General features: G+C 36.0%; 1 protein-coding gene across 2 annotated transcripts; it reads left to right on the forward strand.

Annotated features, from left to right (window-relative positions):
• The first annotated feature begins 353 nt into the window (after positions 1-353).
• On the forward strand, positions 354-52,533 carry DNAJC10 (DnaJ heat shock protein family (Hsp40) member C10). 2 transcript variants are annotated; one of them, XM_043577225.1, is made up of 23 exons: positions 354-1,589; positions 2,321-2,669; positions 4,106-4,271; positions 5,875-5,925; positions 18,873-18,955; positions 19,251-19,382; positions 19,774-19,867; positions 20,911-20,988; positions 24,260-24,303; positions 24,957-25,094; positions 28,663-28,752; positions 29,509-29,622; positions 32,094-32,208; positions 37,042-37,169; positions 37,471-37,587; positions 40,650-40,751; positions 41,784-41,939; positions 42,891-43,024; positions 44,104-44,157; positions 44,420-44,567; positions 47,851-47,970; positions 49,800-49,904; positions 51,230-52,533. In XM_043577225.1, the coding sequence occupies exons 2-23, from the start codon at positions 2,466-2,468 to the stop codon at positions 51,239-51,241; spliced, it is 2,385 nt and encodes a 794-aa protein (XP_043433160.1). In that variant the 5' UTR covers positions 354-1,589; positions 2,321-2,465; the 3' UTR covers positions 51,242-52,533. The 2 variants fall into 2 exon arrangements, with proteins under 2 accessions (XP_043433160.1, XP_043433159.1); XM_043577224.1 differs by having other exon boundaries at positions 357-851.
• The last annotated feature ends 19,556 nt before the right edge of the window (positions 52,534-72,089 follow it).

A 72,089-nucleotide genomic window follows, 5' to 3' on the forward strand; every position in this document is an offset into this window, starting at 1 on the left:
TCCGCAGATCAAAACTGAAGTTTTTGTACCAAACCACTTAAATGTAAAGGTGAGAGAGAGAAGTATGGATAACTCCCCAGTTTCTAGCGTGAATGACTAGGAAACCAGACAATACTGTAAATGCTCAAATGTTTGTTCTAACACACACACAAATATTTTTATTTCTCCCAAGTTTCCTACTGACTCTTCAGCCCGCTAGATAAAGCTCCCCTTTAACCACAAAATTTCCCCTCTCTGCCACACCCACCCACCAACCAGAAAAACGCTCTATAGCTCTAATTTCCCTTTAAGAATATGGCCACTCGGAAATTGCACGCCTAAACCCGCCTCCCAGGTTTCCCTGTCACCATAGCAACGGGAGAAGGAAGGGGCGGGCTCCCTCAACCTACGTCCGGCCTGCCGCGTGCGCCAGCCGGTTTAATGCGGGGGCGCGGGCTTCTGGGGTTGAACAGGTTTTTCAGCTCCGGGTTGGACCCGGAGCCGGAGCCGGATTCAACGCTGATGGCCACGTCAACCTAAAGCTAAACCGCCCTCCCCACCCAGCTGCCGCCGCGCCCGCCGAGTTGCTGCGGGTGTTCCCAGGCCGCGTCCTCTCCGCCTTTCCCACAGTGCCCCGCGCCAGGCCCCGCCCCGGTTCGCCGTGGGGACCGGGGCGCGAGGAGCCGACTGGAACTGCAGCGCTCGTTGCTGCCGGTGCGGCTCGTCCTCCCCCATCCCGAGCGCGGCGGCCCGGCGGTCGGAGAGTGCGCGCTTTGTTCACGCGCTCACAGCTTGCGCTCGGCCGGGTGGGGTCCGCCGCCGGGAATTGAGGATGGGGGAGTAGCTGCAGGAGGCGACCCCGCTACACTGAGGTGGGCATGGGCCGGGGCCCGGGGCTCTGTAGGAGCCGGCGGCGGCCTGGGCCCTCCTGGAAGGGAGAGCGCAATGCCTGTGCACCTCAGTCTCCCCTCGCTTCCTCTTTGCCCCTGCGACGGGTTTTGTGTTCTCGCTCCCCATCTTTTTCTGATTATCTACATCATCACCCTTCTGACCTCGTCTCCTCACGTCTTGCTACAGTTTCTCTCACTTAAGCCGCAGTCACTCAGTCTCTTTTCACCCTAACCCGGCCGGAGACTTCACACACCAGCAGCACTTATTGGTCTCTTTCACGGGACTTCCCCAACTTTCCCCTCTCCCCGCATCCTATTCTGGGGTGATGGCAGCCAGAAATCCTTCATACTGCCTTTACCTGCAGCTTCCACCTGTCCCCGAAGCTTGGCGGAGATCAAGTCAACCACACCCACGCTGACTGAGAACGACCGCTAGCAACACCACTTGTCCCATAGTGGTATTGGAGAATGTGTTCTCTATTTTCCTCTAGTTTTTTAGTCTGATACTTGTTACTCTCCATCACTATGCTTTACAAAGTTATGTTTTGGTTGCATGAAACAAGTTAGAAATGAGCCAAAGACCGTTCGCAGGTAAGGAGAAGATTTAGACATTTAGGATTAAATGAAGAAAGGAGAAACAATGCTAAGAAGGTTAGATTTTTCAAAGGGTTTTGGTATCTTTTGTGATCTGATGAAGTGGAGATTATTGACCCTACACAGGTGAGCATGTTAAAATAACTGATTCCTTCTCCTTTTTTGTTTCCTTTTCATTTTTATTTATCTTAGATGTAAACTTTGCGATAAAATTACTGTTAACTTGTAGTTATTATTCGACTATTTATATAAAGTAGTCCCTACTTACATGTAGTGTAAGGACCTTTTGAGAAAATTCGGAACAAACCGGCCATACTAAGTATGTTGTCTAACAATGTAAATTCACTGCCCTTGTTGGAAGAGGTGTATGAAAAATACTCTTTGAAAGGACTCCCTAGTCCTTCCAAAGGATATTTTCTACAAGTGAAATCTGATTAAAATGAAAACGATGTAGCCTTACAGTGGTAAAGAAGTGGCCAAAAAGGAAGTGGTTTTACAAAAGAGCTGTGCTTAATTAAGCTAGATAGAAAAGGAAGGAAACGTTTTTTCCCCAGACTTGTGTTCTGGTGCTGATCAGAGCAAATCATTGAATTTGTTTTCAAAGTGTTCTAGCTAGCTACAACCGCACACTACCCTTTACACTTACCTCCTATCTTGAGTGGTTTCACAAATCTGGCTACCTGGATATGGAAGCAGTGAAGGGGCCCCCAAAGAATAGAGCCTGGGCACTCACCCTGATTTGCCATCAAATGGAGCTTGTATTACTGGCCATGTTATTTAACAGCGTTATTGCTGGGTTTTTTTGTTTGTTTTGTTTTTTTTAATATATTTTTAACTACCTTGTTTCCTCTCTTTAGATTGACATTTTGGGAGGAAGTTTCATGATGCTTGATTCGCCCTGGGAGTAATGTGAACAGAAGTTCTCAAACGTGCATATTCTATCAGTTGGAACCAGCGTGTATCTTAATGTTCACTTAAATCAGAACTTGTGTAAGAAAAAGAATGGGAGTCTGGTTAAATAAAAATGACTACGTCAGAGACTTGAAAAGGGTCATTCTGTGTTTTCTAATAGTGTATATGGCCGTTTTAGTGGGCACAGATCAGGATTTTTACAGTTTACTTGGAGTATCCAAAACTGCAAGCAGTAGAGAAATAAGACAAGCTTTTAAGAAATTGGCGTTGAAGCTACATCCTGATAAAAACCCGGTAAGTAGTTTTCTCTTTAAATACATCTGATTCATGTATTTCAGTGAAGTTTTGATACATAGTTAAATTTTAAGTGCTCAAAATGCTTAAAAACAATCACATGTCAAAAGTCACAATTTAGCTTCTGTACTAAAAAACAGAAGCAGCAAAATATTCTGGTTGAGAACAGTGTGAAAGAATATTGATATCAAAAATGCAATTCCCTGTTAATTTGAAAACTGAGTTGTACCAGTTCCATTACAGATGTTAATTCCAAAACCAACGATAATGTCTATGGGGTGGTTGAAGTAGTTTTCTTAGTAAAGTAAGTTAAGAACAAGTATTTTATAACTGTAATAGGAAAATTATTCCCTTAGAACTTGGAAGGTTCTTGCTAAAAATGGCAGTAATAACTAATAATAACATGCTTCAACTTGTACTGTTTTCTCCATGCACAAATCCCACACCAGAGTCAGAAATTATTACAAATGAAAACTTAAGAGCAGCCAAATCCAGGTAATTCCAGGCATAAATATTTGATTATATATTCAATTATGTCATCTTTCAAAACTAATTTAAATACTTATGGTATTTTTTATAATGTATCTAATTATTTTAATGAGATTTAACTCCTCAAGGATTTGAAAGGTATGGTTTATAATTTTCTGTTTTCTATATAAAATGCCTAAAAGAGGGTTATTTTATTTTGATTGCATAAAGTTCAGCAGTAGAATCAATATTTCACTAAAACTTGTTAGTTGGTTATCTTTCCCTGGAGATTTACCTTCTATTATATTTAGAATTTTTATTTTCTCATATTTTTCTTTAAAATTTCAGAAATATGATTTTTAAGTTTCCATATGAAAGATAGTAGATCTTTTACACCTAATTATTATTTAGATGAAAGCATTCTTCAAAAACCAGTTCTGTGAAAGAGTAACGAATGAGGAACATTTCCAATCCAGTTTTGAGTTTTACTGTGATACTAGTCTCATTTAATCATTTGATGGATTGGGGGACATTTCTGTTTGTTTTTGGTTAATATGTTGATTTTGCTTCAAATAGAAAAATTACCTACAAATTTCTTTGTAATTGTTTTGGGATAAAAAATAATATTTACAAAATTAAAGGTTTCAAGGTTTTATTAGTTTTTCTCAATTGCATTTCATGTAAGGAATGACTTACATTGTAGGGCCATATCTTTCAGCTTTTTGAGGCCTCAATTCTCATTTCTCTGTTCTTTTCTTATTCTTTTTTTTTTTTTTTTTTGGAAGATTATAGTTCTTCAAAATACTTTCTAATTTCAATCCATAATAACCCATTTCATACTGTATTCTTCCTCCTTATTTTGATGTCTGTTCTCCCAGAAATTTCAAGGTTAAATTAAAACTTCGTAGAGGTTTTGGAGATACTTGATCACATATCTGAAACAACTATTATGTCTAATATTTTAATAGAATAACCCAAACGCACATAGTGATTTTTTAAAAATAAATAGAGCATATGAAGTACTCAAAGATGAAGATCTGCGGAAAAAGTATGACAAATACGGAGAAAAGGGACTTGCAGATAATCAAGAAGGTGGCCAATATGAAAGCTGGAATTATTATCGTTATGATTTTGGTAAGGTGATATGATACTCTGTGAAATTTTGTTTTTTATTTGAGTAAATTTAGAAAATTAATTTTGTTTCACCACTTAACATAGGCAGTTAATATGTGTCACCTTGACTGTTTAATGTAACATGGGAGCTGTGTTCAAAAGGAAAGTCAGGTGGTATGTAGATATTGTCTGCACAGATGTGAAGGTATTTTGGTTATGATCTTGTTAGATACTTTTAAAATAAGGATTGTAGTTTAATTAAAAAAAGAATATTTGCAGTAGATGTTAAATCCTAAAGCCTTTTGGTATTTTTAAAGCATCATATTTTCCAAGAAAATCTAAAGTTTCCTTTAAGTTTAATAGTGGTCAGTTCAGTAGAAATGCCATCCTTCTCTTGTGGAATCCTTATTAATAATAGGATTGACGTGTTGACAGGAATAAGAAATGAGGGAAGTGTGGAGGGAGGAAGCATGTTAAAGAAATCAAGGGCAGGTAAAGTAAACACAGGTATCCAGCAAGGCTAGAGGGAGCATTTGCTTACCCGGTATTTCTCTTCGTTATTAATTAGCCTCAAATGCACACTAAGAACTGAGGTATGCTTTTATATTAGACTACATAAAATATTTTAAATTCATATCTGGAGTATTTGTTTCTCAAGACTGCCTTTTTTTTTTTCCTTCAAAATAGTATTTTCTAATATATCACTGCAGCTCAATAGTATATATCTGATATCAGTAGTCTACATTTCATGGGCTCAAATCTGGCCAGCCACCTGTTTTTGTAAGGTTTTAATTAATCATAGAATTATGAGAATATGATAATTAGGAGAATAAAATTATGCTCATTTATTTGCATATTATCTGTGGCTTCTTTCACTTCAGGGGCAAAATTGAATGGTTGTGACAGAAACCATGTGTCCCACAAGGCCTGTTTAACTGGCCTCTGCAGAATAAGTTTACTGACACCTGGTTTATATCCATCACTAGTATTATTTTGGTATCTTATATAGAAACAAATTTTTTCACACTGGTTTTAATTACGATAAGTAAAATTTATATTAACTAAGTTGGTCTTTGTCTCTATAAACATTCTAATAAGACTTTTAACAGTAGGAAATACTTTAGTGATACTATTTATTTAAAAAAAAACATAATCAGAAAAGGAAGTGATGTCTCTAGTTAACAGTAAGGTATCAGTGTCAATTTCCTAGATTTTGTTAAAACTACATAAGTCATCATTAGGGGAAGCTGAGTGAAGGGAACATGGAAGTCTGTGCTATTTTTACTACTTCCTGGTAGTCTATAATTATTGCAAAATAAAAAATTAAAAAATAATAATAGAAATTTTCTGTGGAGATGAATTTATGGGTATTGGGAACCCCCAAACATAGCTGCAACAGTCCATATCGGGAAACTAATTTTTTGTTTTTTATCATTCTTTAGATGCATTACCAGTGGTATTATTTACTCTTGGTCTTTCTGTTTATTGCACTTTCTTCAACTTTGACATTTAGTATAGTAATCTGATTTTTGGTGTTTAAAACAAGACCTAAGTAGTCTGTTTCTATGTGGTAATTTATTTTTATGATAAACTGTTAATTTTATAATGTTTACTTTTAAATTAGGTATTTATGATGATGATCCTGAAATCATAACATTGGATAGAAGAGAGTTTGGTAAGTTTGTGGGCATATGATTTCCTAAAACTGGTCCAAGACCAGTCTCTTACCTAAAACTCTTGAGGACAGATATATTTGAAATTTAGAAAATTTTTTGATTGTAGCAAGATAATGTGGTATTGTTAACTTTTTAAATATAATGGTTTTACTAGCAAAAATAGGTTTATTCAGGAATAGCGGAAAATTATAATTCAGGACACACAAGCTATGGCAACACCAAAGGCCAGTCTAGCAAATAAAAGTAATGTTCTTTTATGGAGGAGGAGGAGGAAGTTCAGGGGGGTTGTTTTGAATGTAAGTCCATTAGAAAAGCAGGAATTCAAAGTGACGACAGTTTCTCATTAGCTGATTTGCAGGGATAGTCAATTTCTTATAAAATTCAGTGTATATCTTTTCCTGTTCTGACCTATAATTGATCATTTTTTCCTTTGATAATTCTTCTGTTAGGGTCTGTAGTTGATAGTTTTTCCTGTAATTGACATTGAGTCATGTGATTTCCACCTTTTCACTTTCCCAGTCCGCTTTAGTGAGGTTTTCCTGTATTAATTTTTACATTTCCCCCTTTTGATCAAGATCTTTTTCTGAAAGTATACCTAATCAAGAGTCAGTTATTTCATATTTAATGGTTTTGTTCCTCAGTGCCAAGAAGGATCTTTCAGGAAGGTACATAGCAGTTAGAAACCACTTATGGCCTCATTTCATTAATGAGGAAGGCGAGGAAAAAGAACTCTCATGCACTTCTCATGTATAGTTCGTATTTATAAAGATCGTAAACATTGGAGATCATTTCTTTATTGGGTACATGATTGTTACAAAAGATTGGCAGACAACAAAATACAAAACTTAAGATATATGCAAAACAAGAAGTAACAAAATTATTGGTTCTAAACCAAGACCCGAGATCTGAAAGTAGCTAACTGAAAATATTTATTGGCATTTACTCCAACTTCAGGTAGAAAAGTTCTCCCTGCAGAGTTATGGATGCCTTCTGGAAGTCCCCACTTAAAGTGGCCGTGAAAGCAAAACGGTGAATACTGCAAAAGCACACTGAATTAACCAAGTGCATTTGGGAGGATACTGTGCAAGTATAAACATGAAGTAATAGCTAATGAACTTCTTGCAAAAAATAACAGAACATCAAAAAAAAAAAAAATAGCAAAACCTCAAAGATGTATTAAAACAGTATTGTTATCTCAAAAGAACTGTTTGGAAACAAATGTTACCTAATAATACAGCCTGTAAGGTTGCAAATTGAGAGACCATGAATTTAGATAAGAGTGTTAGAGTCAGATAATAAATCAAATGAAAGAAAGACTTGTGGATTCCAAAGCTTCTAATCCTTCAGAAAAAGCAGCTAAAGAATTAATGTGATCACAGAATCATGATGAGAGTGTTTCTGAAAGGCCATAATCAGAAGAAGAGATTTCCCCCTTTTTGCAGAGGTTTGGGAAGTGCAGGCAGTCTTCCCTTCTCTCTCACATACAAAGAGAAAAAAGGGAAGTTGGGTATCCAAAAGCGAGGGACTTCACTAGGTTTTGTTTTGTTTTTTAAAGTCCTAAAAGCTGTGTTTGGTGTTTCCAAATAATAGAGTCAGGTTTGTCTTTTTTTTTTTTTTTTTTTTTTTTTTTTTTTTTTTTTTTTTGGTAAAGCATATAGAGGTTGAGCTATAAGAAGTTTGGAATCCAGTTTCAACATTGGCTAGTCAGTCCAAGAAAACGTTGTAATTAAATATTAGTTTTAGATTTGAGGGAAGTCAGGATGCAATGAAGCCTCCCAGAATCCAAATGTAGCCCTTATTCTGAAATCAGGTTTTGTTCCCTGGTTTTGTCTACACCCTAAGTGTAGAACCTGAGTTTGAGCAAACTGCATTTTTTCTTTGGAGACTTTATGTCCAAGTCCAAAAGTTTTAAGGGGTAGGTATTGTCTTCCTGTGAAGAGGTTTGAGAAGGGCAGCAGAGAAGCAAATGTAACAAAGTAGAACCTGAGAAAACTACGTCATCCAAATCAGCTTTTAAGGTTTGGAAAAAATGAGAAGGACTCTCTGTGACACCTTAGAGCATTATTGTTCAGGTATATTTCTGTTCTTCCAGAATACAAACAAAAATAAATTGGCTAGCCTTACCAACTGGAATACTAAAAGTGTACTATATAGATAGTAGTGAAAAATTTGCTTGTGTGGGAATAGATATCTGTAGCCTATGGGGGTTAGGAACAACAGGGTGCCAAGTGATAAAAATGTTATTTATTGCCTGGAGGTCCTGAACAAACCTCCTTTCTTGGCCATTTAGTTTTCTCATAGGTAAAATAAGGATGTCATGGGCACTAGTGCAGGGAATAATGAGACCCTGAGCCTTGTAATCTTCTGTGTGGGCTGGATGCCTTGAAGGACTTCTTTAAGGTATTCATTAATTCTGGGGAGGGGGTTGAGGGATCTGTTTGAATCTTGATGGGAGATGCACTGTAGATTCTGCCAGTATCAGTGGAAGATCTTGCACATAAAGAGGATGGTAGCCGATCCAATAGGAACAAATGATCATTGTCCCCAGGCTCCGCTGTGGTACCATCAGATGTAATAAAAGATGTTGAAGGGTCGTTTAACTTACCTGGTTGGGTATTTTAATTACCAATGTCAAATTGTAAAATTATTTCCCCCTTTTGGGAGAAAGGAATTCTGGCATAATATTTTCTAAGAAATCTCAGCCTGATAACTGAATGGGGTGGCAGAACTAAGGAGAAAAAAGTGTGTACTCCTTAAAGGGCCTAGACAAAAGGGGATAAGATGATAGATAGGAACCTGCAGAGGTTGATTCAAGACCCCCACTGTTTGAACTGTTTTAGTATGCTGAAGCAGGTCTATTTCATAGCAGTGAGATGGAGCTTCCAGACTGTAGCTCTGGTGTCAAGGACAGAGAGAAATGCATTCCCAATCTGGAGAGTGACTTCCCCAACCTGATTAAGTGGGAAGATTGGGAAGACCACTTGTAGTTCCTTGGAGTCCCATCATTGGGAATTAGGAGGACATTGGAAAGGCTGGCTAGAGGGCTGAAGATGTCTGAAGCATTTAAGAGGGTAACAATCTTTTTTCCAATGTCCTGGCTCTTTGCAGTAATAGAAAGTAGGAGGTTTTTGGTTTTGCTTAGGGGCTTTCATTTGCTGGAGTTGAAAATTAAGAATTTTAGCGGTCTTTCAGGTAATTCGTCTAGGGTGCAAGCAGGCTGGTTTGCCAAATTAAATCTAGAGTGGACATAGTTTCACATTCATCTTGGTTCTTTTAATTAAAAGAGAAAGACCCCAGTTCAACCTGCTAATAAACATAAAGTTAAATGCTACCTGTGTGAATTCAACATGTATAGCAAGATCAGAATTTTCTTTAAAGACAGTTTGAATGATTGTAATAGTCATGAATAGATTCATCAGGCTTTTGTGCAAGCCTAAATTTAGTTCCAATCAACAGGCCTAGGAAAGGCCACTGTAATTTCTCCGTGGAGGTTTCCAGCCAAGTGTTCTAATGTCTTGCCAAAAGTTAGGGATCTGTTTGTGTGATTGAATCCCTTTCAGGATGTTTCCACTGGGCTAGTTTCTCCACTCCTTGGCCTGGCCCAATTCATCTACAAGCATGTAGACTAACTGATACATATCTGAGAAACCAGGTTGGTAAGTTTGAATAACTCTGCTAAAATCTTCAGCAAATCTATGGGGGTCCTTAGTCACTTTAGGAAACTCTTTAACTATGGCTTGTGAATTCAGCCTTAGTCTAGGGAACAGAAGAAATTTGGGGGTTATTTGGATCCTCAGAAGTCTCTAATGGGGCAGGTTTTAAAAGGTTTAGGAGAGGAGAGAGCTGGAAGAGATTCTGAGGAAGAGAAGTTCAGTGAGAGAATTTGAATGAGGAAACGAAGGGTATAGAAGAGGTGAGGCGTGAGGGAGGATGATGGCAATGGAGTTGGGCCTGAGCAGGAGGGGGCTGCCAGGAGTCTTGAGACCAGATGGGTTGGGGAAGGGAGGCCTTGGAAGCCTTTTTGTCTTTTTTTAGTTGTTTGCCTCAGTTAGTGTAGAAATTGTATTTTATAGAGGCAATTTTAGGTTCCTGATAACGTTTGGATGCTTCCAAATGCCAATCCATGTAGACATCTCATTCAGTTTTGACAGTTGTAGAGCCATGTCTATCCAATTTAGTTTTGCGAAAAGTTGGTTTAAGGAAATCAAAAGTTCACTGTAATGGCCATTGAAGTTCTAAATTATGTTTAGTTAAGTGGGTCCATTTAGTTAGAAATAGGCATGAGGAAGGACCGTAGTTTTAAACATAAAACCGGCTGGGGTCCTAGAAGTGGAGGTGCCCTAGAAAAACATTTTGATGACTGGGATCCCATTTCTTAGAGGTTTTTTTTCTAAGGCAAAACCAAAAATTCCAATAGACACAGCCTGATTCCATAAGGAATCAGACTGAAGACCAGTACAGTTCCAACAAGAACAGTCCAGTTCCAGAAAAGAGGTGATCGAAGGCTAGCACTTTCCCAACAAAAACAGTTTCTATAGAAATGGTGTGTCACAAAAAGGAGTTGAGCCAAAGGTCGACACAGTTCCAACAGGAGCAGTCTGGTTCTAAAAAGGAGTTGGACCAAAGGCCAAACAAGTACTCTTAAGGACAAAGCCTTGAAACAAATCCTGAATAAAGCTTGGAGAGCTTAGAACACAGAGAACAGAACTTGAAATCCAGGAAAAAAGTTAACCTCAAACTCCAGGTTTGTAAGGAAGCAGTATGCTCAGTTGGCTCTGTGGATACCTGCACTTGTTTGCTCACCAGTCTCCTGGTTGTTGGGGCTCCTGTCTGGATCCCATGGCTGATCACCAAGTAATATTAATGTAACATTAAAATAGTTGTTTTACTAGCAAAAGAATGGGTTTATTGAGGAATAGCAGAGAACTGCATTTTGGGATATGCAAGCTAGGGCAAGATTGTAGGCAAGGTCCAATAAACAGGAGAAGAACATTATTTTATGGAGAAGGAGGAAGTTGGGAGGGGTTCTGAATGAAAATCCATTGGAGGAAAGCAAGAGTTCAGGGTAATGACAGTTTCTCGCGGGCTGATATGTAGAAGTAGTCAATTTCTTATAGGAAATTCAAATACATCTTTTCTTGTCGAGGCCTATATAATTGATGATTCTTTTCTGTTGATGATTCTGTTGGGGTCTGTAATTGACAATTCTTCCTGTAATTGATGCTGAGAGGTATGGCTCCTCATTCTAGTCTCTGACTCTAGTGAAGTTACCCTTTAATAATTTTCACAGTATAGGGGCACCTGGGTGGCTTAGTCAGTTAAGCGTCCCCCTTCGGTTCAGGTCATGATCTCGCGGTTTGTGGATTCTGAGCTGACAGCTGAGCCTGCCTCAGATCCTGTGTCTCCCTGTCTCTCTGCCTGTCCCCTACTCGCACTCTGTTTCAGAAGTGAATACATGTTAAAACAGATTTTTAATTTTTTTAAATAATAATTTTCACAGTATACACCATGTATCAAATAATGTTCTTTGCAGAATGTGGGGCAGTATACTTTTTTAAGACAGTGTTTTAATTTATTTGAGAGAGAGAGAGAGAGAGAGAGACGTGCACATGCAGAGAAGGAGCAGAGAGAGAGAGAGGGAGAGAGAGAATCCCAAGCAGGCCACTTGCTGTCAGCACAGAGCCTGACACAGGGCTCCATATCAGAAATGTGAGATCATGACCTGAGCCGAGATAAAGAGTTAGATGCTTAACCGACTCAGCCACCTAGGCATTCCTACAACATTATAATTTCTGCCAAGAAATGCCTAAGTATGTATACTAAAAAAAAAAAAGTAAAAGCAATACATAGCCCCAGATCAGGTCAGGACAGGTTTGGAAGCCCGGGGAGCTTGCTGCGAACTTGCAAACCTCCAGTTTGGGAGCTTTTGGGTTGCAGAGTTAGGGGTAACTTTGTGGTTATTTTGGAAGCAGATTTCTTTTGACTTTGATTTATGTGAAAATGGATATAAAAATACAGTTCTATTGCAGTTTTCCATTGCATTTTAGAAAATTTTAAGTACTGGATTAGTCTTACACTTTTCGAAGTTTGTACAAGTATAATGAAATAGGTTTACTCTTTTCTATTTTGATCAGTATATTTTATTTCAAATTTCAATTGTTTTGCTCTATTATAATCTTTAATTTAGAAATGAAAAATAGCATCTAGCTGCAATAAATGTATATGTATGTTTCTCACATACATCATCATAAAAATATATATTATAGTTACTTGATTTTGAACAGTTTCTTCTGACCAAGAATTTTATTCTTATTTTTACATCCTGTTGGTAAGCTCCAGCCTACACAGAGCTATCTAGTACATCACTTTGTCCATAGACTCAACACATGAACGGTTGAACAAGTTCTGAGTGGAACGAATAGAAAACGTACCTTCCATCCAAAGGAGATTGAAGAAACTTTGATTATTTTAGATTGTTGGTAGACAGAACTGATAGTATGAGCTGCATGTAGTTGTAGGAACCTATAGCCTTCCTGTATGGTTATTATTATCGCTCGTCTGTTAGTCTGCCAGTGAGTGTTTTGTGGACCAATGGGGCAGAAAACTGGATTTGGAGATATAGTTGGAGGCACTGAACAGAACTTGCAAGCTAATGAGCCCACCCAGGAGGGGGAGACTTCCCTGATGTACACTGTATATGGGTTCAAATTTTTTTCAGTGTGTCACTATGGAACAGTTAAGAACTGCTAATATTTCATATAGAACCCCAAGGAGTAGTTAAAAATACAGCCACAAAACCTTAGAGGTAAGTTTTCAAAAGCAATAAATAATACTGATAGGTTCAGTGTGTAGTTGTTGCCATTGCATCTCATGTCTGATACTACTTTGTGTGTTACTGGGGTGAGACTAGCTGGTCCTGAGTGAAGTTTTAGTTGAAGAAGCTGAGGTGAGGTGGCAAGAGAGTAGTATCAATTTGTACTTGTATAAATATCACATTAGCCTTCTTGGTTGTGGGTCTCTTTCTATTACCAGTTATTTCTATTCGTTTGGGTTACTCAGGCTTGTCTTTTGTATAACTAATCACACGTATAATTACAAAGATATTTTAAAGTTATGTATGTTCTGTCTCTTGAGAGGAGTTACGCTATCTTCTAGGATGAGGTCACTAACAATCTCAGATCAGCTTTATCCAAGCAGGGACTGCGATTGAAAAGCTGAGCTTTTTTGACTTTGAGAGGACTGGTCACTTTCCAGTTCATCTTTATTCACAGGACCCTTTCTTCTATTTGTCCACTCCCATTTTTGTCCCTCTAGCCTCCTGAATGTATTGAAAACTCTGCTCAGTATCTTGCCTATCAACTACCTTTTCTAACATTGGCTCTGTGATTTCCACCTCCTCCCATACTTTGGCCCCCTAATTCTTTACTACATTGGTAATTCTCTGATGCTTTCAACAGAAATCTTTTATATTTTGTCCAATTTTGCAGTTGTATTGGGAGAGTCAGTCCAAATTACATAGTTCACTTTTATCAGGAGTGAACTCCAGAATGCTTAACTATAGTACAGAAGAGAAAATGTGTTTAATAAACTCACTTTGAAAGCTTTAAAAATGTTCTTCTTCCCCTTGAACATGGTGCATATTATCTTTTTATATGTCACAGAAGAATATGATATCTGTCATGATAAGCAGGTTCTAGACAGTATCTGCAGGAGCAGAGGACATCTTGCACTTATACTAGTCACTCTGAGTAGTGCCTACACAGTATAGGCATCCTTTGGAAGAAATGCTCAAGAAATGACAGAGGAGCTCACGGCGCCTCTGCCTCTTTTTTCCTTTTTCTTCTTTTTTTACATCCCCATCATTTCCTAATAAAGAGAAATCTAGGATTTTGTTCAAGTAGAGTTTGTCAGAAAACTTTTCTTTGGAGAGTAGTGTTATTTTCAGGGTCTTCTTATCATGAACCAGACATACTTACGCTCGTATGTATACCTAGTAACAAGGTATAAGGGCATCTAGCAAAACTTTCCATTCAGTGTGTTGGAAATGATGCAAAAGCACAGCCCATAAAGGGTGAATTTCTGAATATTCTGGGCCTTGTTTGCTAGAGTAGGTGCAATAACTGGATCCTTAGTTAGGTTTTGAAGAATCTCAGGAATGTGGGCTATACTGGATTGCTTCTCATCGATGTAGGCTTTTTTTTTTTTTTTTTTTTTGGAACCCTTTTCCTTGGACCAAGAATGATGAAATTCTAGCATTGGAAACAATTACACAAACTTCCTTTAACTAATATACTACATTTTCTACCTTTTTTCCATAATATATCAGGGAGTGAATTATTCCTCAGTCAATAAAATGAATCAATGAAAAATTAAATATCCTCTAAAAGGCTTCATTCTGAGGGACAAAAATTGTGGCAAAGTTTTTTTTTAAAGTGTAGTGTCATAGAGCTGTTGTTGTTTCAAAAGAGTGCTGTCTGCCAGCAGGCCCTGTGCTGCCTCTTTCTGAGTTGTTACAACAAAGTCCTGTCAACTAATATGTGGTCATATTAGAATGTTTTGTAGATAAGTAGAAGAGAATGATATTAAAATACTGCTATAATTAGTGAGCAAAAGTTCCTATTCCAGGCAATTAATATTTATCATATTTAATCCTCACAACAGTCCTCGATATTACTAGTTTTATTTTCAGAAATTACAAACTGCATTTCAGGAAGAAAACATATGCTTAAGTTCAGCTAATAGGTATTTGTGGTATATTTTATTTTAATCATCTATGTTGATTGTTTATCCTTGAGGTGCTCCTTTGTGATGGAGAATTATACATCCCACTCTGTAGAACTCAGGCGTGACTATATGACTTGCTTTGGCTGATGAAATGTGAACAGATGTAATGGATGTCACTTCTGGCCAGAAGGTTTTTTTTGTTTGTTTGTTTGTTTTAAATTTTTTTAACATTTATTTTTGAGACAGAGAGAGACAGAGCATGAACGGGGGAGGGTCAGAGAGAGGGAGACACAGAATCTGAAACAGGCTCCAGGCTCTGAGCTGTCAGCACAGAGCGGGGCTCGAACTCACAGACCGCGAGATCGTGACCCGAGCCGAAGTCGGCTACTTAACCAACTGAGCCACCCAGGTGCCCCCTGGGCAGAAGCTTTAAAAGCTAGCATGTGTTCACCATTTTGCTCTGTCGTGAGAAATAAGAATGTTCAAAATAGAGCCTTCTCCCTGCCAGGGGTCAGCGGTGAAATGATTTGGAAGAGCGTTGCAGCCAACTTAGTATAAGATTGTGATAGATGGTAGAATAAACCTTTATTGTCAGCGCATGACATAATTGGAATCATCTGTTTTCTGTAGCTTAACCTTTCCTGACTGACACAGTACAAGACAGGACATGCGCTCAAATTCATGTCAAAGCCCATGCTTGTGCTGCTCTTTTTTTTTTTTTTTAAGGGAAATAAACCTATTAGCCTAAGAGTTATTCATCAATGTTTTCTTATTGACCTATACCCTATACTTTAGTTTGCTCTTTGTAATTTATGCTTTTCACTCTTAGATCTATCTCTGTTATCTCTTCTCTTTGTGACCTCATCCTATTTTGACATTTTTCTGGGCCACAAAGTTATTAGCTGTGTCACATTTTAAAATATACTTGTTTTATTCTATGTTGCTGGGTTTTTGGAAAAACATCCCATAGCTTTAATAACATGGAATTAAGAATGTTTTTAATCTTAGTCAACAAGAGTGGGAACCGAGCAAACATGATAGAAGTGCTCTATGAAAACGAAGTACCAAATAGACATTTTTTCCCTCTGAACAAGGTTTTGTGTCAAATGCCATTCAGATTTGTTATATGTCATATTTTTATTGAAGACTTATAACAGTCCTATTTTGTCTAATCATTTATCTTTTCGTATATAAATACCCACCTTATTAGTTATTTATAGCTAATGAAATAATCCCATTTCTGTTAAAGTTTGCACTAAGTTTATTTAAATTTCACCTAAATTATTACCAGTTGGGGGCCTAAGTCAGGGTGGCAATTATTTCAACCACTTAGAGTGGTCTGTTGGTCATACTTTCTAAACATGGCCATGGAACAACTTGCCCTAAATTACACACTTTACCTGTAATATACAGATTAACTTTTTTTTCCATAGATCCATGTGTCTTAAAACTGAAGGTAAACATTGAATCTTGTGCGTTTCTATCTAACCTAAATTAGTTATGCATATTTAAAATAGTATGTTTGAGGGGCGCCTGGGTGGCTCAGTCACTTAGTCATCTGACTTTGGCTCAGGTCATAATCTTGCAGTCTCTGAGTTCAAGCCCTACATGGGCTCTGCTGACAACTCAGAGCCTGGAGCCTGCTTTGGATTCTGTGTCTCCCTCTCTCTCTGCCCCTCCTGCACTCACATTCTGTGTCTCTCTCAAAAATAAATAGTAAAATAATAATAAATAAAATGGTATGTTTATTTTGGTATCTTACTATAATTACATAATTTATGAAACTTACTTAAAATTACTAATAACTGATTTTGATAATGGAATTATACAGAAACACTTATACCAAAAGCAAATTGTCTTTGCCTTTTTACCTTGAATGTTAGAGTGCATCCTTACAGGGTTAAAAAAGTTTTTGTTTATTTTTAGAGTATAGTTGACACAGAGTGTTACATTAGTTTCAGGTATACAACAAAGTGATTCAACAACTCTGTATGATGCTGCGCTCACCACAAGTGTAGCTACCATCTGTCACTGTGTAACTCTATTACAACACTGTTGACTATATTCTCTACAACTATCTTTTATTCCTGTGACTTATTCCATAACTGGGAGCCTGTATCTCCCACTTCCCTTCACCCATTTTGCCCTTTGCTCACACTTTCCTTCCCACTGGAAACCGTCTGTTTGTACTTATATGTCTGATTCTGCTGTTTGTTTATTCATTTGTTTTGTTTTTTAGATTTCACATAAAAGTGAAATCCTATGGTGTTTGTTTTTCTGATTTATTACAGTTAGCGTAATACCCTCTAGGTTCATCCATATTGTCATAAATGGCAGGATCTCCTTTTTAATGTTTATTTTTGAGAGAGAGACAAAGTAAGCAGGGGAGGGGCGGAGAGAGAGGGAGACACAGAATCCAAAGCAGGCTCCAGGCTCTGAGCCATCAGCACAGAGCCCAGTGCGGGTCTTGAACTCACGGACTGCAAGATCACGACCTGAGCCGAAGTAGGATGCTTGACTGAGCCACTCAGGCGCCCCCATGTACACCACATTTTTAAATCCATTAATCTGTCAATGGATACTTGGGCTGCTTCCACATCTTGGCTGTTACAAATAATGCTGCAATAACCAAAAAGATGCATGTTATCTTTCAAATAAGTGTGTTTGTTTTCTTTAGGTAAATACCCAGTAGTGAAATTATCAGATCATATGGTACTTCTGTTTTTAATTTTTTGAGGATCCCCTCTGCACCAATTTACATTCTCATCAACAGTCCACCAGTGTTCCTTTTCCCCATGTCCTTACCAACATTTGTTATTTTTTGTCTTCTTGATTCTAGCTGTTCTGACAGGTGTAAAGTGATATCTTATAATGGTTTTGATTTGCTTTTCTCTGATGATTAGTGATTTTCATATGGCTAATGGCCATCTGTCTGTCTTCTTTGGAAAAACATCTGTTCAGATTCTCTGCACATTTTTAATCAGATTGTGTGCTTTTTTGGTGTTGAGTTGGATAAGCTTTTTATATATTGTAGATACTAATCCCTTATCAGATATATCATTTGTGAATATCTCCTCCCATTCAGGAGGTTGCTTCTTTTGTTGATGGTTTCTTTGCTATGCAAAAGCTTTTTATTCGGATGTAATCCCAGTAGTTTATTTTTGCTTTTGTTTCCTTGGCTTTAGGAGACATATGTAGAACAATGTTGCTACAGCCAGTGTCCAAAGAAATTACTGCCTGTGTTCTCTAAGAGTTTGCATCGGTCATTTTATAGATTATAATGCATAATGTGTTGTTGGCTGGATATCATGTGGTATTCAGATCCATTAGCTTAACAAATACATATTTGTTTTAAATTGTTAAAAACCTTGATCTAATACTTTTTAATAATACAGTTTTCCAAGGTAAATGACTTAAGGGCAAAGTTTAAATTTAATCCCCACAGTCCTACTATATTGTGTAGTTCTCGTCTTTCATCCCCTCAGAATTTGAAGTAGCTGTTGGAATTGACTGACACAGGTATTTAAGCTGTGCTGCAGATAGTAGATGAACTTCAGTCCCCATCTCTCACTGTTTGTCTTCTTCATCTCTCTCATCCACACAAACTCCTGGATGAGGTTTGGCTGCTGATGCCTTGTGCCACCTCTTTTCACAGTTTCACGGTGACAAGTGTCCTGAAGCTCAGGGTCGCTCTTTATTCAAGTATGTGCTTAAAAGTTTTTTTTTTAAGGTATTGTCAGTTTGATAGCTGATATACAGCTGACCCTTGAATAATGAGGAGGTTGGGGGAACTGAGCCCCCCTGCCTCTGCAGTTGAAAATCCAAATAAAACTTTTGACTCTCCCAAAACTTATTAATAGATTTCTGTTGATAGAAGCCTTACCAATAACATAACAGTTAACATATATTTTTCATATATGTTATGTATTATATATTTATAGTAAATGAGAATAAATTATTAAAATCATAAGAGCAAATACATTTACAGTACTATACTGTATCAGAAAAATACACATATAAGTGGACTACATAGTTCAGATCCATGTTGGTCAGGGGTCAACTGTAGTCTGTTCTCTTTTTATAGAAAAACTTGTATAGAAAATGACAAAGGCAGTATGAAAGATATAGGCCTGCCTTTTTCATTCTGATCTTAACAAAACTTTAAAGTATGTAGAAACCTTTAATAAATAATTCTAAGTTGTTTTGGTTTTATATACTTTAGATGCTGCTGTTAATTCTGGAGAACTGTGGTTTGTGAACTTTTACTCCCCAGGATGTTCACACTGCCATGATTTAGCTCCCACAGTATGTATTTTTTACATCCTGATTATTAAAGTTTTATTACTTCTAATCTGTTGAGTGCTTTTTTAATGTATGAGGATTTTTTTCTATTAATAGTAATGATAACTATCAATTATCAAATACTGCATACTTGTATGATTTTAAAATACTAATAACACATAATAAATAAATAAATAAATAAATAAATAAATAAATAAATAAATAAAAATACTCTCCTTTAAAAATGTATAGCTTGGAGAGTGTTCAAGCAAAGACAGATTATCTTATCAGAGAAATACTTGTTCATTTTTTCTCATAGTGGAGAGACTTTGCTAAAGAAGTAGATGGATTACTTCGAATCGGTGCTGTTAACTGTGGCGATGATAGAATGCTTTGCCGAATGAAAGGGGTCAACAGTTATCCCAGCCTCTTCATTTTTAGGTCTGGAATGGTAAGGGGTAAAGTTGGCATTTTTTTCATTTGGAACCTTAATGATAAAAATACTAGTGAAAAACCAGTATGTCGTTTTGTAGAATGTTTTGGTTTTTAAATCCTATTTTAGGTGCCATCTACCTAGGCTCTAGTCATAGTAAACATTTTGGATTATGTTATGAATACATTCAATGCCATTACTTTGACCTTTTTTACTTCAAAATTAAATGTTTGCCATCAGTTTCTGTCTTAACACATTTTAACCATTATAAATGTTGTACTCTTGAGAGAGAGTGCTTATTGTATATAAAATAATGTACAATTAAAAGTATTCAGTAATACTTTCAGTGAATTTTTAAAAGAAATAGTAAAAGATGCTTCTCTTTTTACAAAAAAAAAAATAATAATAGGCCGCAGTGAAATATCATGGTGACAGATCAAAGGAAAGTTTGGTGAATTTTGCCATGCAGCATGTTAGAAGCACAGTGACAGAATTATGGACAGGTAATTTTATTTTCTTCATTTGTTTTATTTTCAAGAATACTTTGAAAATGGTATTTTAAGTTTTCTCTAGTAACAGGGTTAACATTTTGGTCATATTGAAATTTTAAAGTATCTTTTCCATGTTTTTTAGAAGGGAATTTTGTTATTTATTCTGACTTCTGCTAAATAATTGTCATTTAACAAATGAATCTTATTTGTATAGAACAAACAGTTAAGATGTGGGAAATGAATATGATGTGATGTGAGGTGAAACAACTTTAAAAGTAGAACTGAATGTCTAGTTAACGAAGTGTTTTATTGTTCTCATAAGTGTACTGCATCAGGCCATCACTTCCTGCCCATCTAGTGTAATTTTAAAGTTTAAAAACTCTTACTTCTAATCTTAGACTTCTGACTTATCAAGTGACTTTAGGTGGATTATTTAACTACTCTGTGCTACCCATGAAATGGTAGTATTCGTATCTAGTAAGGTGTTCATGTCATTCATTAAATACAAGTTACGTCTTGGAAACCGTGTTAAATGTTAGAGCTGCAGTAATAAAATATATAATCCCTGCTTCAAGGGCCTCATTATTTTAGCAAGTAAGGCATGAGTAAAACCATTAAAATGCAATGTAGTAACTACTATGATAGAGGCAATCTTAGAGAAACATGAAGAACATAAAAGAACTCAGATGTGGAAAAGAGGAAGGGTTAGAAAAGACTTCTTGAATGAAGTCAGACCCAATCTGTCATGAAAATGAAGCCTTTAAAGATCACTGTGAACTTGGTAAACTGGCAGTGCTTCATCATGAATCTGACAAAAAGATGGGCAGTGAGTGGAGTGGCCTGGGGGGAGACATGGCTAGCTGAATGGGCAGACAAAGCTCAGACCACAGGGGCCTTGGTTGCCAGTTTTAGTTTCTTTCTTAATGAAATGATGAATTTAGATTTTATGTGATGAAAACAATGGAGAGTTAGTGTAGGAATTTGACATGCTTCAAGAGGATTTTTATGAATTCCGGAATTCAAAAAATAGGTAATTTGCTTTATTTTCTTTTAAGGAAATTTTGTTAACTCCATAGAAACTGCTTTTGCTGCTGGTGTTGGCTGGCTGATCACTTTTTGTTCCAAAGGAGGAGGTAATTTTATTTGTTACTTTGTTATGTTGAAGAAATCATAACACTTAATTTTTAGGTGGCAATATTTTTTTCTTCAGTTTTATTAAGATATAATTGCCTTATAACATTGTGTAACTTACGGGTGTACAACCTATTGATATACTACGTATATTGCAAAATGATTACCACCATAGCATTAGCTAACATCTCCAACCTGTCACATAAGGACAATTTCTGTTTCATGATAAGAACATTTAAAATCTACTTTGTTAGCAATTTTTGAGTGTATAATATAGTAGTATTAGTTATAATCATGATGCTCTACATCACGTTCCCAGTTCTGGGAACATTAAGTTCCTGTTAATCTTATAACAGGAAGCTTGTACCCTTTGACTAGGTGTCAGTCTTAAGTATGCTACGATAATTGATTATTCAGTACTTCAAACTATAATATATATCTGAGCATAATTTTTTATTTAATGAATACCTTTTTTTGTTATTTTACACTTGTTATAAAATTATTAATTTGTTAAAGTTTCATTTATAACTTTGTTTGGTGGACAAGTTTTCCAGCTTAATTACACTCATTATAATTATACCTTCAGATAGCCACAGATGTGTTTGGCAGTTTGCAAAAATGATTAGTCGTTGGGGCGCCTGGGTGGCTCAGTTGATTAACCTTCCATCTTCGGCTCAGCTCATGATCTTGTAGTTCGTGAATTCAAGCCCCGCATCGGGGCCCTGTTCTGACAGTGTGGAGCCTGCTTTGGGTCCTCTGTCTCCCTTTCTGTCTGCCCCTCCCCCACTTGTAGTTGTTGACAGATGTAACCCTCCCCAAATAATAATTTTTTGGTATTATGGACTTTTCTTCATGCTTAACATATAAAAAATGTAGGTATGTTTGCCTTATAAAATTATATATTTGAAGATGACAACTTTCCATTTCTAGGAACCTTTCCACCAGTAAATTAACTTGAAAATTCAGTACCCCATGTACCAAACCACAAACTCCATTCAAACAATGAGATTGGCCCAGTGTTACAAAATTCATTAACATGTTTTTATACGTTTAATCCTAACATGGGTCTTTAACCCAAACTTTACCTATCAGCTTTATACTGTTCTGTTGCAAATGAATTGCCTTGCAGCTAAAATGAATCACTCACCCTATCCTGTAAGACCCATGTTAGGAAGGTATTGCCTTCAAGCAAAAATAACCCTTAGTCTAACAGTGAGGGATTTTGTTCCATTTTGGCCTAATGCACAAATTTCTGTTCATTCCACATATTAAGAAAACTTAAACTTTCTGATATTCTTTTACTTTTCATCCCAGGTAAATTGATTTTATGTGTCTTTATAGGCTCTGTGGTGCTACAGTTTCCTTCTAAATCTGTCTCATTGTATCCCAATATTCATATTTTAAGAGCTTCCGTGAAAATGAAGACAAAGTTATTTTAAGATTGTATAATATTTTAGGAAGGAAAGCTTCTATATTCGTTCTGTGAGATTAGCATTATCCTGATACCAAAACCAAAAGACCCTACAGAAGAAGAGAACTACAGGCCAATCTCTCTGATAAACATAGATGCAAAAATCCTCAACAAAATATTAGCAAATCAAGTCCAACAGTACACTAAAAAAAAAAACTTTCACCATGATCAAGTGGGATTTATTCCTGGGATGCAAGAGTGGTTCAACATTAGCAAATCAATCAGTGTGATACATTACATCAGCAAGAGAAAAGATAAAGATATGATCATTTCAGTAGGTACATAAAAAGCATTTCACAAAGTACAACATCCATTCATGATAAAAACTCAACAAAGTAGGTTTAGAAGGAACATACCTTAACATAATAAAGGTCATATACAAAAAACCTACAGCTAACATTACACTCAATGATGACAAACTGAAAGCTTTTCCTCTAAGATCAGGGACAAGACAAGGATGTCCCCTCACCACTTTTATTCAACATACTAGTAGAAGTCATAGCCACAGCAGTCAGACAAGAAAAAGAGATGAAAGGCATCCACATCGGTAAGAAAGAAGTAAAATTTTCACTGTTTGCAGATGATATGATACTATATATAGAAAACCCTAAAGACTCCACCAAAAACTATTAGAACTGATCAATAAATTCAGTAAGTCACAGGATACAAAATTAGTATACAGAAATCTGTTGCATTTTTATACACTAATAATGAAGCCACAGAAAGAGAAATTAAGAATTTAGAATTGCACCAAAAAAAAAAAAAAAAAATACCTAAGAATAATCTCATCTAAGGAGGAGGGAACTAAGTTTAGTTCCCTCAACTAAGGGAAGACCTATACTCTGAAAACTATAAAAAACTGATGAAAGAAACTGAAGATGATACAAGCAAATGGAAAGATATTCCATGCACATGGATTATAAGAACAAATGTTGTTAAAATCTCCTGTGCTATCCAAATCAATCTGCAAATTTAATGCAATCCCTCTCAAAATACTAACAGCATTTTTCACAGAAGTAGAACACATAATCCTAAAGTTTGTATGGAACCACAAAAGACCCCAAATAGCCAAAGCAATATTGAAAAAGAACAAAACTGGAGGTATCACAATCCCAGATTTCAGGCTATATTGCAAAGCTGTAATAATCAGAACAATGTAGTATTGGCACCAAAAAAGACACATAGGTCAATGGAACAGAATAGAGAACCCAGAAATAAACCCATGCTTATATGCTCAGTCTGTAACAAAGGAGGCAAGAATATACATGGGAAAAAGACAGTCCCTTCAACAAATAGCGTTGAGAAAACCACTTTAGTACACCATGATAAACACTAATTGTTTAATCCCTATATTGTACACCTGAAATTAACACTGTGTGTTAACTACTGTAATTAAAATTAAATAAATAAAAGACTGTTATATTTTAAAGGTTCTTTATATGTTTTTATCATATAGATTTGTGACATTTTGGTTCCCCAAAATCATGAGATCTCTTCGATAAAGGGGATTGTTGATAGGAGCAGATTTGAGAGTAAGATCCAAAAGCGATTCTCTTTAACTAGAAACCTTGGGAAATTAACAGGAGAGAATGGAAAAATGTGTGAGAGTACGTATGCACGTGTGTGCTTGTGTGTGTGTGTATGCACATGTGTAGTATGAAACTTAGTAAATGTGTCATTCTTACCATTGGAGTCCAGTCAGTTGCCTTAGAATCAACATGGTAGTTTGTGGAAGGAAAGTCAAAAGGAAGTATAGACTTAATAAAGCTAAAATTATGTCATAATTTTTTTTTCCTCCCTAGATTGTTTAACTTCACAGACACGACTCAGGCTCAGTGGCATGTTGGTAAGCATCAGCTATTTTGCAAAACTATATGGCCATGTTAAGAAAGACATTTAAAAATTGATTCCAAATATTTCTTTGTAGTTTCTTGAACATTTAACTCCCTTATTTATAAATTTTGTTTTTTGATAAGTGTATTCATAGCTATAAAACTTCTCTTCCTAACTAGAATTTTGGTGCTTTTATTCACTTCGAATATTATTCTGTAATTTAGTTATGAATTCTTCTTTAAACAAAGGAGTTTATATTTAGTGTTCATATCATCTCCAAATTGTATTTTGTACTGTTATGTTTTGTTATTTTGTTGCATATTTATCTCTCATCATGCTATGGTTGAGGACATAATATGTGTGTTGTTGATACTGTAACACTACTGAAGTTCCCTTTGCTGCCTGGGAGTTTGTCAGTTAGGAAATTTGTGAAAGATCTATGTGTGCTCAATATGTTTTCTGTGTATATTAGGTATAATTTTTTTATCTATTAGACCAACTTTATTAATCATGTTACTCCAATCTGCATCATTTATATTCCAAGTAAACTTTTTTGAAAGTTTTAAATTTAAAGTACAAAAGTTGGGGCTTTCTGAATAAAGCTAAATCCCTCGAACTTTCTCTTTTACTTACACGCGACCTATTTTTTGTTGCTTTCCATTGTAGGATGGTCTTGTTAACATAGGATGGATGGACTGTGCCACCCAGGACAACCTTTGTAAAAGTTTGGATATTACGACAAGTACTACTGCCTATTTTCCTCCTGGCGCCACATTAAATAACAAAGAGAAAAGCAGTGTTTTGGTATGAATTACTTTAATTTCTTTACATATAGGTGAGCACACACATTCAAACATAATACACCATTTTGTAAACAAGGAAACGAGTCCATTTATAATGTTTAATTATTTAGAACAAATATTTAACTTTTGGGGTTCTGTTTAATGGTAAAGTCTACTTATAAGGATTATTTTTTACAATGGTATCAACCATTAAAATTTACAGCCCAAGAGTGTGGAAAACATTCTTAGGTTGTATGAATTTTCATTGGTTTTCATTTCAGTGTGTATATTCTAATGTTAAAATATAGATCATTTGTAGGTTTGGCTCTGAGTCAGTATCTGTTTTTTTTTAAGCACCCTGTTAGATTTTCTGGTATACACTTAGTATGGAGATCACCAGTATGGTTCACCTCCCTAATTTTATGAATGAGGAGACCAAGGTTCAAGCTAGTTATCAAGAAGCTGAGATAAATAATGGGATATTGGATAGATCCCTAAAGAACCTCAAAAGAAAATAATAAAAGACAAACTTTTATAAGTTTATGTCTCTGTATTTTAATTCTGCTTTTTTGATGTTGACAAAAATAACATATTCATTACTGAAATTCATTAATGGGTATAGAAATGTATACAGGCTGGGCACCTGGCTGGCTCAGTCAGTGGAGCATGTGACTCTTGATCTCAGGGCTGTGACTTCAAGCCCTACGTTGCATGTAGAAATTACTTAAAAATAATATCTTTAAAAAAAATGTATAAAGACAGATGGAAAATTCACTAAAACCAAATCACCCACAGACAAGCACCATCAAATCTTGATAAATACTCTTCCAGATCTCTACTTACATATACCTGAATTATGACTTCATGCTGACAACTCTCCAGTTTTATCTGTGGCCCAGACCTCTGGCCTCCACTCCAGATATATATATATCCTACTGCCTGAATTATTCCACATCTCCCCTGGGATATGAATTGATGTCTCAAACTTAGATGGCTATAACTATACTCCTAGTATTCTCCCATAAATCTGCTCTACCAACAGTTTTCCCAGTCTCAGTTGATAAAAACCCCATCCAGTATCATTCAGGCCAAATACTTTGGAGTCCTTCTCAATTCTTATTTTTCTCATATTCTGTAACCTATGTCAGGAGAATCTGTGGCTCTTTAAAATCTTTCTAAAATCCACTCCCACTGCTATTAGAGCATTTATCACCTTATAATATACACTAATATCTTACCTTTTTATTTTTATTTTTCTCCCACAATACATTTTTAAATTTGGATGTTTTTACTGTTATATGTCAAATCCCTAGAAGATTATCTGGCATGTAAGTGGACAGTATATATAATGCCTATGCTATGTGCTAGAGATATATATACATATCAACAATCCCTAAGTAGCAATCCATTGACTAAATGTAACCTACTTAATCAGTGCTCTCTTGACATTTAAGTTACCTACTGTTTCATGATTATAAGCAGTGTTGTAATGAACAATGTTTGTTCATCTTTGTGCACTTCTTAAATTACCTATTTAGATGAAATAGCCATGGCAATTTTAATTTTGTTTTGCCAGATTTCCCCTACAGAAAATTTCTATTTATACTGTGCCACAGTGTATGAGCATGCCTCTTCCCTTAACATAGGCTCTTGCCTTCAGTACCACAGTCTCATGTTTTAGTGAGATCTTTCTGCTTTTTGATATAAAACTGCAAGCTCAGATGCAACCCTAGGAGACATACATCAGTGATTCTGGAAATACTGTAATACTGTAGTAACAGAGAGTGACGAATTAAATAGTCTGTCTCTCTTAAAAGCATTCAAGTTTTTAAAAAAGTAAAATGTCTTGTGGTCTGTCTCAAAGTGAATTGATTGAGAAAACATATGGTCTATGAGAAAACATATGGTCTAACATAAACATCTTCTTGGTTATCTCTTTAAATACCGTTTCGTTTTCACTATTGGCAAATCTTGCCTTATGTATTCTAGCAACAGTGTTTTCTGCTTGGTGGTTTGTTTTGTTGGCCTCTGAGTTTATTTACTTGTATTACATATGTAGTTTATATCTTCTTTAAACACTCTCCTTCCCAGGTAAATTTCAGTTATAGTACTTGACATCCATCTTTTCCCCCTTTCCTAACCCGTATATTCAGCAAACATTTATTTACTGAGTCCTTATTGTGAACAAAATTGTACTGGGTAATTGGGTAGAAAATTCACTTAATTTGATAAATGTCCACACAGTATAGTGAGTCACTACAGTATGGCCCCCATTGTTTTAAGATGTGTTATTTATAACAATGTTTTACACCATTCATATCCTAATGTAATTCTAAAACCCAAAATGCCATTATCAAAGGTAATTTTGTGGTTATCTGCCATTTAAAAGTACCCAGTATTTGTTTGCATTCCATCAATAATGAAAAAAATTCAGTTTGTAATAAACTGATTTATTGTGCAGTGACTGTAATACAGTAGGTTATATTAAATTATTAATTTTGTGTCCTCAAACACATATTGGGAAATAATCCCAAAAACAAGTTTGTAACTTTGCATTACATATAAAGAGGACTTTGGGTACTATAATTAGGTTATTTTGAGGCAGACAGAGCTATTGTCCCAACTGATTTAGTGTGTTCTGTAATTGAGAAAATGGTCACCAAATGACACTTTTTAAAAGTGATTTATGTGTATATTTTATAGGAGACATGTTCTGTGTATAATGAATAAAGAACTTTTTTAAGAGGGAGGGGAGGGAGGAAGGAAGAAATTCAGAGGTTAGACAATATCCTTTATAAATGTAAGTACCACGTTTTACTTTACAACAAACAGGTTTATAACGAGATTCTAGTGGATTAGTTACTTACATATTTATATAGGCTGCTATAGGAGTATTTTTAGTAAAACCTTCCTAATAAATGTGACTGATGTCAATGAACTGTAGTACTATGGCATGAAAGTTTTGTTTGGGCCTTGTAAGCCCTTTGGTAACAGAAAATATTTCATATAGATCTTTAACAATATGCTAAAAATCTAAGAAAAGAAAAACAAGCTTTAAGGAAAGAAACTTAGAAAAAAGCATTTTCTATTATGTTATACTCGTCATTTATATCCAAATGGTTACTCCCATGTTGAGCACAGTTAAGCCCTGAACACCATGGTAGTTCCAACAAGTTTGTACTGGAGTTTCAGATCTTTCAAGTAGTACTTGAGTTGTAAAGTTTATAAAGCATTGGCCTTCCACAAGACATGATGAGCGTTAAAATTAATCTGAACATGATACAGTTTTTCCCCAGTAATTCAGAGGTTACTCCACGTTATCATGAAGATTATTATAGAATGCGCACCACAATTAACAGAAAATTCCATATAATGTAATTTTACATCAGTGTTTTTAAGAAACAGCCCAGTTACACAGCTTTTTAATGATTGGCAAACTATGGTACACTTTTTAAAAAATACAACATTTAGAATAAATAGCTTAAAAACTTTTTAACTTTTGTGATTTTTTTTAAAGAGTTCTCTGTAAAAAGACACTAAAATAAATGGGTGTTGATTAAAAAGATTACAGTATAATTCTTTTATTTTAGTTCCTTCATTCACTGGATGCTAAAGAAATATATTTGGAAATAATGCATAATCTTCCAGATTTTGAACTACTTTCGGCAAATACACTAGAGGTAATATTTCTATTAATAATGATAAATGGTAGTAAATGTTGGTAGCATTTCACATGTTAACATTTTAAAATCAGCGTTTGTCTCATTCATCACTAGACAGAAAGTAGCAGTTTCAAAGGATTTCATATACATATCAGTTATTCTATATTAAACTCTAATTGCTGGAGTTGCAACTTCATGGTGGGTGTAGAGTTCAGGAAAACTTAACCAGTCCTGAATGACGTCTTTCAGCAGGAGTGTCAGAAAAGTCAAGATTTTTTATCACAAAGCAACTGTGGATCTGTTTTGGAATTTTATGTTCTTGCTTATAGAACTATTTATATTGTTCACTGAGAGTTAAGCAGCTTTAGCAATACTCAGTTTGCAGTAGAATCAACTTTTTTTTTTCTACTTCTCGATCCCAGAGCCTTCCAAGTTGTATCCCTACCAAACTGCTAAGCCTAAAAACAGTTTACTTCCCTACCCCCAAATTTTTAGCTATATATCATTAAAATTAGATACATTTTTTGGTACAATTGTCTGCTTTAAGATTTTATAACTTAGTGATTTTTATCTTCTTTAATAGAGGATTGATTTACATTGCATTATTGCAAAGAAATACACAATAAGCATAAATGGGTCTGAATTTTAGACAGTATTTTGAAGTAATGGGTAGGTGGCTAAAATTTAGGTCAAAGAAATAAAGATTAGAACCCTTAGAATTTCTTGACTCTGACATTATTTTTCACTTTTTCCTCCCTTTTTATCACTTCTAAGGATCGATTGGCTCATCATCGGTGGCTCTTATTTTTTAATTTTGGAAAACATGAAAATTCAAATGATCCTGAGTTGAAGAAACTAAAAACTCTGCTTAAAAGTGAACATATTCAAGTAAGGAAAATGTATTCTGCCTAGCCTTCTGCTAGTGTGCTTTCCTACTAACTTAATATATAAAGTTATATTTTAAGGAACGTAAAAATGTTTATTTGAGATTCTAGGTTAAGAAATTCCTAAATGCTTTTGTTCTTCTTTTGTAGTTTTGTTTTTCTGTTAAAAACCCAACAGCGATATCTAAAAGCAGTTAACTTTCATTTCTCTTGGATAGTTGGCATGTGATATATCTGTATCAGAAAATTTTTCTGAAATGCATACTATAGAAGAATGTCTTCTCCTTTTTACAATTCTTGTTTCTTGGGGCATCAGAGGGGCTCAGTCGGCTAAGCATCTGACTCTTGATTTCCGCTCAGGTCGTGATCTCATGGTTCAGGAATTCGGGCCCCGTGTCAGGCTCTGCACTAGCACAGAGCCTGCCTAGGATCCTCTCCCTTGCTTTCTGCCCCTCCCCCTCTCATGCACGCATGCACTCTCTCAAAATAAATAAACATTTTTTAAAAATAAAGTGAAATTTGTATTTCTTTAATTTGTAATCATAGTTTAAAACTTAGGATATATAAAGAACAAAATGAATTAAAACAAATATTTAAAAATTACCCATATTCTCACTACTATTAATGGCTCTCCTACAAAATTTACTGTGTAACCTCTCAGACTTTTTCTACATATGTTGTAGTATGTGGGCATAGGGATATATGTGCACATACATACATATTGTAATGGCCATTGTGATAGACATACATGTAAATTTATATATGAACTTTTTAAATAAAAATGGATTCACTATTCCAGTAGTCCCTCCTTTATCTGCAGGAGATATGTTCTAAGATCCCGAGTGGATGCCTGAAACCACAGAGAGTACCAAACCCTGTATATATTATGTTTTTTCCTATACATACATACCTATAATAAAGTTTCATTCATAAATTAGGTGCAGTAAGAGATTAACAATAATAATAAAATGGATAATTAAAATAAAAGTTATGTGCATATGGGCTCTCTCTCAAAATATCTTACTGTACTGTACTCTCGTGAATTGATATGAAACCGTAAAATGCTTACATGATGAAATGAAGTGAGGTGAATAATGTAAGCACCATGGTGTGTTGTTAAGTTACTCCTGACCTGACAGTGCTTTAGAAGAGAATCCTGTGTTCTGGACTACAGTTGGACAAATGGAAACTGAAACGACAGAAAGTAAAACCACTGATAAGTGAGGAACTACTATATTCTCCTTTGTAGAATTTTCTATTTGACGATATCATGTATTTTCTTAAATGCCTTATAAGGCCCCTTATGCTTTTCTTATTATGCATATGTATATGTGTGTGTGTGTATATATATATATATATGTGTGTGTGTATATATATATATATATATATATATATGAATTTAGCCTTTAGGGATGGTGATCAATATATATTATTAAATATATATGATGATAAATATATTTAGATATTTAATCTATGCTAAATAGATGATAAATATATTTAAATATATATGATGATAAATATAGATATTTGATGATAAATATAGATGATGAATATAGATATGATAATAAATATCTATATTTATCTTCATATAGATACCATCATCCCTAAAGACTAGGTAGTATTTTACTATATGATTACACCATAATTGTTTAACAGATCCATCTTATGTTTTTTCTATTTTATGTCAAAAATACATACTGTAAAAATGCAGTATGAGGTATTTTCTTAATCAAGATTTTTTTAATTGTCCTCATTACCAGTGTCCTCCATAATGTTTATATCGTTTTGTATTCTTACTGGCAACATGTGAGTAGCCATTTCTCCACACCTGTGCCAATCATGATAGTATCATTTTTTGTAATCACCATTCGTATAGGCCAAAAGTGATATATTAATAATACTCATTTTCATTTATTTGCTTTCTAGTGAGGTTGAAAAAATCTTTTGTGATTATTAACAAATCATAATTTTTCTATTTTCTCTCTGTCTCTGGCCTGTTTTCTTTCTTCTGAAAGGAGATTTATCTTTTTATTTCTTAGTGGATCCTCTAAAATCTTGCAAATATTTTTTCATGGTTTATCATTTGCCTGTTAGTATTCTTTATGCAGTTTTCTTTCACACTGTATGAAATTGTCAACCTTTTTCTTATTTCTGCTTTTGAGGTCTTAAAAAGTTTTCTATCTCTCCCACTCCAAGATTATATAAGTGTCTTCTGCATTATTAGAAGAGTGGATGTCTTAAGCAACTTCATGTTTTCTAGAATATTTTCTCTCAAGTTTTTGAACTCTCTAGGAGGCTTTGTTTTTCCTTCACTAAACTTAGTTTCAGTGTTCAATGTAAATTATTTCTATCTCTTATTTTCATGGCCAGTTAACTTCTGTTTAGAAACTGTTAGAGCAATGGCATTTCTTTATGAATATTTAAAAAATGAATATATAAGATTTTGTTTTCATCAAATTAAATTTTCTCCTTTAGGTTGGCAAGTTTGACTGTTCCTCTGCACCAGACATCTGTAGTAATCTCTATGTGTTTCAGCCAAGTCTAGCAGTATTTAAAGGACAAGGAACCAAAGAATATGAAATTCATCATGGTAAGAAGGGAAAAATGATAAAAATGTGTATGTATTTTCAAATAATTTTTTATTTGTACTTTCTACCTCTTTAATTATTTTTTAATTGAAATGTAGTTGACACACAGTATTGCATTACTTTCCGGAATACAACAGTGATTCCACAACTATGTACGTTATGCTGTGCTCACCACAAGTGTAGTTCTCATCTGTCACTGTATGGTGGTATTAATAATACCTTTGACTATATTCCCTGCTCTGTACTCCATGACTTACTTAATTCCAGAGCTGGAAGTCTAGCCCCCACTCCAATTCACCCATCCCTCCAATTATCTCCCCTCTGGTAATCACCAGTTCTTTGTGTCTATGAGTCTGTTTCTACTTTGTTTTGTTTTTTAGATTCCACAAAAGTAAAATCATATGGTATTTGTCTTCTCAAACTTATTTCACTTAGCATCATTCATTTTAGGTTCATCTGTGTTGTCACAAATGACAAGATCTCCTTCTTTTTCATCGATGAGTAATCATATTCCATTTGTGTGTGTGTTGTCTGTGTGTATCTACACATCCTCTTACTCATCTGTTGATGTACACTTGTGTTGCTTCCATATCTTGGCTATTGTAAATAATGCTGCAATGAGCATGGGGTGCATATATCTTTTCAAATTAGTGTTTTTGTTTTCTCTGGGTAAATAACAGTAGAATTACTGGATTGTATGGCATTTTTATTTCTAATTTTTTGAGGAACCTCTATACTGTTTTCCACCTCTATACTGTTTGCCTACCAGTTCTTTTTTCTCCACATCCTTGCCAACTCTGTTTCTTGCTTTTTGGTATTAGTTGTTCTGACAGGTGTAAGGTGATATCTCATCATGGTTTGGATTTGCTTTCTCTGATGATTAATGATGTTGAGCATCATTTCATTGGTTTGTTGTCCATTTATGTATGTGTCTTCTTTGGAAAAATGTCTCTTCAGGTCCTCTGCCCATTTTTAATTGGATTGTGTGTGTGTGTGTGTGTGTGTGTGTGTGTGTGTGTGTGTAGAGTTGTAGGAGTTCTTTATGTATTCTGGATATTAACCCTTTATTAAGTACGTTATTTGAAAATATCTTCTCCCATTCAGTAGCTTGGTTTTTTTTTTTTTTTCTTTTTTTCTTTTTATTCCTTCACTGTGCAAAAGCTTTTTATTTTGGTGTAGTCCTAATAGTTTTTGCTTTTGTTTTTCTTGCATAGTAGACAGGTCTAGAAAAATTGTTGCTAAGGTAATGTTGGAGATTACCACTTATGTTTCCTTCTAGGACTTCCATGGTTTCCGGTTTCCCATTTAGGTCTTTGATCCATTTTGAACTTATTTTTGTGTATGGTGTAAGAGTGGTTGAGTTTTATTCTTTTGCATGTAGCTGTCCAGTTTTCCCAGCACCACTTACTGAGGAAACTTGTCTTTTCTCCACTATATATTCTTACCTCCTTTGTCAGAGATTGACCATACAAGCATGGGTTTATTTCTGGGCTCTCTATTCTGTTTCTTTGAACTAAGTGTCTGTTTTTGTGCCAGTATCATACTGCTTTGCTTACTGCAGCTTTGTAGTGTATCTTGAAATGAGGGACCATGATACCTCTAGCTTTGTTCTTCTTTCTCAAGATTGCTTTGGCTCTTTGGGGTCTTTTGTGGTTCTTTTTACCTTGCTTTGTATAAACGTACTCACTATAAATAACTTTGCTTTTATTAGTAAATAGGTTTCTTTTGGAGAAAGATATTTTGAATTATATTTAGTTGCTTTATTCTCTTTACTCTTCTTAAAATTATTCACTTTTGGGTGCCTGGGTGTCTCAGTCGGGTAAGCTTCCGACTTCGGCTCAGGCCATGATCTGACAGCTTGTGGGTTCAAGCTCTGTGTCGGACACTGTGCTGACAGCTCAGAGCCTGGAGCCTGCTTCAGATTCTGTCTCTATCTCTCTCTCTGCTCCTTCCCCACTCATACTCTCTCTCTCTCGCACACACACATGTGCTCTATCTCTCAAAAATAAACATTAAAAAAATAAAATAATTCACTTTCTTCTGCTGTTTTAGTGTTTGAGCAAGAATGCTGGTGACATATCAGGTTAGTGCAGACTTTAAGGGTCTTGTGAACAAAAGTAAACAACACCTATAGTTTTCGTTTCTAGTGTGCCAAATGTAGCATCTCAACTATGGGCATTTTTCAGATTTTTCTTCCACTAAACTACTAAATATTTGTATGACTACTTTATCTCTGTCTGTCTCCTCATTTGGCCTGATTCTTCATGTTTGTTTTTGTGTTTTAGGTAGATCAGTTACATCTGGTCTAGAAGGAGTGGCCTTCTATAGAGAGTGTCTTGTTGGGCCCAGAAGCCCAATCCCTCCTGGCCACCAGAGCCAGGTATTCAAGGGGGGCGTCCCCTGTGTGGCTGCGTGTGCCCTTCTGTTGGGCTGAGCCACATGTGCTGCGGGTATGCTGGTGAACTAGGTGAGAGACCCAGCCGTAGCTGCTGTGGTCATACTTATGGGGGGACGGTTAGCTCCTGGCACAGCTGGCTTCAAGACTTAGTTCCTTGCTGGCTGTCAACCAAAAGCCTCAGTTCCTTATCGCTTGGATCTCTCTGTAGGGCTGCTCACAGAATGACAGCTGGCTTCTCCCAGAATAATGATCAGAGAGAGATACACAGATGTAACAGCAATATCTATTATGTAATCTAATGTCAGGACACACCATCATATCCACCATTTGTTGTACCCTGTTACAACAATGGTGTGAGTTCATGAGGTGATAGTCACTGAGGACTGCCTTGGAGACTGGCTACCACCAGAGCTAAGTATGGGTTACACTTAGGAGGAACAATCTTCTGAGGTAAGAGAAAGCAATCTCTTTGTCAAGATCTAAAGTGTAAGTAATGGTTGACCAAATGAAGAGTCGCAAGCATGTTCCAAGCACAGGAACCAGCACAAGTTCTCTTAGACTCTGAGATAAGAGAGAGCCTCATCCATTCTTAGAAAGGAGGATTTCAAGATGGAATTTTGAGTGTTTGAAAGGATTGAGACTTGAGGCTGGAGAAGGCCTCAGAGTTCCAAATTCTGTGTATCATCTGTCAGGCAAAGGAATTTGGACTTTATCCTGAGGGCAAAGCAAATGCTCTCAGATTTATGCAGACATATGATTTAACTAGTGTTACATTTTAGGAAAGCAACTGGCCACCTAGAATGGATAGAAGCACAATTAGAGGAAGGGAAGGCAGATAGAAACCTGATACAGTCATTCATCTAAGAGAAGACGGCTGCCTTATCTAAATAATGGTAATGTGGTTGAAGGGACTTGGACCAACCTTTAAATACAAAGTCAGTATTTATATATAAAGTCAGTATAACTTGACAATTGTTTAGATGTGGGGAAGTAAGAGAAAGAAGCCCAAGTTTCTGACATTCACTTGGCATTGAGTGACTGTACCATTGAGTGAAGAAGAAAACACTGAGGGGAGGAGTTGATAGGGAGTAGACATCCCCAATCTGTAGCTGAATGTAGGCCTAGGCCTCAGGAGAGGAATTTGGGCTGAAAAAGGTAGATGTAAATAATCATCATATCAACGATAGTTGAAGCCTTCAGTGAGAATGAGCTTGTGGAAGAGTGAGTAGAGAGACAAGATCAGGGCCCTAAGGATGATCAAAGATAGAGGAATGTGTAAACCAGATCAAGAAGCTGCAGCTACAGAGTAAGAAAAAAGCAGGAGAATGTGGTATCATTTATAATTGTATTTAAATAATTGTGAAAATATTTCTTCTGTGCTGTGAATTCTCTGAGGATTGTATCTTTATTCTTGCATGCCCTATGACATTTAAAACAAGGATGACACATAATCGGTATTTGACTTAATATTGCCTATTAAGTGAATAAGTCAAAGGGCACATGGGAAAATGGACCAAGTGCTAATTGAGAAAATCATTATTTGTCAAACCAAAGAGTATATTCTTTAGGCAATAGTAAATCATCAAAGTCCTTTTAGCAAGGAACAGTTTAATCAGACAAATGTTTTTGTAAATTAACTGTGGTAGCAATGAAAAAATGGATTAGTTACGAAAGATAGTACACAAAGACCAGCTTGGTTATTGTAATAGGCAAGATGGAATTTAGGCACTAGTCTAATTGGTCTTGGTCCATGGAACACCAACAAAGAAAGAAGGCGAGTATCACTCTGGGAAATCTTAGGCACCTGGTGGATGATTATGCCAATGCCAACATAGGGAAGGTGAGAAAAGGAGCAAGTTTGGGGGGAATAACTCCGATTTTAATATATTTTAAATGTTTACATGACATCCACGTAAATATCTTCACTGGGCAGTTGGTAATACAGGTTTTGAATTCATAAGGGAGGTTGAGTTGGAAGAAACAGGTTTAGTAATTAGGCAACAGTAATAGCTTGGGTAAGCATAAAGAACACAGATAGGGGCACCTGGGTGGCCTAGTCAGTTAAGCATCTGACTTCAGCTCAGGTCATGATCTCACAGTTTGTGAGTTCAAGCCTCACGTTGGGCTCTGTGCTGATAGCTCAGACCCTGCTTCGGATTGGGTCTCCCTCTTTCTCTGCCTCTCCCCCACTTGCGTTCTGTCTCTCTCTCTCTCAAAAATATATAAACATTAAAAAAAATTTTTTTTTTTAAAGAACACAACAAATATTGCAATGAAGTGATTACTCTGCCTTTGAGGATGAAACCTCACCAAAATCAATTTGGTCAATAAGTTTATCTTCCTTTCTTTAATATTTTAAGTCTAAAAACTTTGAAATGTTTCTATGGATAGAAAGGCAGTACGTGAATTTTAATTTTTCTCTTATTCACTTTCAAAGGAAAGAAGATTCTATATGATATACTTGCCTTTGCCAAAGAAAGTGTTAATTCTCATGTTACCACACTTGGACCTCAAAATTTTCCTGCCAATGACAAGGAACCATGGCTTGTTGATTTTTTTGCACCAGTAAGTTATTTTTATCTGTCAAATGTCAGTGTTTCAAATTTTCTCTTGTCACAGCAAAAAGACATTTGCTATATAATCTTGAACACTAGAATTGTGTTACTCAATTTTGGCCACTATCACATATTGCTTCTATGAGAGCAGGGTTGTACTTGCCCCTCTAGGGATAAAATGCACACACACACACATACACACACATGATTTACCACTAAGTATGATTTATCTAGCATATATTGATTGTTGCAGAAATGTGGCTTTTTGTTTCATTTAGCTCAGCGCTTATGAATATTTTTTTCTTCCGTAGTGGTGTCCACCGTGTCGAGCTTTGTTGCCAGAGTTACGAAAAGCATCAAAGCATCTTTATGGTCAGCTCAAGTTTGGTACACTAGATTGTACGGTTCACGAGGGACTCTGTAACATGGTAAGGCTACGTATTAAATAGTTATTCTAATCAACATTTTTATAAAATAGTTTTTAAGTTAGACTGACAAAAGCTCTCTTTCAAATGTATATCTACATTTAGAAGAGTAACATTATTTGAACAAATAATTTCAATAAAATGATATAAAATTATGATTGGATTAAAACATGAGTAGACAACATAATTGTGTGAATGTAGACATGGTCTTATTTATCAAACTTGGGAAAATATTGTTTATTTGATAAAATACATGGTCATTCAAGTATTTAAAATCTTTATAATTTTTGATGTAATACCACTTTTGGCAGTCTATAGTTTTATTCTAGGTTTTCTTCATAATTCTCTTCTAAGTGTAGTTAGTAGCTAGAAATTTTAAAAATGAACAAGCTTTTTGAAACTTTTGTATACATAAAAATATGTTCTTAGGTTAATTAATATTCGTTCTTCATTCCAAGAATAACTAGAAATTATATACCTCATGATGAAAGTATATAATACCACTTAGAAAACATACTTGGAACAAGTATATGAAACCTAAATCAAATCAAGCTGTGACATCAGTGTTAAGGAAATCTAATGATAGAGGAACATGTTAAGTGACACCATGGGCATGAACTCTTCAAGTCCCAGCACGTAGAGGATTTTACAGGACAAACACCTCATTTATTGGACAGATGACATTGAAAAGCAGAAGAGATTAAAGAGACTCAAAAGACATATCCTTCAAATGAAGTGTTTAGGTCTTCTTGTTTGGATGCTGCTCAAACCAAGTGCAAAAAAATGAGCAAGCAATAATTGGGGAAATTTGAACACTGACAGGGTATCTGATAATTATCAGGAATTGTTCATTTTTAGATATTAAAATGACAGTGTAGTTGCATTTCAGGGAAAGTCCTTATATTTTAAATAGACTGAAATATGGATGAAATGATGATAAATCATCTGGAATTTGCTTTAGAATAATCTTGGTGTAGGGGTAGAGTTGGAAGGGAGAATAGATGAAATAAGTGTGGTGAGCAGATGATTGTAGCTACAAGAGTACTTGAGAACTTACTGCTCTGATTTTGTGTGTATTTTAAATATTTTATAAGAGGAAACTTTTTTAAAAAGATAGAAGAAGAGAAAAGGGGGGAAGGGAAAAGAAAACAATAGGTTTTAAAAACAGTAGAAGTTAATGTAGGGTGAAATCTTTATGGCATCTGTGTGAGGAGTAATCTCTCAGTCCACACACACAAGGTAAAAATTAATGTGAATTATTTTAACTATATTAAATGTTAAAACTATTACCAAAGAAAAAGACACTATGAAGTTAAGACAACAGACTATTTGTAGTACATGTAACTGATAAAGCATTAGTGCCAGAATATTTCAAGGCTACAAATCAATTTTTTTAAATAGACAAAATAAGAAAGTTTCTAGACTTTTTTTTTAGAAAAAGAATTCCAGCATAAAAAATGTTGCATTTCACTAGTCATCAGGAAAGTACAAATTACAGCAATCCATCAAATATACAAAAATTTAGAAATCTGACATTACAAGTATGTTGAAAAGTTATCCAGTCACACAATGTAATATCATAGAGCATTTAAACTAGGTCTATCTTTACCAGCATGGGTAAGTCTCAAAAATACAATGTAAGGTGACAAAAACAAGTGCATAATAGCTTACAGAGTATGACAGAATTACAGAAAATTTTTAAGTGCTCAAACATTTTACTATACTGCCCAGGGATACATAAACATATCGCAAAGGAGGAAAAAACATCAGTAGAATGGACATATACTTATTTGAGGACATCGATTGCTCCTACTTTCATGAAGGAAAGCAAATAGGATCAAGAAAAAAGACCTTCTAGTAATACCAGTGTGATAAAGAAGTTAATCTTCCTTAAATATAGGGAAGGGGATGTGTGGGTATTTGTTAGATGATTTCTCTCTTCATTCTGTTTGAAATTTAACTGAACTATGTTTAAACAATAAGGCCTTTGGTTTTGAATGTCTTATATGTGACTTTGAAAAGATGCTAAGCAAGATACAAACTTAATGTGATAAACAATAATTATCTTAATTTGAATTCTTCTAGTTTTTCTTTTTATCTAAACTATTAAATATTCTTTAGATAATTGAGTAAAATGTAAGGATTTAAAACTGTGGTGTCAAATTCACCTGCAGTAGAGGCCAGGGGTCATTACTCACTAATGAGTAATTAGTTGTTGTGGAGAATAGACTAGAAACTACATGTTTAAGTGTTAAAAAGATTCCCAACACATGCTAATCAATCACTAAGTAGATTAACAAAACAACAATTATATCTGAGTTATTTGAATTTACACTCATTTTACAAATTTTGATAAATATTTCCATTGTTTTTCCTAAAATTATTTTTGAATCCTAGTCAATTTCAGAAAATTCCAATTTTCTACTGAGTGCTTATCAACTTTAAGGATGCAAAGTTTAGCTATAGTAAATTCACAAGATAACCTTGTTAACTTTTAGAAAAGTTAAAACTTCGAAGAAATGCTTCCTGGGCCAGTGTTGATGTTACTCTGAGGAGGAACTTACAGTATTTTGTACTATAAAAACTACCTTGAATGATGAATAAAAGATGACCATATTCTTAGGAAATGAGTCACAATTCCTTAAAATATGGTTGTATACACATTATTATCCTTGCTCCTTTGCTTCCTTTATTTTCTTCTAGACAAATTGGAGTATTATGGTTTCAAAAAGACTCAAGCCAGAGATTAGCCTGCTCTTTACAGCCTTATCCTCTTGGTTCAGGAGTCAAAAGGGCCCACACTCATAATTAGCCTCGCTCACTTTTCAGTGTTTCATTGCCCGTGGATTCTGTGGCTAATGGAGTAGCTATAAAAAGGGTAATTTATCAGTGCAACTGTAAATCCATTTTCTTTGCCAAATTTGGCCAGGCTAAAATTTTGCAATAACCCAGCAATTTAGCAATGGACTTTTTAAATGTTGTTACTTAAAAGCAAGCTGGTTATGAATTTGAAACCAATAGGTAAAATGCATAAAATCTTTCATTTGTATTCTCATTCCTAACAGTATAACATTCAGGCTTATCCAACAACAGTGGTATTCAACCAGTCCAACGTTCATGAATATGAAGGACATCACTCTGCTGAACAGATCTTGGAATTCATAGAGGTATTTTAAATTAATTTAATTTATAGTATTGTCAATTGTAGAGGTAATTTAAATCATTATTTTGAAACAGCGAGCAAGTGAGGGAGGGGCAGAGAAGAAGAGAAAGAATCCCAAGCAGGCCCCATGCTGTCATGGCAGAGCCTGATGCAGGGCTTGATCTCTTGAACCGTGAGGTCATGACCTGGGCCAAGATCAAGAGTTGGACATTTAACCAACTGAGCCACCCAGGGGCCCCTAAATTTTTTTTTAAATAGTTTTTCATTTTGTGCTGTATTATTTATTATTATTTCCCCAGTGAAGCTAACACTTTTGTTAATATTACCCCATCATTGTAGACTAAAGCTTTGTTAAAACAGTATTTGGAGCAAGTGAGCTGTTAGGGAAGTTGTGCAGTATCTCCATTCAGACTGTCAGGAAAATAGAATAGTAGGCTTTTCAGTAATAATTAGAGGGTTATTTCCAAACCACTCATTGGTTCTAGAATAGAACTATATGGCCTTTGTAGACATCTAGGCACCTCTAAGCTTTTTGTCCCATCTCCTGTCACCTTAAATACAGTTGCCTCTTTTCCCTACCTAAGATGATTTTAATGATACATAATAGTAAGAAAATATACCTTGATTTCAGAAGATTAATGGGCAAAGTCTAAATTAATTAGGAATCATTTGTCCTTTTTAAAATAATTCACTTTAGATTGTATTTTAAATATAAATAAGTATATTTTGATTCTTCAGAAACAGGAATTTTGGGGGGCTTCTGTGTGTCTCGGTTGGTTGAGCATCCGACTCTTGATCTCAGCTCAGGTCATGATCCCAGGGTTGTGGGATCGGGCCCCGTGTTGGTCTCCACGCTGAGCATAGAGACTTCTTAGGATTCTGGCTCTCCCTCTGCCCCTCTCCCCCACTTGTGCTCTCTCTAAAATTAAAAACAGAAACAAAAATAAACCAGGAACTTTTCTAAGTGTTAACAGTTTGCCAAGAATCTATCAATACCTTTTTATATCAGTTATAATGAAAGTTAAATTCTCTTTAGGATCTTATGAATCCTTCAGTGATCTCCCTGACACCCACCACTTTCAGTGAACTAGTTAAACAAAGAAAACATGATGAAGTCTGGATGGTTGATTTCTACTCTCCATGGTGTCATCCATGTCAAGTTCTAATGCCAGAGTGGAAAAGAATGGCCCGGGTATAGTACAGTAGTTTATTTAAATCTTAACATTTAGCATTAATGTGTATTTAACAGAATTGTTTTAAAACGGAGATGAACTCACCTCTAGATTATCACTCCCAATAGCTTTAATTACACCACTTAGATTTCAACTCTGTTTCTGTCTGATAGGTGAATGGTATAGAATAATCTACCCTTACTTTTTCCTGTGTCACTTGTTTGGTATGTATCTGACCAAATTTCTGCCAAAGTCAACCCAAAGATCCCTTTATTTTCTATTAAAATTTTTCTACTCCTTTATTTTTAGAGCTTAACAATACAGTTTCTTCACAATATTGTGGGACTTAAAAAATAGCTTTGATCAGTAAAACATTTGGAATTTTAAGATTTCCTACAAATAGACATAGTGTTATAAATCATGAAAGATTGGGGAAAAGTTATTTCAATATGAGAATGGAAAATGAAATCAACTTTTATATTTCTAAGAAAAAATGAACAAACGGAAGAGTTAAAAGTGATTTCTAGTATTTAACATTTAAGATAATACAATTTTGTGCTCTTCTCAGTAAAATTTTTAAATTCAGGCATGAGTCAGTGTGCTGCAATGCATGTCTATTTGAAAAATAACTCTTTGAAATACCATTGCAGAGGTCTTCATTAGTTCCTGGTTTCTAACACTTAAGTTTTAGAAATACTTCATTTCCCCCCATAAGGTACATGTACGAAATCTGTTATTTAATCTGCAGTAATTGTAGTAAGGTCTTAACTGCAACATTACATTTTCAGTTCATTACTATATATATTCTGTTATGTTTTAAGCCCTTACCCATTTTTATTTGGTGAAAATCACTGGTAAATAATATAAGAACCATCACAAAATGATGATTTTTCTATTGTAAACATAGTTATGGAGGTAGTTTTATTGTAATCACTTTGATCTATTTTATCTCTCCTTTTTCTCTTTTATAGACATTAACTGGACTGATCAATGTAGGCAGTATAGACTGCCAACAGTATCATTCTTTTTGTGCCCAAGAAAATGTTCGGAGATACCCTGAGATAAGATTTTTTCCCCAAAAATCAAATAAAGCTTTTCAGTATCAGTAAGTGTTGCCTAAAATTTAAAGACATTTATTATAACCACTTATTTAGACAGTTAAAATTTAAAAGTTATCTTAGAGGCTTCGCCAGAAGAGCATGTAACTCTTGATCTTGGGGTCATGACTTCAAGCCCCATGTTGGGTGTAGAGATAAATAACTTTTTTTTTTAAAGCTTATTTATTTGTTTATCTTAACTAAATAAAATTAACCCAACAAACATTTTTGGGGAGTCCACCATGTTTTAAGATAGTGTGCTAAGGAGAACCTCAGAAGATGAAAAAAAAAAAGAATTGAACAATCCCAATGTTCATGAAGCTGGCACTCCAGTATAGAGGAAGATAAAGAGAGGAAGCACTAACATTTATTAAGTCAGTGTTTGGTTTCAGGTACTGTACTTGATCCTTTGCTCACATTATTTCCACTGGTCCTCACATATACCCTGAGAAATAAGAATTACTACCCTTTCCTACTATTACAGATAAGTAAACTGATCCACAGACTTTCATTAACTTTCCCAAGTCACACTGCTGCTTGAGGTTTCAGCCCAGGTCTGTGTCAGTGCCCATACTTGTTTCTACAACACCACATGGTATTTGAGGTAGACAACTCCAGTGCAAGGCAGAATATAAGGAATATTCTTTGAAAAGTAAAAACAGACCATGAATTTCAAAGAAGGAAAGGATCACAACTATGAGAGGAAATCACGAAAGGCTGCATTTATGAGGTGGCTTTTGACATGGGTCTTAAAAAGTACATAGGGATTTGATAGACATAATAACCAGAGTAAATGTTCAGAAACTGAAGTCTGAGACATTTTGAGTTTCACCATTCCCGTGCTCCTATAGGAGATGTCCAGCAGGCAGCTAAACATTTAGGACTACCTGGAGCACAAAAAAACATCAAGACTAGAGAAAAATGTATTTGAGAAGCCATGTAAGCAGCGTTTGTAGCTAGGTGTAACTGAGAAGAGAGATGCTAAGTAGTCAGTCAAACTTTTAAACTGCTGCAATGAGATTGTTTTCTGAACATATCCAATAATAGAAAATAGTATTTACAACTTTCATATTTGCTCTTCTTTCAGTAGTTACAATGGTTGGAATAGAGATGCTTATTCCCTGAGGATTTGGGGTCTAGGGTGAGTAATTAAAAATATGCATCATTGCATAAAATAGATTCAGTGCTATTTACCTTCGTCTTACGTCTGCAGTTAAATTTACTATAAGTTTTTTAAGGTTCTCACATTTTAAACTACTTAGTAAAGAATTATAATTTACCAAGATAGGGTTGTGCTTTATAGTCATTCTTTGAAGTCAGTTTTAACTTAGAAACTTTTGCTATATTTTAGATGTTTTCCTTGGTTTCATATAATGAAAAGTAATTTTGATCCCTTGCCACAGATTTTTACCTCAAGCATCCATAGATCTAACGCCTCAGACTTTCAATGAAAAAGTTATACAAGGGAAAAATCACTGGGTGGTTGATTTCTATGCTCCTTGGTGTGGACCTTGCCAAAATTTTGCTCCAGAGTTTGAGCTTTTGGCTAGGGTAAGTCTTGTCTATCTATATAAGTAAGTTGTAGTTACATGCATGTTTTAAAAATTAGATTATTTAAAAATTAGATAAAATAATTAGGTAAAGGTATATATGATTCTTTTTTTCTAAGAAGTTTCCTGTGAATTTTTTAAAAATCCCATTTCTTTTCTATGAGTATCATCTTTGTGGTAGATTTCTTCCTTCTTTATTAATACTTTCGGCTAACATCTCTATCTTGATGGATGACATCATCTAACCATTAGAGACAACTCATTTCTCTTGCTTATTCCCTATTTCCTTCCTCCACCATTACTCTGCTGCCCACCAGCCCATCACTAGATCCTGTCCTGCCTCTTAAGTGCCTTTCAAATCTGTCATCTCCTCGTCATGTCCTCTGCTAGCCTTTCTCTTCAAGCCCTCTTCATCTCTTCCAGACTTCTCCTGTGTGCCTTTTAATGAGTCTCACATTGCCAGTCTGCCTTATTCAGTTCTGCCCTGCTGATCTTTCTAAAATACTGCCTTCTCTGGCTTCCTGTTAGCCAAGTTTCTTGACTTACGACCTTGATTGCAGGTCTCTGGTGGGACCCTTCCTACCTCTTCAGCTTTATCTCTGTCACCACCCCACACCTCACAGTTCAGACACAGCAAAATACTCCAGGTTTGCTGAGCAGATACTGTTCCCTCTCTCTAAAATGCCTTTTCGTTATTAGTCATCTGAATCTTTCTCTCCTTATCCTACAAAATCCAGCTACATTGGCACTTCTGTATTCTCTGTCCTTCTCAGTGTCACTTTGATGTCTTGTACTCCATTTGGTGTGCTTACACAGTGAATAAATATTTAGATATCTATCTCCTCCATAAGACTGGAGCTTCTTGAGGGCAAGGTACAGGTCTTATCTGAGTCTAACTCAGGAAATGCTTATAAAATTTAACTGAATGCATAAACAGAATACAGTCTAATTTTTTCTTGTTTCTGTCCCCATCATCCTGTTAATGACCTAATCCAGATTGTTAGCATTCTTGCTTCAGGGAGCTTTGCCTGGGCTACAAAACACTCACTTAGAATGAGAAAGCTCCAGTTTCACCAGTCTAAAGCAAAAGCTGACAATCCTAACCCATCAGGATTTTTTAGCAAAGGGACTTCAAAGCTCCTAGGTGTCATGAAAGATTATTTGTTATTGGACCATCCTTCAAATAAGTTCTTCATCTTTCCTGCTTACTTGATCTTCTTTTCCTCTTGTGCTTCCTTTTTCTCCAGTAATTCTAACAAAATGTTTTCATTCCCTTGTATACTGAAAAACTTAGCTTAGTTATATATTTTATAACACACCTATATCTTAGATATGCCAGAAAGTTATTAAATATGAAAAAGATCATTCAACAAATCCTAAGCACTAGGTGAGAAGCATTACGGTAAGTACTAGAGCTATAGAAATTGAAAGACAAAAGTTACATGTCTGAGGTTTTATTCTAGTGGGAAGATAACGTGCAAATAAATACACTTAATACAGCAGAATCATTGCTCTAGTGAAATGAGAGGGGAGAAGGACATGGGAGGAAGAAAGAGTCTTGCCAGGAAAAGACAAAAGGCTCCACCGAAAACTTGGGATTTGAGATGAGAATTACAACATGACCAGGAGTTTGGCTAGAGAGTCCTCCGAGCAGAGAGGACAGTATTTGCAGAGATGCAGGGATGCAAGAGAGTGGTGCATGTTCGGTCAACTTCACTGTTGGTCCAGACTACCAGAGTGTAAAGACAGAAGGGGAATGGCAAAAACTCAGGCTTAGTAAATAATTGAGGAGGAGAAGGTTTGGTCCTCTTTCTTTGTGATTTCATATTGTTCAGAATAAGTTCTGTATAAGCACTAGGGGAAAACTATTGGATATGGTAGGATCCATTTTACATTTTAGAAAGAGCACTTTGGATGGAACTGTACACAGGCCAGCAAGGCCAGAGAACGATATGAGAGCACCAGAAACAATATGGTGTTCCTTTATAAGCAATTGAAGATACAAGTCAACTAATGTTAAAGATAAACATTTTGTAAATTTCTCTGACCTTCAGTATAAGTGTGTTTCTGCATGCAGCTTTGCTGCTGCCCTAACCCCTCTTGAGTAAGCCGGCATTGGCCACAAAACTAGAGGCAGCAAAGGTATTTTAATTGTCCTGAAGTGAGAGATGTTATCTGAACTGGGATGAAGGTAATGGTGATAGAATGGGACAAATATAAAAGAGATAAAAGAATAGGATTTAATGTCCAATTAATTGTGGTAAGTGTAACAGAGAAAGAAGTCTAAGATGGCCCTAGTTTCTGGCTTGAATGAGGGAATAGTAGGACAGAAGGAAGAGTAGGTAAAGGGAAAGGATCCGTGTTAGAAATCATCTGTGCAGGATGCTTATTTAGTTGAACCAGGCCAGTACATAGGTGAGTGTGAAATCAGGGGAGGTTGGGCTGAGCAGCACATCTCGGCACATTTATATATAAAATCTCCCTTGGGAGATTGCTCACAGTGAAAAAAGTGTTCACCATAGATGCAACTGTGATTAAATACTATAATTTGAGAGGCAGGTGTAGAAAGAGGTCCCCATGCTAGAAATGAGATAGTACAGCCTGAGGAGTAAGAAAGCCAAGAGAGAATAGTGATAAATGCCAAGAAAGAAAAAAGAAAGGCATGTTTAGCAATGTCAGGTACCCATTAAGACCGAAAAGTGTCCATTCAATTTGGCAAGTAGTCACTGCAGAACTTAGAGCAGTTTCAGTGGAGGGAGCACTGAAAACAGAAGCTAGACTAAAATCTGTTGATAAATGAGATGATAAGGGAGGAAAAGCAATGAAAGACTAACCTCAAAAAAAAAAGAGAAGCAAGGAGGTAGCTAGAGGAACCAGTACAATTAAGAAAAGAATCCTGTTTTGACCACATGCACATACCCCAAGGAGCATGTAAGACACCTGACAGAGAGGAACTGGAGAATGTAGGTGTCGACAGCCTTCTGCAAAATGAAGAGTGTTACCTCAGCAGGTGAGACCAGAGAATGGGAGAAGGCGTTTGAGGACAGAATCGGGAGTTTGTGGTGTGATGAACAAGGTATGGGGACCAGGAAGGAGTTTTTCTTGATAAGAGCCACTAAAAAATTTGGAAGCAATCTTATTAGTATGGAAAGGATTAAAACTTAAGTTTTTGAAATAAGTCTTTATTATGACAAAGATGTGAAAATTTTAGTATCATGTTGCCTTGTGGTTGCCAAAATAGTTTATACCACAGTGAATGGCAAACCCCACTTCTCTCTTTTCAGATGATTAAAGGAAAAGTGAAAGCTGGAAAAGTAGACTGTCAGGCTTATGCTCAAACATGCCAGAAAGCTGGTATCAGAGCCTATCCAACTGTTAAATTTTATCCCTACGAAAAAGCAAAGGTATGTATTTGGTGTTCCCGTATGTGCCTTTCTTTTAGCAGACCCAGTTGAAAAGATTTGTTACTAGTGTGAAGGTTTTCATTAGCTTCTCCTCCCTTTGTCATGTTTTATTTTATTGCATATTACTGAAGCGTCTTTTCACATATACATCAAGTGATTTTCAAAGGTTTTTCTGTCTCAAAGTTGATATGATCCACTCCTTAAAATTTTTATACTAGTGAATTACAGAAACTACTAAAGACACATAGCAGGATACTAGAGTAGTTTTTTCTGAGTGGGGAAGTCAACATAATTATATTCTGTGAAGTTCTATATTTTCTACTTTTATACAATTAACATATTACCTTTATTATTATTTTTTCCAGGAAAGGAAAAAATTAAAAGAATACTATCATACTTTTGAAGTAGACTAGTACCTGAACATTTGTCTTGAGGAATATTTATTAGTGGTTTAGACTGCAAAATAAAAGTTAGGGTCCATGGCTTGGTCACAACTCCCTTCTTTGGGCCACTGACAATATGCTTTTTTTTTTCCCCCAAAAAGAAAATTAGACATTTACCAATGGATCTTAAAACTCAGGCGATACCCTCTACTATCATTTATATAAATGCATATATCTTTCAACCACTGTAATTGCTAACTGAAAATACTCATGACTTTTGCTATCTTCCTGAGTAAAAGAATGATATTTTTGACAATAGAATTGTAATTAAATAAATAAGGATTTGCCATGTATTCATGTTTTATGGTAAAACATTTCAAATAAATATATTTTTTGAGGAGTATCAGCTTAACATGTCAGGTTATTTATTGGAAATTATATTTTAAAATAGAGTTAAAGAAATTAGATGGATTTTAGAAGTCTAGAATTGTCAACTAGATGTTTCAATGAAGGACTTTGATTGGTCCAAGAGGCTAATTCTGTCTTAAGAACAGCCTACGGTAAACATCTCAGTGAGAGTAAAGGAGCTTATATCAGGATCTGAATTCACTTCATCCCTTTGGAATCACTAGCTCTGCTTTCTAATTCTCAGAATAGCTGAGAAATGGGTAGCATAAGTAGGGGTCTCAGGTAGAATGATGTAAGCAAAGTATCAATATAATGAGCAGTCACAGAATTAATCTGGCCATAGAAGGAGCTCTTTGAAAAGATGATGTTACCATGTGTCTAGAGGAGCCCCGAAGACATTAGACACCAAAATATCCCTGTACAAACTGAGACAGGTGGCATCCAGAAGACCAGACCAGATTTGAAAACCAAAGCAGAATAATGATTGCAGTTAACAGCAGTACAAACCAAGTGGGCAGGTACACACAAAAGCAAGATCTTAACAGATAGTGTGGAGTTCCCACTAGGAAGCAGGAAGCAAATGACTCCAGATCCAAAGTAAAGCTTGATATATTGACCTGCCCCCTTCACTGCTTTTCAGCCACCTTCCTACTGTGGGCAGATGAAAACCAGGAGATACACATTACTTTCTAGTGTTGTAGTTGGTCAGGATTTTAACTGTGCCAATGACATATGTATAAGATTAGAATGATTTGAGTCCTCTGGGGGATGGCTTTTCTTTATATTTTAGTTGTTTTGAATTAGATTAGATTAGTTAGAGCTGGCAATGCATTTTTTCCAAGGAAATACTTTAAATGTGTTCATAACAGTGTCATATTTAAGTAAATTATGAGTTAACTGCTTTGTAGCATTATTTCCTTGAAGAAATTTGAGTTTTAAACATTTAGAACTTTAAGGAATAATCAAGTTTCTTAGATGCAAATGTCATGTTTTGATTAGACACCTAAAAGATTATAAGAAGAATGTTTTTTATTTTAGAGAAACATTTGGGGAGAGCAAATAGATACCAGAGATGCAAAAGAGATTGCTACCTTAATATATGAAAAATTGAAAAATCTTCAAAATCATGGAAAGAGAGATAAGGTAAGGACTAAATCTAGAGCTGACTTCAGCCAGCTTTATACTGTACCTTATATTTATCAATAAACAGGTACAATGGAAGCTTCAAAAAATAGTAAAGTTGAAGTTTCTTAATTCAAAAATAGGACAATCAGAATGTAACCTCTGTATATTGAAAAGTGTAGAAATTTGCACAAGTACAACCATTTAAAACATAGTGAACTATGGCCATAAATTATTTAGATTTTGTTAAAATGTAAATAAAGTATTGACTTGTTAGGAATAAATACACTGGAGCCTCGTAACATACTTTGCATAGCAGATTTTCTTTTGGTACAGTCAGGATGTATCAGAACCCATACTCATTTCAGCCCCTCCTAGAATTTTATCAAACAGTGCAACCTCTGCTATTCTTTGGAAGAAGTGTTCATTTTTTCTTTTTTAAGTCATTGTCATTCTAGGACATACAAACAGACCAAAGAGTCCGTCAATGCTGGAATGCTTTCTGAGTGGAACTTAATAAAATCACATAGAAGTTTCTTGGATTGTTTCCCTATAAGGTGAAAGAAGAACAAAAGAACCAGCACATATTCTGGAGAGGGCTAGAAATGTCTGGCTTTATAGAACCATATTAGAACTGCACACTCCAGTATAAAAAGCCTTACATCCTGTATCAAGGGTTACATTTTATCCAAATCTAAAAGATAGGAAAGAGATGGTTACAATTATTTCCTTGGGTTTAGGGAACAAAAATGTTTTTCTGGTGTTTTGATTTATTTTCGCTTCCTCAAGAGGTTTTAAAGTGTGACTTTTATCTTAAGTTAAACATTTGAGGGGCACCTGGGTGGCTCAGTCGGTTGAGCGTCCAGCTTTGGCTCAGGTCATGATCTCACAGTCTGTGAGTTCGAGCCCCGCATCAGGCTCTGTGCTGACAGCTCAGAACCTGGAGCCTGCTTCGGATTCTGTGTCCCCCTCTCTCTCTGCCCCTCCCCCACTCATGCTCTGTCTCTCTCTGTCTCAGAAATAAATAAACATTAAAAAAATTTAAAAAACAAAAAAAAAGCATTTGAAACAGAAAATGTTATTAGTCATAGCCAGAATATCAGAATTGAAATTCAGTTTAGAAAGGTACCAAAATATGACTGTAAAACTGTAATTGATAGTATCTGCATGAGCAGGTAAGAACTAAGAGATATCCCTTTTCCTTTCCATTGTTACATTTAGGCAAGGTATATTTCATATGGTGATCCATTAAATAATTATTTTTAAAAGATAAAGTACTATAAACTAACCAACATTTTAATGTAAATTCATACTTTTTTCTTTCAATCACTTTTACATTATTGTAGGATGAACTTTAATGATGATGAAGATGAAGAAAAAGAAAAGGAATTCTAACAAATGACATCAAGAAGACCTCTTTAGGACGTTGCTGCATTCTGGGTCGGAATAAATGAACATTGGAATTGTAATTGCACTGTCTGAATTCTGTACAACATTGGTATAGATGAAAGGTCTGCAAGCTTTTTCTGTAAAAGGCCAGATCGTAAATATTTTAAGTTTTGTAGACCATGTACAGTTGTCACATATTCCTTTGTCTGCTTTGTTTACAACCCTTTAAAAAGTTAAAAATTGTTCTTAGCTCAGGGCCATGCACAAACAGGCCAAGCCACATTCAGTCCGTGGGCCATAGATTGCTGACCCCTGGAAATGATACTAAAACTGGCTGGCTCAAACAGCAGCCTGCTCTGTCATGTACATATATGTCTGGGATCTATTCCCTCAAGTTTTGTGGCTGTCCTGAAAAGAAAAACTTGGCATTTAGTTACCTGTTTTAAAGATTGTGTGAAATGGATTCTGACCATAGTGTCTTTAAAAAAAAAAAACACACGATGTGGCAAGCAGATACCCTATTTTCATGCTGTATTATAGTGAAGAGATTTTCTTTTTTCTTTCCTTTCTAAAGGTTGAAGAACTGATTTTAATTTTTCACAATTGAGAAAAAAATTTTAACAATAAATCCAATAGATTTCTACAGCATCTAGAAATACCTGAGGAAAACAATATTTATAGCTATTAACTGGGCACTGTAGAGTATCCCAAATATATCAGTATTTAGAGTTCTATATTTTAAAGATCTATGTTCATTTATTTTCTGAATTGCTTTCATAAATGTTTTCCCTGTGATAGCAGTTGACTTTTGAAGCATTGTTCTAATATTTATGGTTTTGCCTTTTGGACTTTGTTTTGATGTAGATCCTCTATTTGCCTTCCCCATAGTTGAGGTTTTTCACTGTTGTCTGATTTGTTACTCAGATACAAAAAGTGTTCAGGCTTGTTTCACTATGACTCATAATGACATTGTGGTTATTCCAATTGTTAGTTTGCTGCTGGAGGCTGCTGTTTCCAGATAAATATTGTCATAACTGAACTTATTTTTTTAAGAAAATCAATTATATAAATCTAAGGATGGGATCTTTTAATTTCTCGGTTGTTCAGACTAAAAGAATCCAAGAAGTTTTTGCTTGCATTTTCACAAAACATTGTCAGCAAAGTACAGTAATTTAGTTACAGTTGAGAGTTTATGGAATGGTAAAAATTCTGATCAAAAGAGGTCAGTGAATTAAACAACAACAGTTTTCTCAAAAACTTACTAGGATTCTACTTTATTATATTGGAAGCGTTTTATTTTTTTTAATGTTACTTTATCTCCTTCCCCAATTTCCTAATTTTATCACTGTAATTTCTACAAAAACAGATTTTATTTTTTTTTTAATTTTTTTTTTTTTAACGTTTATTTATTTTTGAGAGAGAGAGAGACAGAGCATGAACGGGGGAGGGGCAGAGAGAGAGGGAGACACAGAATCGGAAGCAGGCTCCAGGCTCTGAGCCATCAGCCCAGAGCCTGACGCGGGGCTCGAACTCAGGGACCGTGAGATCATGACCTGAGCTGAAGTCGGAGGCTTAACCGACTGAGCCACCCAGGCGCCCCCAGATTTTATTTTCAAATCTAACCCAATCCCTCATATTCTCTCCTACTTTGCTTCAGTTGTATCCTTGGAGTCCTAACCTTGAATTCCACATCATATACATGGGCAGTTTCAGAACACCCACCACTTCTAACCTTAATTCAACCTTTCTGAATTATGATCAGTAATGGCAAGTGTCTTTCATTTATTAAATTTTCACTGCCTAGAAATCTTTCAAAATTGGCTTGCTTCTATAAGAATGTCAAAATCGAAGACCTAAAGAAGTCTTGGTAAATACTTATTGAATTAATGTACCAATTATTTGAATACCACTGTGCTGGACAGTGAAGCATATGTAGAAGGAGTCCAAGGGATGGTCCCTGTCTCCCATTTGTCTGTAATTCACAGTTCTGACAGTGAACCTATAAACAGGTTTAAAGGTACCTAAACTACTACCCATACATATAATTCCAGACTTACTAAGAAACATTTTAGGCAGTAAAAAAAAAAAAAAAAAAAAAAAAAATTAGTAAACAATATGTATCCTGTAACTTGGTCTAAGTATGTGCCTGTGGAATTGGCTCTAAAGCCAGGGCTGCTGGTAGTCATGTTAAATAGTATATGTATATGTATATATATATATATATATATATCCTACAGTATCCATCAGGAGGCTATTTTCTACAGTCATCTCAGTGTCGAAAACAGCTGGCAGAATTAAAGGTTTTAACAGCCATGTAAGTAGAGCACTCTGAAGAGTGCCTGATAAAACATGCCCTTTCTCTCAGAAACACCATTTTTGTGTGCAGCTGGCCTTGGGTATCACAGCACCATATCTGGCACACCAGGGAGTATTCTATCAGGCATCTGTATTTGGATATTAGATACATTTAAATATGTGACTATAGGAAATTTGGAGTTTGTGTTTTTTACATTAATGTGCTTACTTATTCCAATTACCCAAATTTTATTTAAGGTCTTTTATATCGTTTTTACTTAAAGTATATGATTAAGATAAAAAAATGAGATTATTTTTATATGGTAAAAGTTTTCCTTAAATTTTTGCATTTTCTAACAGTATTCAAAGCAGGCATTTTCTTAGGTACAGTTATCAGAATTGCTGTGTTGTTTCCCATGGGACACATTTACATTTAAGTCTTTAATGAGGTAATATTTTTAAGCCATTTTAAGAGAATTTTTGTATAATTAGTCCACAGGTTTACCAAACTCAGGTAAATGTCTTAAATTAGACCTATTTGGTCCATCCTAACTGTTAAATAGGACAAAGTTTAAATTAACAAAGTGCATTTTAAATTTTCTATAGTGATTCCTCTAAGTGATTCTGAAGATGAAAAGGAAATGATCTTTGTAGTAATATGCTACTTCCACATATACTGAAACTTTTTTTTTTTTATTTTAACGTTTATTTGAGACAGAGACAGAGCATGAACAGGGGAGGGACAGAGAGAGAGGGAGACACAGAACCTGAAACAGGCTCCAGGCTCTGAGCTGCCAGCACAGAGTCTGACGCGGGGCTCGAACTCACGGACCGCGAGATCATGACCTGAGCCGGAGTTGGACGCTTAACCAACTGAGCCACCCAGGCACCCCATATACTGAAACTTTTAAATACACCCAGATTCCTCTGGTGAATACCTTATTTTCAGTAAGAGTAATGACAAGTCAACCACCACGCTAAATAGAACTGTATTATCGTATCTAAAAATGTTAGTAATTCACAACTTGAGTCTCTTTTATATTTAACAGTAGATTTGCACTTAGATTCATATCCTGTCACCCAGTCCCCTTGTTAGGAAGGAGTTGGATCCATTTTGTGAAAGGTGATTAACCCAAAGTACAGCTAGAGGCTGATGCCAGACTAGCTGATATGGTATCTTGATCAGTTCATTGCATTGTCTGATCACTTGATCATTCTTTAGTACCTGCTGTCCTCTTCAAAAAAGATCAAAAGACCTATTCAAAAAGATCTGTGCTAATGTCTATGAAAAATTTTTCCATGTTAATTACTGATAGAGAACTCTTCATTAAATAACTGCTATTCTAAACATTTTATGTGAGGAGGTAAAATACTAAAATATATGTATTGGTTCCAACAGAAGGTAGTGAGATAGGCTCCTCAATTCACCTTCTCCCATGGACACACTGAACATACAGATATGTACAAAACTATTCCCTCTGAAAGAAATCCAGACACCAGCCAAGTGACTCTTACACATCAGGTAAATGAGAACACACACACACTGAAGTGGGCAAGAGAAGCTATGGCACAATCTCATCATTAACCCCATCCCCTGGTGCAATATCACAACAAGGAGGAAACTTTAAGACTGCCAACCAAGAACACCCAGAAAACTGTCCTTCAGAATTAAAAGTGAGAGTCTTCCAGATAAGCAAAAGCTGAAGGAAGTCATCACCATTAGACAAGCCTTACAAGGAATATTAATGAGACTCAAACTGAAATGAAAAGGCATTAGTCAATACAAAACGTGAAAATATAAATCTCACTGGCCAAAGTATATACTTAAAATCACTGTACTCTAATGTGATGCTGGTGGTTCCATCATTTATAAATCTAGTATAAAGTTTGAAAGACAAAGGTCGTAAAACTATAATTGTTCATACTAAAAAGACTTAAATTTGGACATCAAATAAAGGAGTAAAAGGGTAGTTTTTGTAGGAGGGTAAAATTTAATTGTTAGCATCAGACTGATATATATAAAGATGTTCTATGTAAGACTCATGGTGATCACACAGCAGAACCTGTAATAGGTGCACAAAAGTTAACGAGAATAGAATAAAATGAATCTCTACACTCACAAGAGAGCAAGAACAAGAGAACTATAAAACAGCCAGAGAACAAATAAGAATGATAATAAGGCCTTCCCCATCAATAATTAAATATAAATGAATTCTCCATTCAAAATACATAGAATAGCTGGATGGATTAAAAAAAGACCCAATGATCTGCTTGCCTACTAGAAACACTACAGCTCTAAGGACACACATTAGCTCAGAAGTGAAGAGAAGGAAGAAGTTACCAGTGGAAACCAAAAGCTGATCTAGCTATGCTTATTAGACAAAATATACTTTAAGAGAAAGATTGTAATAAGTGACAAGCTCATTATATAATGATAAAGGGATCAACCCAACAATTACGCACCTAAATTAGGAGCAACTAAATATATAAAGCAAATGTTAAGACTTAAAGGTAGAAATAGCAATAATAGGGTATATCTCCCCATTTTCATCAGTAGGTCATCTAGACAGAAAATCAAAAAGAAAACATTAGACCAGATGAATAGACATTCGCAAATGAACAGGGAACATTTTCCAGTATAGATCATATGTTAGGCTATAAAACAAATATTAATTTAAGAAGTTTTCAATCCTATCAAGTATCTTTTCTGATGGTGTAAAATACAAGGGGAAAAAAACGAGAAAAATGCTGTATGTGTGAAGACTAAACATGCTACTGAACTATCAATTGGTCAAACAAAATACCTGGAGACAAATGAAAATACAACCTACCAAATCTTAGGGGATGCAACAAAAGCAGTTCCAGTGTAAGTTTATAGTGGTCAAAAACCTACATTAAGAAAAAAGAACAATCTGAGAGGGGAAGATGACAACAGAGTAGCAGTCCCCTCAGCTCACCATGTCCCGTGAACACAATGACGTAGCTATCATATGTTGTTAAGCACCCCAGAAATCAATCTGAAGACTGATAATGCTCCACAACTAAAGGTAGAAAAGAGGCCACATAAAAGAAGGTAGGAAGTGTGGAGATTCAGCTTGGGAGAGAAATGGATTGTGGCTGTTGCAGTAAGGAGGGAGCCAGAGTCCCAGGGAAGGGCAAGAGACACACAGGGAAAACTAATCCCCTTAGCAATTGGCTTGGAATGTGAGAAGGCCTGAATTTCATGAGTTCTTACAACCAATGGGACTTAAAGCCTGGAGTGTTAAAGGTTAGTGTGTTTGGTTCTGGGAAAGCTTGGAGGACATTGGGACTACTTCCCGGAGGAAAGGAAGGACAAACAGCCTATGGACATACAGTGTGGAAACAGCGATCTAATGAGAACACGGGGCACGTAATAGGGAGGTTAGTTTATCTTTGACCATGTGGCAAAGAGGCAGCCTTCACAGACCTCTCCAGGAATAAAGGAGCTGGCAGAGCCATTTCCTTCACTCACCACTCAGCATAAGCACAGGGCTACCTGTGGGAACCAGTGCAGTACCCAGGGAACTTGTTCCCTAACTTGCTTACACCAAGCCCTGTCTCCTGCACCCTAGTGGAACCACCCTTCCCAGTCATACTTGTCTGAGTCCCAGCATGGTGGGGATCTCCCCCAAGAAGGCTGGCCCAAACCCCTGCCAATGCCACACTCCCAACACAAATTTGCCAAGGCCTTGGTTCCAGTGGCAGTGGTGACATTTCCTATTTCACAAATAGACCAGAGCACACCTAGTTAAAATACACCACATTTGGGCCAGGGACCAAACACAACCTACAACAGACAGGCAGAGCCTCTGCAGATGGCTGGCCTGGAGGATAAAGCAGTCAGGACACAACAGCAGAGCACAGACAACACACACTGCAGACATTCCCAGGAGCAGCAGGTCCTGGGGAACAAGGGATACTACAATACAGGGCACTACAGGACCTCTCCTTCATTAGGCCATTACCCTCAAGAAGAGGAGACATAGCTGACTTTCATTACACAGGGAAACAGGCACAGAAACACAAAATGTGAAGACAGAGGAATTTTTCCACATGAAAAAAAAGGACAAGGCTATGACTGAAGATCTAAGTGAATCAGATGCAAGTAACGTGCCTGATGGGGAGTGTAAAACAATGATTATTATAAGGATACTACCCATACTTGAGAAAAGAGTGGAGACTATCAGTGAGACCATTAACACAGAGACACAAATAACATAGCAGAGATAAAGGGCTCTATAGACAAAATGAGAATCATACTTTGTGGAAAGTGTTAAAGAAGCAGAATGAATCAATAAGCTAGAAGACAAAGTAATGGAAAGTAATCAGGCTGAACCAAAGAGAAAAAAACAAGAATTATGCAAAAGAAGAATAGACTTAAGGAACTCAGTGACTCCATCAAATGTAATAGCATTCATGTTGTAGGAGTCCCAAAGAAGAAGGAAGAGAAAAGGGGACAATTTAAAGAAATAATAGCTCAAAACTTCCCTAATCTGGGGAAGGAAACAGATATCCAGACCAACAAGCACAGAGAACCCCCAACAAAATCAGCAGAAGCAGATCCATATAGACATATGACTTATATCCATAAGACATATAATGGCAAAATATGGTTATAAAGAAAAAAATAAAGTCAGCAAGACAAGACAGCTGCATACAAAGGAAACCCCATAAAGTTATGAACAGCTGTTTCAGCAGAAATTTTCCAAGCCAGAAAGGAGCGTCATGATATATTCAAAGTGTGGAATGGGAAAAACGTGCAGCCAAGATTATCCAGCAAAGCTATCATTTAAGAATAGAAGGAGAGACAAAGAATTTCCAGACAAACAAAAATTAAAGAAGTTCATGACCACTAAACCAGCCCTGCAAGAAATATAAAAGGGGACTCTTTGAGTGGAAAGAAAAGATCAAAAATCACAGTATGAAGGTAGGATACACAAAAGCAGTAAAAATGAATATAAATTAAAAACTACCACAAGAACCAATAATTCCACTTCTGGGTATTTATCTGAAGGAAACAAAAATACTAACTAGAAAATATATTTGTACCTTCTTTGCAGCATTATTTATAATAGCACAAGACATGGAAACAAACGAAGTGTTCACTGATGGATGAATGGGTAAAGAAAATGTAGTGTGTGTGTGTGTGTGTGTGTGTGTGTATACTACATTTTATATATATGTAGTATATACATATATATGTATATACTACATTATATATGTGTGTGTATACACACATATATATACGTATATATATGTCTACATATATACGTATATATACATATATGTAGACATATATATACGTATATATATGTGTGTATACACACACACACATATATATATATACACAAAATGGAATATTATTCAACCACAATAAAAGGGGAAATCTTGTCATCCTATTTGATGGGATAGACCTTGAGGACATTATGCTAAGTAAAATACGTTAGACATAAAAAGACAAATACCTATTAAGGAGGGCATTTACTACGAGCTCTGGGTGTTGTATATAAGTCATGAATCACTGAATTCTACTTGTGAAACCAATACTGCACTGCATGTTAACTAAAACTTAAGTTCAAAAAAATGGTAAAGAAAGGAAAATACCCTATCGTCTCATTCTATGTGAAATTAAAAAACAAACTTGGTGACATTAGCATCATGGCAATGTGAGTCTTTCCTTGTTTTTCTCTCTCCTATGATTTACAACTAATCTGACATCCATAACTGAACAAAAGCACCTATACAAAGCATTCCAGGATATCTAGGAGATCCATCCATCTATGCATCTTATGTGGGTGACTTTGGACCTTGGAGGAGGCTTGGGGTGCCTGGGTGGCTCAGATGGTTAAGTGTCTGACTTCATCTCAGGTCATGATCTCACCGTTGGTATGTTCGAGCACCACATCAGGCTCTCTGCTGTCGGTGCAGAGCCCACTTCAGATCTTCTGTCTCCCTCTCTCTCTGCCCCTCTTCCACTTGTGCACACACACTCATGCTCTCTCTCTCAAAAATAAATAAACATCAAAAAAGAAATAAAGAAAAAGGGAAAACGAACAACGGAGAAACAAAATAGCCAAGAGGCAAAAGGCAGTAGCAAATCCTTACTATCAACAACCACCGTAGGTATGATTAGACTGAACTCACCAGTAAAAAAGGCACACAGTGGATAGATGGGTAAAAAAGTAAGACCCAAGTATAGACTGTCTACAGAAGACTTATTTCAACTCTAAAAACACATGTAGATTCAAAGTGATGGGCTGGAAGGTGACATTCTAAGCAAGCAGAAATAAAACAAATAAACAAACTGGGTTAGCCATAATTTTACTGGACAAAATAGACTTCAAGCCAAAAATGGTAATGAGACAACGGTCATTATGTAATGATAAAGGGATCAATATATCAAATAGATACAACAATTATAAATATATTTGCTCCCAACACCTGAGCACTGAAATACTAACAGATCTTAAAGGACAAATAGACAACAATACATTAATAGTAGAGGACTTCAATACCCCACTATCTGCAATGGATAGACCTTTTCCAGATAGAAAAGTCAACAAGGAAACATTGGAATGGAATAATGCGTGAGAACATTCCATCCAATAGCATCAGAATACAAATTCTTCTCAAGTACACATACAACATTCTTCAGGATAGATAATATGATAGGACACAAAACAAATCCTAGCAAATGTAAGAAGACTGGAATAATGCCAACTTTCTTTTCTGACCAGGAGTGGTATGAAATTGGAAATCAACAAGAGCAAAGCGAGAAAATCTACAAATATGTGGAAATTAAACAGTGCACTTTTACACAACCAATGGGTCAAAGATGAAATCAAAGAGAAATAAATATTTATCTTGAAAAAAATGAAAATGGAAATACAACATATCAAATTTTGTAAGATGAAGTGAAAGCAGTTCTGAAAAAAGAGTTTATAGCAATAAACACATATATTAAAAAATTAGAACCGAAATAAATGACCTAACTTTACACCTTCAGGAAAAAAAAAAAAAAAAAAGAACAAACTAAGGCTAGCAGAAGGAAGGAAATCACAAAGATCAAAGCAGACATAAATGAAATAGAGACCAGAAAAACAAAAGAAAGCATCAATGAAACTAAGACCTGTTTTTTCAAAAAGGTAAACAAATTCTGGGCACCTGGGTGGCTCAGTCAGCTAAGTATCCGACCTCAGCTCAGGTCATGATCTCACAGTTCATGAATTTGAGCCCTGCATCAGGCTCTGTGCTGACAGCTCGGAGCCTGGAGCCTCCTTCGGATTCTGTCTCCCTCTCTCTGCCCCTCCCTTGCTCATACTCTGTCTCTCTGTGTCTCTGTGTCTCTCAAAAATAAATAAATGTAAAAAAAAAATTTTTTTAAGATAAACAAATTCGACAAGACTTTAGTTAGATTAAGAAAAAAATAAGTCTCGAGAGAATGGTCAACATGGCAGAGAAGTAGGGGGACCTGAAGTTCCCTTGTCTCTCAAACACAGCAGTGTTGAGGCCAGAGGACTTGGAATTCCAAGAGTCTGTGCTGCAGAGTGACAGAGACATCTCCAAGAGCCCACGGGGACAACCTGGCAGGCCATAGGTGCATGACTGCGAACTGGGAGAGATAAAATAGGCAGCATAGGCACGGAGGGCAGAAATTAGACAAATTAGGAGAGACAAAAAGAAAAGAAACAGAGGCTGTGGACGTGTAGGAATGTATTTGGACAAGAGAAAAACCCTGGACCCGGGATCAGAAGAAACAGAGAAAGATCCAGTTTCTAACTGTGGGGCTTTCTCCAGACTGGGGCCGGCTGCCCTGTTCACGTGCCTGGGGAGAAGGGGAGCCAGACCCTGGCTTGGTAACTAGCTCAGAGGTACAGCTCGTAGTCAGAAAAAGCAATCCCCTCCTTTGAGTGCTGTGGGAGGAAGGTATATAGCTGGTCCAAGGACAAAGACTGCCTTCACCCGCCAGCCAGAGGTCCTCAATCAGGGCGTGGGGCAGCACTTCCCCAGAACTGCGGCCTGCAGAGCAGGATCCTTTAACACAATTCGGGTGAGGGGGAGTTGAATCCCAGCCAAGCGCCAGGGAGGCACGGGAGTCGTTGGAGCAGGACAAACCACCTCGTTTCCGCCCTTGTGGCGCTGTGAGGAGCCAGAGGCCTTTAGTTGGCGGGCCAGAGTGGCTCTACCTTGGAACTAGGGTGCGTGGAGCGGGATCCTTTCAGACATCAGGGTTTGAATCCCAGCAGAGTGCCTGAGAGGCAGCAGACTGTAGAATGAAGAAAAAAAAAAAAATGGCCTGTTCGAGGGTGCACCACTGTGAGGACCGCCTGAACGGAGTGGTTTGGGACACCCGGTCCAGGGAGGAGAGACTGGGGTGTCACCATTTTTCTCCCCATCACCAACAAGGTGGGGCTTCAGGGAACAGACAAGGGGCTACAGTGCAGGCGGGACCAACCTATACCAAACCACGCCCCTCCAAGCCTGGTAACCCTGTATCTACCAGAGCAAGATTGACGCTCACCAACCAGACAGCCCCACTTTAGACCAGCACAGCCACCGGTTCCAAGGCACCCAGCAAATTTTGCATTTTCTGATTTAATTCTTGATCAGTTCTTATTATATATATATATTTTTTTTTTTTCTTCCTTTTCTTCCTCTTATTTCTTCCCTCCTCTAGTCTGGTTATTGTGGTTGTCAGTTTGTTCAAGCAGACATATTTAATCTATTCTCTTTATACCTGTTATGTATCTTCTTTTTTTCCCTGTCTCTGGATTAAGTTGTATAGTTTCTCTGCCTTGTCAATTTTATTTTATTTTATTTTATTTTATTTTATTTTATTTTATTTTATTTTTTCCCCACCCCTGTCATTTCTCTCTTTGAATGGATTAAGGCCTTTTCCTCTACCACTGCCCCCCATTTTCTTATTTAATTTTTTTTCCAGGGATACTTCAATGAAAAAATCAAAACACACCTGGTAGAGGGTCCAAACCACCACTACGAGTAGGGTGATAAAGCAACCAGAGTCCCAACAACAAAGAGTATGTAACATACTCCAAAAACACCTCCTGAAGGGCCAGACCCTGGACAGTGTATGACCCCTCTTTAATATAGTAGTGCTTACAGGTGCATTATATTAAGCTTTTAAAGCACATAAGGAACAGAAACAGAAACACATAACAAACTTTTAAAACATAAAAGGGATAGAAAACTAGCCAAAATGATGAAACAGAAGAATTCTCCTCAAAAGAAATTCCAGGAAGAAATGACAGCTAAAGAATTGATCAAAACAGATATAAACAATATAATGGAACAAGAATTTAGAATACTAGTTATATGATTAATTGCTGGGCTTGAAAAAAGCATAGAAAACAGCAGAGAATCTATTGCTGCAGAGATCAAGGAACTAAAAAATAGTCATGACAAATTAAGAAATGTTGTACATGAGGTACAAAATAAACTAGATGCGGTGACAGTGAGGATGGAAGAGGTAGAGGGGAGAATAAGTGAAATAGAAGATAAAACTATGGAAAATGATGAAGCTGAGAAAAACATTAAAAAGTACTACACCATGAGGGGAGAATTAGAGAACTAAGTGAGTCAATGAAACATAATAATATCCGTATCAAAGGAGTTCCAGAAGAAGAAGAGAGAAAGGGGTAGAAGTTTTACTTGAACAAATTATAGCTGAGAATTTCCCCAATCTGGGGATGGAAGCAGGCATCCAAATCCAGGAGGCACAGAGAACTCCCTTCAGAAGTGACAGGAATAGGTCTTTTCCACGACATATCATAGTGAAACTGGAAAAATACAAAGATAAAGAGAGAATTCTGAAAGGAGCTAGGGATAAACGGGCCTTAACCTACAAGAGTAGACACCTAAGGGTAGTAGCAGACCTGTCCACTGAAGGTTGGCAGGCCAGAAGGGAGTGGCAGGAGATATTCAATGTGCTCAATAGGAAAAATATGCAGTCAAGAAATCTTTATCCAGCAAGGCTGTCCTTCAGAATAGAAGGAGAGATAAAGGCTTTCCCAAACAAAAACTGAAGGAGTTCATGACCACCAAAGCAGCCCTGCAAGAGATCCTAAGGGGGACCCTGTGAGTGGAATGCTGCAAAGACCAGAAAGTACCAAAGACATTCCACAATCATGAAACCTACAGATAACACAATTACTCTAAACCCATATCTTTCAATAATAATGCTGAATGTAAATGGACTAAATGCTCCAATAAAAAGACACAAGCTATCAGAATGGATAAAAAAACAAAGACCCATCGATCTGCTGTCTACAAGAGACTCATTTTAGACCTGAGGACACCTTCAGATTGAAAGTGAGGAGATGGAGATCTGTCATGCTACTGGAAGTCAAAAGAAAGCTGGAGAGTCCATACTTACATCAGGAAAACTAGATTTTAAACTAAAGATTGTAATAAGAGATGAAGAAGGGCATTATATCATAATTACGGGGTCTATCAGTCGAGAAGAGCTAACAATTATAAATGTTTATGCACCCAATTTGAAAGTCCCCAAATATATAAAACAATCACAAACATAAGCAATCTTATTGGTGAGAATGTAGTAATTACAGGGGACTTTAATACTCCAATACAACAAGAAACAAATCACCTAAGCAGAAAATCAATAAAGAAACAATGGCCCTGAATGATACACTGGACCAGATGGACTTGACGGATATATTCAGAGCTTTTCATCCTAAAGCAGCAGAATATACATTCTTCTAAAATACACATGGAACATTTTCCAAGATAGACCAGATACTGGGTCACAAAACAGGCCTCAATAGGGGCGCCTGGGTGGCGCAGTCGGTTAAGCGTCCGACTTCAGCCAGTTCACGATCTCGTGGTCCGTGAGTTCGAGCCCCGCGTCGGGCTCTGGACTGATGATGGCTCAGAACCTGGAGCCTGTTTCCGATTCTGTGTCTCCCTCTCTCTCTGCCCCTCCCCCGTTCATGCTCTGTCTCTCTGTCCCAAAAATAAATAAACGTTGACAAAACAGGCCTCAATAAATATAAAAGAATTGAGATCATACCATGCACATTTTCAGATCACAATGCTATGAAACTTGAAATCAACCACAGGAAAAAGTTTGGAAAACCTTCAAATGCATGGAGGTTAAAGAACATCCTACTAAAGAATGAATGGGTCAACCAGGCAATTAACGAAGAAGTTAAAAAACATATAGAAGCAAATGAAAATGAAAACACGACAGTCCAAACCCTTTGGGATGCAGCAAAGGCAGACCTTAGAGGAAAATACATTGCAATCCAGGCCTATCTCAAGAAAAAAGAAAAATCCCAAATACAAAATCTAACAGCACACCTAAAGAAACTACAAGCAGAACAGCAAAGAAACCCCAAGGCCAGCAGCAGAAGAAAAATAATAAAGATTAGAGCAGAAATAAACAACATAGAATCAAAAAAAAAAAACCCATAGTAGAACAGATCAGTGAAACTAAGAGCTGTTTTTGAAAAAAACAAACAAAATTGATAAACTCTTCGCCAGACTTGTCAAAAAGAAAAGAGAGAGGGCACAAATAGATAAAAACATAAATGAAAAAGACATATCACAACCAACACCACAGAAATACAAACAATTATCAGAGAATACTATGAAAAATTAAATGCCAACAAACTGGACAACCTGGAAGAAATGGACAAATTCCCAGACACACACACACTACCAAAACTCAAACAGGAAGAAATGGAAAATTTGAACAGACACATAACTAGCAAAGAAATTAAGTCAGTTATCAAAAATCTCCGAACAAATAAGAGTCATAAGCCAGATGGCTTCCCAGGGGAATTCTACCAGACATTTAAAGCAGAGTTAATACCTATCCTTCTCAAGCTGTTCCAAAAAATAGAAACATAATGAAAGCTTCTGGACTCATCCTATGAAGCCAGCATTACGTTGATTCCCAAACCAGACAGAGACCCCACAAGAAAGATGAATTACAGGCCAATATCCCTAATGAACATGGATGCAAAAATTCTCAACAAGATACTAGCAAATCAAATTCAACAACATATTAAAAGAATTATTCACCATGATCAAGTGGGATTCATTCCTGGACTGCAGGGTTGGGTCAATATTCGCAAATCAATCAATGTGATACATCACATTAATAAAAGAAAGGATAAGAACCATATGATGCAATAGATGCATCAATAGATGCAGAAAAAGCATTTGACAAAATACAGCATCTTTCTTAATAAAAACCCTCAAGAAAGTCGGGATAGAAGGAACATACCTTAACGTCGTAAAAGCCATATATGAGAAGTCCACAGGTAATATCATTCTCAATGGGGAAAAACTGAGAGCTTTCCCCCTGAGACCAGGAACACAACAGGGATGTCCACTTTCACCACTATCGTTTAACATAGTGTTGGAAGTCCTAGCCTCAGCAATCAGACAACAAAATGAAATAAAATGCATCCAAATTGGCAAAGAATAAGTCAAATTTTCAGTTTTCACTGACAACATGATACTCTACATGGAAAACCTGAAAGAGTCCACTAAAAAGCTGCTAGAACTGACCCATGAATTCAGCAAAGTCACAGGATACAAAATCAATGCACATAAATTGGTTGCATTTCTATACACCAATAATGAAGCAACAGAAAGAGAAATCAAATAATCAATACCATTTACAATTGCACCAAACCATAAAATATGTAGGAATAAACCTTACCAAAGATGTAAAAGCTCTGTATGTTGAAAACTATACAAAACTTATGAAGAAAATTGAAGAAGACACAAGGAAATGGAAAAACATTCCATGCTCATGGATTAAAAGAACAAATATTGTTAAAATATCAATACTACCCAAAGCAATCTACACATTCAATGCAATCCCAATCAAAATTGCACTGGCACTCTTCTCAAAGCTATAAAAAACAATCCTAAAATTTGTATGGAACCATAAAAGACTCCACATATCCAGATTAATATTGAAAAAGAAAATCAAATCAGGAGGCATCACAATCCAAGATTTTAGCCTCTACTACAAAGCTGTAATCATCAAGACAGTATTGTATTGGCACAAACATAGACACATAGACCAATGAAATAGAATAGAATAGAAAACCCAGGATTGGACTCACAAATGTATAGCCAACTAATCTTTGGCAAAGCAGGAAAAAGTATCCAATGGAAAAAAGTCAGTTTCTTTAGCAAATGTTGCTGGGAAAACTGGACAGCAACATGCAGAAGAATGAAACTATACCCTATCTTACACCATACACAAAAATAAACTCAAAGTGGATGAAAGACCTAAATGTGAGACAGGAAACCATCAAAACCCTAGAGAAGAAAGCAGGCAACAACCTCAGTGACCTCAGCCACAGCAATTTCTTGCTCAACACATCTCCAAAGGCAAGGGAAATAAAAGCAAAAACAAACTATTGGGACCTCATCAAGATAAAAATCTTCTGCAATGCAAAGGAAACAGTCAACAAAACTAAAAGGCAACTGACCGAATGGGAAAAGATATTTGCAAGTGACATATCAGGTAAAGAATTAATAACCAAAATCTATAAAGAACTCACCAAACTCCACATCTGAAAAACAAATAATCCAGTGAAGAAATGGGAAGAAGACATCCAGATGGCCAATAGGCACATGAAAAGATGCTCAACACCACTCATAATCAGGGAAATACAAATCAAAACCACATTGAGATATCACACCAGTCCCATGTGCTAAAATGAACAACTCAGGAAACAACAGATGCTGGCGAGGATGTGGAGAAATGGGAACCCTCTTGCACTGTTGGTGGGAATGCAAACTGGTGCAGCCACTCTGGAAAACAGTGTGGAGGTTCCTCAACAAATTAAAAATAGAACTACCCTATGACCCAGCAACAGCACTACTAGGAATTTATCCAAAAGGTACAGGAGTGCTGATTCATAGGGGCACATGTACCCCAATGTTTATAGTAGCACTTTCAACAATAGCCAAATTATGCAAAGAGTCTAAATGTCCATCAACTGATGAATGGATAAAGAAGATGTAGTTTATATATTCAATGGAATACTACTTGACAATGAGAAAGAATGAAATCCTGCCATTTGCAACCATGTGGATAGAACTGGAGGGTATTATGCTAAGTAAAATAAGTCAGTCAGAGAAGGATAGATATCTATGTTTTCACTCATATGTGGAAATTGAGAAACTTAGCAGAAGGCCATGGGGGAAGGGAAGGAGAAAAATAGTTATAAACAGAGAGGGAGGGAGGCAAACCATAAGAGACTCTAAGTACAGAGGAAACTGAGGGTTGATGGCGGTAGGGTGGGGGAGAGAGGAAAATGGGTGATGGGCATTGAGGAGGACACTTGTTGGTATGAGCACTGGGTGTTGTATGTAAGTGATGAACCATGGGAATTTACCTCCAAAACCAAGAGCACACTGTATACACTGTATGTTAGCCAACTTGACAACAAATTATATTAAAAAAATAAAGTAAAATAAAATAAAATAAAGACAAAAAAAGAAAGAATTTGACTCAACTGTAATTAGAAATTAAAGAGGAGACATTACAACTGATACAACAGAAATACGTAGGGTCATAGAAAACTATTACAAATAATTACATGCCAACAAATGAGATAACCTAGAACTACATACCTTTCTAGAAATAAGCAACTTACCAAGACTGAATCCTGAAGAAAAAGAAATTTAGAACAGACCCATGATTAAAGAGGTTAAATCAGTAATCAAAAACCCAACACAGTGGCACATGTGTGGCTCAGTTGGTTGAGTGTCTGATTCTTGATTTTGGCTCAGGTCATGGGATCCCAGGGTCATGGGATCAAGCCCCACCCACATCGGTCTCTGCTTGAGCATGGAGAATGCTTAAGATTCTCTCTTTTTCTCCCTCTGCCCCTTACCCTTCCTCACACTCTCTAAAATAAAAAAACAAAATCTATTAAAATTAAAAAAAAATTAAAAACCCAACTCCAAGATCAGTTTCACAAGGGAACTCTACCAAACATTTAAAGATGAATTAACACCAATCCTTCTCAAACTCTTCCAAAATACTGAGTTGGTGAGAACACTCCCAAACTCATTCTATGAAGCCAGCATTAGCCTGATACCAAAACCAGATAAGAACACCACAAGAAAAAAAAAAAAAAAACCACTATACTATAGACCACTATTTCCAAAAAATATTCATGCAAAAATTCTTAACAAAATATTAGTAAACTGAATTCAAGAACACATTAAAAGGAGTATACACCATGACCAAGTGGAATTTATCTCTGAGATGCAAGAATGGTTCAACATACACAAATCAATAAATATAATAGATCGCATCAATAAAATAAATGACAAAAATCACATAATCATCTCAATAGACACAGAAAAGGCATTTGACAAAATACAACATTCTGTCATGATAAAAAATCTTAAAAGACTGGGTATACAAAAAATATACGTCAACATAATAAATTCCATATTTGACAAACCCACAGCTAACATTATATTCAATGGAAAAAAATTAAAAACTTTTCCTCTCAGATCCAGAACAAGGTCAGGATTCCCACTCCCACAATTCTATTTACTATAGTCCTGGAAGTTCTAGCTAGAGCAACTGGACAACATAAAGAAATAAAAGGCATCCAAGTTAGAAAGGAAGACATAAAATTATTATTATTTGCTGATGATATGTGTTATATATAGAAAATTCCAAAGAGTAAAAAAACTGCTGAAAAAAAGTAACAATTTCAGTAAAGTTGCAGGATACAAAATCAACATACAGAAATTAATTGCATTCCTTTACACTAATGATGAATCATCTTTTAAAAAAATCCATTTATGATATAAAATACTTATGAATAAATTCAACCCAAGAAGTGAAAGATCTGCACAATGAAAACTACCAGACTTTGCTGGAAAAAACGGAAGACAGCACAACAAATGGAAAGATATCCTATGTTCATGGATTGAAAGGATAAATATTGTTACAATGTCCATACTACCTAAAGCTATCTATAGATCCCATGCAATACTCATCAAAATACCAAATGCATTCTTTACAGAAATAGAAGAAACAATCATAAAATTTGTGTGGAACCACAAAAGATCCCAAATAGTCAAAGCAATCCTGAGAAAAAAAGAACAAAGCCAGAAGAATTCTGCTTCTTGATTTCAAATTATATTACAAAGTCATGGTAACAAAAACAGTATTGTACTGCCACAAAAGCAAACATATAGACCAAAGGAACAGAAAAGAAAGCCCAGAATTAAATTCTGACATATAGAGTCAACTAATATTTGACAAGGTAGCCAGGAGCTCGATGAATAAAGGATAACGTCTTCAACAAGTGATACTGGGAAAAATGGAGAAACACATGCAGAACTATGAAATTGGACCTCTATCTCACATCACTCGTAAAAATTAAATCAAAATGGATCAAAACTTAGACATAAGATCTGATGCCATACAACATAGGGAAGAAGCTCCTCATTCTTGGCCTTAATGATGGTTTTTTTTGGACATGACACCAAAAGCACAAACAACAAAAGCAAAAACCAATAAATGGACTACATCAAACCTACAAGCTTCTGCACAGCAAAAGAAACAACAAAATGAAAAGACAACCTAGAGAATGGCACAAAAATGTTGCAAACCATATATAGGATAAGGGGTTAATATCCAAAATATAAAGAACTCAACTTTTAAAAAATCCAATTAAAAATGGGCAGAACTAAGTGGAAATTTTTCCAAAGATGACATCAAAAGGGGCAAGAGATACGTGAAAAGATTCTCAACATCACTAATCACCAAAGAAATGCACAATGAGATATCACCTCACATCTGCTAGAATGACTGTCATCAAGATAAGGGAAAACAGGTGCTGGTAAGGATGTGGTTAATAGGGAACACCTATACACTGTTTCAAGAATATAAATTTGTCCAACCATTATGGAAAACAATAAGGAGATTCTCCAAAAAATGAAATATATATCTACCATATCGTCTAGCAATTTCATATCTGGGTATGTACTGAAGGAAATGAGGATTTCAAAAAGATGTATGCATTCCTCTGTTATTGCAGCATTATTCACAGTAGTCAAGATATGAGGGCAACCTAAGTGCCTGTAGACAGATAAATGGACCAAAACGCTGTGGTGTATGTACACAATGGATTATCACTCATTCATGAGAAAGAAGGATATCCTGCCATTTGCAACAACATAGATGAAACTTGAGCACATTATGGCAAGTGAGATAAGTCAGATAGAGAAAGACAAGTAATATGTGATTGTCACTTAAATGTGTGTAATCTAAAAAGGTCTGTAAAAAGGAACCTGTAAAAAAGCAGAGTAAACTGGTGGATCAGGTGGTGCGAGGTGGGGGAAGAAGACTGATGTCATTTAAAGGTACAAACTTCTAACAGGTACTAAACAAGGTATAGAGATCTAATGCATAGTAAGGTAAATAGAGACAATATTGTACTATAATAATGTAATATATATCATTACACTGGCAGTAATATTACAATATACAAATGTATCAAAGTAACATTTAAATTTATGCAAATGTCATATATCAAATTGATGTGATTAGGAAAAAAAGAAAATCTTAGATACATAGAACAGATTTGTAGTTGCTATAGGCAGGGTGCAGGGAAGAGGGGGTTGAAATGGGTGGATGTGGTCAAAAGGTACAAACTTCCAATATAAAATAAATAAGTCCTGGTGTTGTAATGTACAGCATAGTGACTGTAGTTAACCATACTGTATTGCATATTTGAAAGTTGCTGAAAGTAAATCTTAAAAGTCCTCATCATAAGAGAAAAAGTTCAACTATGTATGGTGATAGGTGTTAACTGGACTTATGATGATCACTTCACAACACACATATATCAAATCATTATGATGCACACCTAAAACTGATACAATGTTATATGTCATTATATCTCATTTTTTAATGAGTTCATGCTGGGTTTTGGAAGATATGAAATCAGTATTCAAAAAACTCAAATCCTTTGTGACCATATTACAAAACGATAAAACTCTGGGCAATAAAAACATGGTTCTGAGGCCAGTTAACCTGCAAAGAGACCCACCTATGCATTGAAGTATCTGTTGCAGGTCTTTGGATAAAGTATTTGGCTCTGACACTATATATGTATTTTATATATATATGTAATATATGTGTATGTGGGTGTGTATGTGTATGTATCAGGAGCCATCACCAATGGAGGCAGTAACACAAGAAAATAAGACAATTTATCCTACATGTGTTAAAATGACTAACTAGTTAATTTATAAAACACCTATGTTCTCTTTCTCTAGTTACCATGAAAACTATAAAGGTAAAGTTTGTTCCATCTTTCCGTTGTTTGAGTAAATTTAGACTTATGTTAACTAGTCTCCAGCTTACTCTCCTTGGTTCTGTGTTTTAAATATCCTTTACTTTCTATTTTGCTATAGGATTGAAAAACTTTTTAATGATTTATAAACGTGATATGTAAA

The sequence above is a fragment of the Prionailurus bengalensis genome, chromosome C1 (assembly GCF_016509475.1).
Source record: "Prionailurus bengalensis isolate Pbe53 chromosome C1, Fcat_Pben_1.1_paternal_pri, whole genome shotgun sequence".
In the NCBI taxonomy this organism is placed as follows: Eukaryota; Metazoa; Chordata; class Mammalia; order Carnivora; family Felidae; genus Prionailurus; species Prionailurus bengalensis.

Excerpts from the sequence above, each read along its gene's own strand:
- DNAJC10 (XM_043577225.1), top strand. The coding sequence starts at position 2,466 with ATGGGAGTCTGGTTAAATAAAAATGACTACGTCAGAGACTTGAAAAGG. Across the intron at positions 25,095-28,662 it reads AAGAGAAAAGCAGTGTTTTG|TTCCTTCATTCACTGGATGC; the intron begins GTATGAATTACT and ends CTTTTATTTTAG. Across the intron at positions 44,568-47,850 it reads AGTTTGAGCTTTTGGCTAGG|ATGATTAAAGGAAAAGTGAA; the intron begins GTAAGTCTTGTC and ends CTCTCTTTTCAG.